General features: G+C 39.4%; 1 protein-coding gene across 3 annotated transcripts; it reads left to right on the top strand.

Annotated features, from left to right (window-relative positions):
• Positions 1-25,501: 25,501 nt before the first annotated feature.
• On the top strand, positions 25,502-58,617 carry LOC147854803 (MICOS complex subunit). 3 transcript variants are annotated; one of them, XM_087331030.1, is made up of 12 exons: positions 25,502-25,515; positions 43,234-43,378; positions 51,077-51,968; positions 52,186-52,326; positions 52,433-52,585; positions 52,847-52,924; positions 55,750-55,842; positions 55,918-56,037; positions 56,117-56,194; positions 56,312-56,491; positions 57,486-57,587; positions 58,185-58,617. In XM_087331030.1, exons 2-12 carry the CDS (start codon positions 43,251-43,253, stop codon positions 58,422-58,424), a joined length of 2,205 nt encoding a protein of 734 aa, XP_087187156.1. In that variant the 5' UTR covers positions 25,502-25,515; positions 43,234-43,250; the 3' UTR covers positions 58,425-58,617. The 3 variants fall into 3 exon arrangements, with proteins under 3 accessions (XP_087187156.1, XP_087187157.1, XP_087187155.1); XM_087331031.1 differs by lacking the exon at positions 25,502-25,515 and having other exon boundaries at positions 43,185-43,385; positions 51,087-51,968; XM_087331029.1 differs by lacking the exon at positions 25,502-25,515 and having other exon boundaries at positions 43,186-43,378.
• Positions 58,618-61,342: the final 2,725 nt, after the last annotated feature.

Raw genomic sequence — 61,342 nt, 5'->3', positions numbered from 1 at the left:
ATATGGTAAATGTATTGATGAAGGACGGATCGCTAGTCTGTCCTATATTCTGGCCTTGGGAAATAAGGAACCACACACTAGAGAAGAAGCACTTGGATGTTTGGAACAACAAATGGATGTTCATGTGGACTCATCATATGGTACCGCAATAGGGGTGAAAATGAAAAGACAATGGAAAGATGCCTTGATCTGGAGTTCGGGCAAGGCGAATGAACAAGGCATATGCTACATAAATGTGAAATTTAGGAAGCTTCCTAAACTGATCACGGAATTCATGGTATACAACCCTGAAATGCTGACACAATTGGAAGAGGAAAATCTCCAAGATAGGATATTAGCTACCATATTGGAAGCAGAAAATGCATTGGTAGGGCCTCAGAAGGTGCACGTTATATGAATCTTAGCTTGCTGACTTGGAATATACAAGGAATTGGTGGCACCCAATTCCAGATGAAAAAGGATGTATTGGCTACTGAAATTCGGCGTTGCACCGAGGCAGTGGTGCGTGATATTATCTTGGTGCAGGAGCACCATCTAAATGGGGATAAGATCGATAAAATTGGAAGCATTTGCCCTAGGAATTGAACCACTACATGGTCAGCAACTATGGGGGATAAGTAGATTCATGGGGGAGTACTTATAGCTATGAAAGCTAAGTTTACTGCTGACTGTATAGGCAGGGGGAGTTTAATAGAGGGTCGTGCTGTCTACATAAGGATAAAACATAGTTGTGGGCACTTGGGCATACTAAACATATATGCCCCAAATTCAGTTGTTGAAAGACAAGAATTCTGGTTGCAATTAGTGGCTAAGAAACCATATGTTGAGTTGTGGATCATTGGAGGAGACTTTAATATGATGGAGCATCCAGAAGATAGAAGAGGCAATGCAAATGGCACGGTGCAGGGGGCAGAGAAGGATGCATGGGATAAGATTTGTTTAGCATATAATGTGATAGAAAAATCTCTTCGATACTCTAGAGGAGGAGGAAGCATGCATGGGAGGACGATGTCCAGGCTGGACAGATGGTATTTGGACCCTCGACTCATGGATAGGAAAGGCAGATGCATTATTTGTCTGAGTACAATGTTCTCTGATCATGCCCCAATTCTGTTGCACATACAAGAAAACAATCGATGCAAGCCACATAATGTGAAGGTATGCAAAGAATTGGTCATGGATACTAAACAGATCGATGATATATGGAAAATATGGTCTAATATCAAACGGAGGTATCTTGACCCTGCTCATAGGTTGGCTGGGAAACTTGAGGCATGTGTAGGGTTTTTTCAACAAAAAGCGATTGAAATTAGAAAAGAGATAAGGGAGAAAATGCAGAGAATGCAATGGTCCCTCTCTTCTATGCAACGACTAAGAGAAGTATACCCACATAATGTATGGATTGAGGCTCAACTAGAGGAGGCCAAAAGCAAATTAGAGATGTACCAAAAACTTAGGAGTACCTATGCCTATCGAAGTAAGGCAACCAACTGGATGAGGGTAGGAGATCAGGTTACTAAAGGATTTTTTGAATCTGTTAAATGCAAAGGATCCAATATTCAACCTTCATGCTTAAAAAAGATAGATGGCACAACGACCACATGCAAATAGGAAATGCTTGAAATAGCCACAAGCTATTATACTCAACTACTAAAGGTATGCAATGAAGTTGATCAGGTTGCCTTTAGAAATATAATAAATAGGATACCAAGGAAAGTTACAACTAAGATGATGGACTAACTAAATACCCCTATAGGTATGCATGAATTCTAGGGCGCTATTGGGGATAGGAACAAACAAATATGTGCAGGAATTGATGGACTTCCTATATACTTTTTACATCAAATATTGGGATCTAATTAAGGATGACATGTTGGCAGGGATGCAATACATTATGGTAGAAGGATTAATGCCCATAACAATGTGTAGAGGCATTATTTATTTAATACCCAAGGTTGGTAAAAACCTAACAATGCTTGATAATTGGCGACCATTGATGATTCTCACTAATGCTTATAAGATAATGGCCAAAGTCGCAAGTAAGAGATTGAAAATGGCACTTGGGGACATTATACATACAACGCAAACTAGCTTCCTGGAAAACAATATCGAATTGAAGAACTAGGTAATATGAAAAAACAAGGGAAATAAGAGAAGAATGTAACCATATGTATTGGCAAGAAAAACAAGATTATGTTGAAGATTGGCATTGAATGGAATGATTCATCACTTACAAGAACACCTCCTTGTATAATACATATGGTTGGGACACATGCATTCTCGTCATCAAATGATCTCCACTTAGCATTGATGCAAGCATGTCATTTGGTGATCATGCAAAAGCTTGTGTGAGGTGATAACATATTGTAATATAACATGTATATTACAAACTATGCATAAAAAGCTACAATAAACATCATATCAATGGGTTCAAATTTCTATATAGCATTTTGTGTATATGCTCATGATATGATCACTTACCTTTGATGACGAGTTCCATGAGTTCCAATGCAAAAACTTGGAGTTGGTTTATATGAACGGTGAAATTCAGCTACAAGTTTTATGGCATCAACGACATTCCCAATGTTTCATATGTATGGTCATGATACTATCCTTCCTTTGATGACAAGTTCCATGAGTCACAATGCACAAATTGGGATTTTGCTTATTTGGGAATATCAATGATAAAATTAAACTAAAAGTTGTGTGGCATTAGAGTTATCCTCAACAAGCTCCCCAATTTGATCATTAGGCGTATAACCTAATTAATCAAATCAAATGGTATAATTTATGACAGATAACCGTGAAGTCTAATATAGTTTTCACCTCGTATTCTAGACCATCAATAAGTTAAACGAGAAGTGGGGTAGGAACGAAAACAATAATAGAGTGCTTGAAACATAAGATTCCATAAAGTGATACATGGAACACCGTATGGAAACACGTAAGAGGAGGAATATCAAGACACTACACAATTTCACTGATGAGTAATTGATCACATATGGGCCAAGACGTTGATACTCAAATTGTCACAAGGCCCGTTAATCTTTAGATTACTTTGTAAAAGCTATATACACAATCCCGAACTCATATCTTAGGCTCTTTCGGTGATGAGTAAAGGTAATGAAAATCTACAAATTTATGTTAATTGGCTTAAGCATAATGAAGTAGATGACCCTCAAAGTGGGTATTTGGAAATTTTTGGATGTTCAAATATCATCAAACGGGGATGACATCTTGTGTAATTGGCAAAGAAGGGAGTATATGTTAGTTATACTTGAATAGGAAGTCATGACTCGTTACATAGATAGGGAAAGAGAATAAAAGATTATCTTAACATCAAATAAATACAATGTGCTTCGTATTAATTGTCAAATACAATATCATTATGCTATCTTTCCCTTGATGATCTTCACCTCTTGGATGTGAGGTCTTTATATACTATTGTCTATTCCGTTCATGCATGACACATGCAAACTTCGCTAGTACATGAATAATTTATTTATTATTTATAATAATAATCTATTGTAAAGGTTTAGTATATATTAGTGGTATGATCAAAGTTTTGTATATAAATAGGTCTAGAGATCAAATCCCAATATGTGCTTATATGTTTTACTCAACATCCCCCCTCAAGCACATATTGATATCACGGAGTCCTAGCGTTTTTCGAAATTTGAAGAATCTATCTTTTGGAAGAGCTTTTGTGAGAACACCAACAAATTGGTCTTTAATTTTGATATATTTTAGGTTTATGATACCTTCAATGACTTTTTCACGAACATAATGATAGTGGACCTTAATATGTTTGGTCTTATCATGAAAAACCGATTTTTTTGCCAACATAATCAAGCTTATGTTATCACAAAATATTTGAATCAGCCTTTGTATAGTAAATCCAAGTTCTTTGAGCAACTTCTCTGTCCATATGGCCTCACAAGTAGCTTGTGCAACAACTCTATACTCAAATTGTGCTTAAAGAAATTGTCGGTTGTTTCATTGACAACCATGACACCACTACACTTCCGAACGAACACATAATTCCACTTGTGCTCTTTCTTGATGCTTTATTTCCCACCCAATCTACATCACAATGTAACTAGAGAGACAATTTATTGTTTGTATACATCAATCGCAAATTTATCATGCCTTTGACATATCAAAATATCCTTTAACTACAACCATGTGTGCAAGCTTATGTGCTTACACGAATTTGTTGACAATACTAACGACATATGCAATATCTGGTCTTGAAATGGTAAGATAAATCAACTTTCTTACCATTTATGTATTCACATCTCTTGATATCCTCAATCACCATCCTTCTATTTCATCAAGATTGCATTTGTTGAGGACAAGGAGCGGAGCAGAGGCCACCGGGGAGCACTGGAGCAGGAGCAGGAGCAGGAGCAAAGGAGCAGAGGCCATCAGGGAACGGAGCAAGAGCAAGAGCAAGAGCTGAAGCGCGCCCACCTAACATCACAGAGTGGAGGGCACATAGATCCCCTCTTTGCAGGCCCTGCCCTCTCCCTGTGGTTATTCATGCGTAAATGGACACATGGTTTTAACCCAGAGAAGGTTGCACAACACGATGACTCCATGAAAAAGGTAACAATGTTGTTTCTTGGTTTATCCTTAGAATACAACATGTTACTTCCTACTATTGGAAACTCCTTTGGTATGATGCTGGATGAGGACCTAACGCTAGCGGACAGGCTAAAGAAGCAACTAGGCCCTCCCTCTGTACGCCTTTTGGTGCCGGACATCGACAAACTTCCGTCCAAGGTACATATAGCTATTGAAAACAAATGGCTAGGCATCGGGCATAAGACAATGGAAAAAATAAGGGTACATGTATTGGCAATACACAATAATGGAGTACCAACGACATCAATCTCCTTTCCACTCTTGCTACCGGCACAAGAAGAATGGTCCAAATCCAAGATTAACGATACGCTATGTAGCCAAGCAACATGTTTTGTAACAAAAATAAGAGACGAAGACCTCATGAACGAACTAAAGAAGCATTGGAATAACACTGAATTCTGGTGCACCATGGATGAAGAAGAACCTCATCTCTGCCATGTCCACCCGCGGACTATTATAGACACCCATCTAACTCCAGGTTTTTTCTATTTCTATGAGAAGTAGGAAGGGGAGACTGAAGCTCACCGGATAGCCCACAAACTCCACTCATGGATTTGGACCGTCATCCCATTAGTGAAAATGACTGGATGTCTAAATGGTGAGTGCTCTCCACTCACGACCTGTTGTGCAAAGCATCAAGAACAATTGGCACTCTCTCACCCTATTCCATGAGTATGAAAATTGTAACATGGAACGTCCAAGGGCTCAGGAGTCAACTAGACTAGCAAAACAGATGGAACCTGAGAAGGGATCTTGAGGAATATATATTAGGGGGTGCTGCTAACATAATCATGTTGTAGGAACACCACCTCGATAGTACTCATTCAAAGGAAGTCGGAGATCTTCTACCAGGATCATGGCGAACAATTTGGGAGAGAGCAATAGGGGAGGATGGAAATCATGGTGGTATTTGCACATTGATTCAAGAACATCTAGCCCAAGGCTTAATACATCGAGAATCACTTATACCTGGTAGGGTACATTTTTGCACGTTGGCCATCCAATGCCAACGCTAAAATTTCATGAATGTTTATGCTCCAAATAGTAGCACAAAAGGGGCAACATTCTGGCAGCGCATTCGCCTACAAGTAGCAGGTGCGGAGGACTGGTGCATTGGAGGGGACTTCAATATGATCGAATCCCTTCACGATAGCTCTAGCAACAATCCCATAGTTCTACAAGGAAGGGAACAAAAACAATGGGAGAAGTTATGTTTACACCTTAACCTAAGAGATCTATGGCACTTGGACAACTTCCAACGAAAAAGGGACTCACTCTTATTCTCCCGATTAGATGGGTGAAATAGTGGACCCACCCTATCTCGTATTGACCACATTTATGTAGGCGAGGCCCTAAAAGCGAAGGGAGGGTGGTGTCGCATAACTCCAAGCACGACTTTCTCCGACCATTACCCAATAATTGGTTACTTTCAATTACACTAAAAGTGGGGCCCATTTCAACCTCGAATCCCACACACTATCTACACAGTCATAGAGGTGAAGGAACAACTCGTCAGCCAATGGTCATTACCTGTCAATGCCTCATTAGCATCTGACAAACTTCTAGCTAAATTAGTAAGAGCTTCAACTCTACTACACAAGATTGTCAAGACCAGAAGCAAGAATGATAAGGAAAAGCGCAAGAGGAGAAAACGGGGACTATTAGCCTTACAATGACTCCAACAAAGATACCCGACATGTAGTTGGATCGCGAGACAGGTTGTCATGGCCAAACATGAACTCATCATGGCGGAAAAGACAATCTATGACATGGAGTTTCATGGAAGCATGGCTCGATGGATTCGAGTAGGGGACAAATCCACGAAGGAATTCTTCCGATTCAAGGGATCGAGGCATGCTAGAACAATGATGCATACCCTCACCCGAGAGAATGGAACGAACACTGAGGATGGCGACGAAATGAGGAATATTGCCACAAGTTACTACAAACGACTACTTACCGAAGATAATATGGCCAAGGGGAAGACACACGAGATGATATTATCCTCCAGAGCATACCCGAGAAAGTCACGATGGAAATGAATGCATGGCTCGTGCGTCCCTTATCAAACATCGAGATATGGGAGACCCTCTCCGATTTGGATGCAGATAGTTGCCTCGGTATCAATGGCCTAACTCCTCACTTTTTCACGTGCCTTTGGGACACTATTAAAGAAGACCTCCTCTAGGCATACGAGGAGATCATCACCTCTGGAAACATGCTGGAGGAATTTGGATAGGGGATGATACATCTCATTCCTAAAAGTGGTGGGAGTGCCAACGACATTAGTAAGTGGCGGCCTATAACTCTTCTCAATACTGTCTATAAGTTGCTTGCAAAAACCATGGCACGCCACTTAGCACCACTTCTCCCTCAACTCATTCATCTGTCCCAGACAGGTTTCGTTAGAAATCGGAGCATCCTAAACAACCTTTTCTCATTTTGGGAAGCAGTAGCCCTTGCCAAGCGTACCAACAACAAGGTAGTTGTGGTGCTCCTAGATTTTGAGAAAGCATATGCCAGGGTATGTTGGAGCTTTCTAGAAAGTGTGATGGGGAAACTCGGTTTTCAAGAGTCATGGATCCAAGGCATTGCGGGACTTTATAGGAACACCAACAATTGTGTTTCATTAGCAGGTGAAAGGGGCCCCTTCTTCCGAATATTGCGGTCTGTACGATAGGGATGCCCACTGGCTCCATCCTTATTTCTATTATACGCCAAAGCACTCTCTAGTTTTCTCAACTCGTTGTCGTGCCTTTCGGCTCTGGATCGTTGTGTGAATCGGGCGGGAACCATTGAGGTTTTGGACTAGGAGAAAAGAAAATTCTAAGGCAATTAAGAATATGAAATATATTGTAAGAAAGAAAGATATGAAAAACTCGTGAATCCCAGGAGTATAATGTATTAGTGAGTACTCAGATTAAGAGAGAAAAATAGTTAGCAAATTCGTGAATACCACGAATATATTATATTAATCTACCCTTGTAAAATAATCAACAACACCATACATCTTTCTCTCCTCCTTATATAAGGATGGAAGAGGCTAAGCATAGCTTCATGCTTTTTCTAAAGTGTTCATGCACACTAAATGTGCATGAGTTGCTTTTTACACTATGCTTTTATTTCCTATAGGTATTAAATCTATATTTAGAACGCTAAGGATAAGTTAGTACAATGGTAAGGTTGGGGTTTGTCTACGTGGGGGTACAAGGTTTGAATCTTGCCCTATGCATGTAATAAATATTTTTTTAATATCTTATATTATTTATTATACGTACTTTAAATCGGATATAGTATTTTACATATTTCACGTAGTGTGTGATTTACACTATGACACTCGCGATAACTAAACCTACGTGGTCTTAGGGTGCCACATTCTCACCAAAACCTCTTGGATATAGAATTTGCAGATGACATCGTAGTCTACCTACAAGGGGACTTGGAAAATCTACAAAAGCTAGAGAGTGGTTTAGATGTATTTTGCAAGAGATCCAATGCCATGATCAATTGCCACAAATCCTGTGCAATATGGCTTTCTCATGAAGCACATCCTGTGTGGCACCCCCATCCCGCTTTCAAGTGGATCAATCAAGGAGCGAGCACCAAATATTTGGGTTTCCAAATTGGGTTCAACATACCTCCAGAGACTATGATTGCACCAGTTATTCACTTCATTCGACAAAAGTTGATACATTGGAGTTCAAAAAAACTCTTGCTAGCGGGGCGCATCATAGTGGCAAATCAGGTATTACTCACAACAGCATGGTACAACCTATCATGTTGGACAATATCCAAGAAAAGTATACACCGAATTCAGCGGTTGGTACACTTGATCTGGTAAGGAAGATCATGCAACTCGGACCAAGGTGGCGTGGCCTATACTCACATCACCTAACTCGAGAGGAGGATTGGGTCTTATTGATCCCCTCTTACAATCAAAAGCCCTACTCGCCAAATTTGTGGTGCGAGGACTCCAACTAGGGAATGATTGCTGGAAAATGATGTTGCGGTTACGTTTCACTTACTTTAAATAAAAAAAAGGCGCCAATTGGGACCCCAAAACTGGATGGATTCTAAACATGGAGCTCAAACCTAGTTTCTCTCGCCAATTGGAGGATAGATTCAGTGCATCCATGTGGAAGGCGTAGTGTGACATTAGACGAGGGCTCAAGTGCGATCAACCTAACTCTAAACTTGCTTGGCTTAGTCAACGTATTCTATGGAACCCATGTATTAGAGATGAATCTAATCAACTAATTGGATCAAGTAAGGGGTTTTCATGGGGATACAATGCGGAAGGTTCAGGAAAAAGTATAAAATGTTGGAGACGGTTGATGTCATTGCCAAACAAGACCAAGCCAACATACTCCATGGAATCAGGGGCGGATGGGCTATGAGATTGGAAATCATTAACGCTCTACTGATTAGGGAAGCTGCTAATCAAAGGACGACAATAGAGAAATGGATAGGCTACGAGGAGGAGGGCTCTTTGATCCCCAAAGGTAGGGAAACACCAGACAGGATCGCAAGCTTTGGAATGCAAGACAATGAGACACCAACACAGAATAAGGCAATTCGAGTACTAGCGTATACTGGGCATAAATGGATTGTAGATCCTGATCCTATCAAAGTACAACCAGATTGGCACATATGTACTCACGAAAACACATTTCTACGTAAGGTTAGTTGGGACCCTTTGCAATGGACATGGCATGATCCTTACGCGGGGCAACGAAGCAAACCCATCCCTTTCTTTCAATTCACAAATAGATTGGGTTGCTATATTCTAGCTACTCAAACCGCCCGAGAGCTCGCAGCTGCAAAGGTCTGGCACATATATCATGTTCCTCACACAATTATTACCAAGTTTTGGAAAAAAATCTAGAAACAACAACACGCACGGCAAATCACCACTTTCCAATGGCAATTAATACATAGGTCACTACCGGTTGGTGCATGGCAGTGTGGGAACCTTAGCTCTCCTAATTGTGTAGCGTGCCCAAATGCAATAGAATCAATCTGACACTCTTTGTGGGACTGGCCAAAGTCCCATCGAATATGGCAAGGGGTTGGCCGCTTATTGCAATTATGCCAGGTTCAAGGCTTAATCAAGTGGGGAAATACTTGTTGGCTATCATGGTAGGCCCCACTTGACATATACGAGCATTAGGAGGAGGGGATGGTTTTGGTGATAAAATCACAAGAGGTTTTTTTCTCCACCATCGACAATGTCCACTCAACTCCTATCCAATGCCAAATCTCAAGTTGTGTTGGAATTGGTTAGCCCAATAACTCTTTGGACTCTATGGAAACAAGGGTGTAGACGAGTCTTCTCTAACCAAATCGTGCAAGAGACATGGAGTGAAGTTGTAGCCATGCTAAAAAGCCAATATGATGGCCTCAAGGGCAACTCCGATGGAGTTGAAAGACAACGACTAGCATTCATCCAACAATGGTCGACCTCCCCCTTTATTGAGTCGCTGGACATCCACATAAAATGGACCTATCGTGTCCCTACAGGGATTTGTATATATTAATCTCATATGTAAAATTTTATAACTACTAGGAGTTTTTTTGGGAAAAAAAAAAGAAAAAAGATTGCATTTGTTTCCATTAGTGTTTTAAATGATTTACAATCATGCATAATAAATGCTTTCAATATATCCATCATATATTTTTTCTAACACAACATGAGAATATTAGGGCATTTCAAAACTTCTAAACCAAGAAAATACTATAGTTCTCCAAAATCCTTCATCTCAAATTCATATGCCAATTCTTTCTTAACATTACTTAATAATCATTTGGTTCCTCTAATAATGAGATTATCAATGTAAATTACAATTATTATAACACATACATGTTTGTAAACTATGCTTAAATCTTGTCTTTCATAAATACTTTGTTAACCTATCATATCAAGCACATGGTGCATGTTTCACTTCATATAAAGCATTCTTTAGTTTGTATACGAGATTTTTTCTTTTTTCCAAAAAAGAGCTACTTTCCCATTAGTCAGGAGAGATTTTTACACATAGTTTACAATTGATGTTAATATACATCATGATGAGTTGCGAAGTACACAAAACTGTCTAAAGGATATGTTGCATATTGCACGAGATAATATAAAAATAGCTCAAGATAGAGTGCGGTTTTATGTTGATCATCATAGGCAACCTCATGTATTTAACCCTAGACAAAAGGTATTTCTACGTGTACCTCACAATTCTAAGACATTGTCTACGAGTAAGTGTGCTAAGTTAGCCCCACGTTCTTATGGACCTTTCACAATCCTCAAACACATTGGTTCATTAGCCTATCGTCTCGGTCTTCCTGATGGTGTCAAAATCCATCCAATTTTTCATGTAAGTCTTTTAAAAGAACTTCTTGGTTTTAGCGACAATACAGTTACAACTGAAACTCTGGTTACTTCTAAAGATTAAGCTTCTAAACCACATGCACTAGAGAAATTTCTCGATGTTAAAACAAAACATTTGCGTTCTAAAACAATATGAGAATGAGAATTTTAAATTAAATGGATGGATAAATCTATAAAGGAGGCTACATGAGAACGAGCAAACACCATTAAAACTAACTTCCCTAACTTTTCATTGCAAGAGTGCAATGTTTTAAAGAGGGGGAGTATGTTGCGGGCATGACCATTATCCCATGGTAAGTTATATTGTAGTATTCTACATACGAGGATAAAGTGCGAGGGTTAATCGAGAGAGTAAAGAAGGGATGATTACTTTTAATCCTAGGAATTGAGACAACCCATAAGGGCCAAGTGTGAACTTGCATGGGGGGCTTAGGTTTGGCTATAAATATGAGGCCTAGCTACCCTCATGAGGCATGTCATTTGACTATGTTGAGACTATGATCAAGTGGTACGAGGTACGACTTGATGCCAACGTGGTGTTATGGGATGCCGATTGAGGCTCGAGTCCATCTCAATCCCTTCTCTTGGGGGTGGTCAAGTGGATCAACACCCTTCTCTCTCTCTCTCTCTCTCTCTCTCTCTCTCTTATCTATCTATATTATATTTCCTTATTTCATGCTTACATTAGGATTAAGCTCTAACACCCTTCCAGAAGGTACTAAGACCTCGTCAGGGATGCCCAATGTCCTTTATCATTGTCCATGTAAACAATTTCATTTAGATTGTCATTTAGAAAAGCATTTTTGACATCCATTTGGTAAAGCCTCTAATTTTAACTAACGGCAAGTGATATTACACATATTAAACTTGACATTTGTGAGACATACGAAAATGTTTCTTCATAATCTAAACAATAAGTTTGTGCATAGCCTTCTGCAACAAGTTTAGCTTTATGTCAATTAATTACACCCTCAAACTTGTATTTTACCTAATAAATCCACCTACATCCAATTATATTTTGACCATCAATCCTCAACACCAATTCTCATATGCCACTTTTCTTTAATGCATTCATTTCTTCATGCATGGCTTCCTATCATTCATTTTTATTACATGCTTCTTCATAAGAACTTGATTCTACACAATGATCAATTTTTGACAAAAACAAAAAATGTTTTGCGAATAATGAATGATTATTAATCTTTCCAAATGCTTTCTTACTTGTTGTCACTTTTGCAACTCAAATATACTTCCATGATTGATATTTAAATTGTCATCATCATCTTCTTTTTCTTGTGATTCATTAGAATCGTTTATTTTTTCTTTTTGTAAAGAATCGTGAGTGTAGGTGATCTTGTGCAACGGAAGGAATTGTGTGTGTGTGCGTAAAACCAAAGAGAGAGAGAGAGAGAGAGAGAGAGAGAGAGAGAGAGAGAGAGAGAGAGAGAGAGAGAGAGAGAGAGAGAGAGAGATTAAATCTATATGAGCATATGGTGGCTCGCCGATTTACTTTCATTCGATTTATGTTTGAAGGTGTACAACCTTGGACAGAAATGGTGGCATACTTTATAGAGAAGAACGGAATAAAGCTTGGAAACATGAAGGTTGAAGCAAATTGGTGGAATGTAATTAATTATGATAGGGATGTCAAATGTGCAAGGTCTATGATAGTTGATCATTTGTTGACATCATGGCAAAGTATGTTAGATTTTGTGGAATGGCATCCCCCACAAGAAAGGGGATGTGCCAATTCATTACAAATGGAGGTTTTAGCGACATCAAGGTTGTTGAAGTGGGAAGGTAAGCAAATTTTTAACCTTCAATTTAATCGGATGGCTAGATTGGGTTTGGTAACAATTAAGGATGCTATGTTGGTGTCACAAAGAAGATTAATGGCTTTTCGAACAATCAGATCAACATTTCGTATTCCAAAAGGTTATACCTTTATTTGGGATAAGTTGCAACAAATACTATCATTGTATGAGCCAATTCCTTATTTAGATGGGCGATCTCAAGAGCTTGATTGGAGGTTTGTTGGAAATAAGAGATTGACTATGATCTCAACAAAAGTTGCTTATCACACGTAGATTAACAAACATATGTGGTTGGAAGAAAGGGTTATAAGGATATGGGGGTTTCATAAGCCCATTACTTGGTAGCTTCATGTGATCAAGGCAGGTTGGTGTTCTCGATTAATGCTACGAGCCAAGGTATTTGTTTGGAGAGTTATGATTGGAGCTTTACCATTGGGGGATGCATTAAAAAAAAGAAACATTACTAAAGGATTGTGTTTCTTTTGTTCGGTAGAATTGGAACATAGTAGGCATCGATTTATTTCCTGCCCAATGGCAAGGATGGTTTGGAGGTGTACCAGTTTAGTGTGGATGTCTTTAACCAAAGTATGTCTATCTTCCTTCAATTTGGTTTTTGCACATATGGAGAACAATGAACCAATGCCTCATTCTCAAATTATTTTTGAGTTCTTGAGGTATTGGGGCCTATGGTTCAATTGGAATATGCGGAATGCCTTCATTTTTTATTCACAAGTGGGGGTGAGAAAATATGTTCTAAAGTTAAAAGGACTTCTTTTGTGGCAATTGACAGTGCTAGAGAAGTCACGAAATCTCAACCAGAAAGAGAGAGAACTCTGCAAGGTCACATATCATCATATTCGCCATTTGAATTGGTGTGTAGGGTGGCATTGAGTTTGGTGTCGTAGTTTTCTTTAGATCCCTAGATAGAAGGGGTTCTATAGTTTGTTGTAAGTTAGTCATGGTGGTGTTTTTTCTTTCATAATGAAAGCCATTATTTACGGAAAAAAAGAAGAAGAGAGAAAGAAAGATATATTAATGTCTTCTAAGGCCAAGAGAACAAGAAACTATATTAGACAAAAAAAAAATTACATCCAACAATAACTTAGTTACAAAGGGTTGGTTTAAATACCAACTAACCTAGGGCATTTGCCCTTTTTGCTATTTACAAAACTAGCCTAGTGTGTCCACTGCTAGTGTGAAAGCCATTTCATTGGGGAAGTTGGGTTTGATTCTCAACACACCCATTTGAACACAACTTCCGGTCGTCGGAGAGATTGTCTCGATGTTTTGCTTATTTCGGCTTTCTAGATTTCTTGGCTCTATGGCCGGATGGTCGGTCAGCTCGACTTCCTTGTTGTCGTGAAGGATTCCGGCCATAGGAAGAAAAAGAAGCCGGATGCGCGTGAACAGGGGTGTGCACGGATGCACACGAAACTGTCTTTATGTACAAACATGTGTAAATAACATAGTATTAGTTTGAATGTTGATGAATACTAGGCATGAGTGAGTTAATAGGTACTTTATGGTCACACGAATAAAGGGATAAAGTTGATTGATTGGAGGATATCGAGGAGAGAATAAGGGAGAAAAGCGGTTGTCTTAACGGCATGATGTAACGACTCCTCTCTCTCCTGGAGCTATAAAAGGGGGGAGAGAAGACAGAGGGAGGGATCCAAACTTTGGAGAACGAAGTGCTGACGGACCGAGCTCTGCAAGTTTATGTTTCCTATTCTGTGTATCCGCCGGGTGGTAGTGAGGCCTCTGTTTTTGCGTAGGAAGCTTGTGTACTCCCGATCAAAGGTTTGCTAGAGTTGGTGTGTGTGTGTGTGTGTGTGTGTGGAGAGCGGGTAGCTCTATCACCGACCGAGTCTGGTTGTATCCCTTTTTCCCGATTAATGCCATTTCGTTTTCGCTCTATCCGATTAGTCTCTTCGTGTTGAGTTTGCATCTCCATTCTGTTTCCATCTGCCCGTGCATTTATCCGAGTCCCGAGCACGTGCGTGTGTGTCGAGAGCGGGTAGCTCTATCACCGACCGAGTTTGGTGGTATCCCTTTTTCCCGATTAATGCCATTTCATTTTCGCTCTATCCGATTAGTCTCTTTGTGTTGAGTCTGCATCTCCATTCTGTTTCCATCTAGTCACGCATTTATCCGAGTCCCAAGCACGTGTGCTCATCGCTTCCTACCCAACAACAAGTCCGGAACAATACATGTGTCTGAGCTCAATCTCTATCGTATCCGGAGACTGGTCCGGATCATATACGTCTCTGGATTGCGCTCTGGCGAAGATATTAGGACACTGATCCAGATAATCTCTCTTCCCTTACATGCTGCTTGGTCCGAGATCACGATGGTCATGTGATGCCACATGGAATGGTGGGGGTTGAACCCATGACCTTCTGGTCTTATTGGGCAACCTTGCCAGTTGAGCTACATCCATCTATGCATTATTGTATTGTATAAGATTCAACTTATTTCATTATAGATTGATCACTAGAACTTTCAAGAACCTTCTAGAGAATGCATCTTCATGCACTCTCTAGAGTTTCCATGCACTCTTTAGAAGTTTTCTAGCTTTCATGCATACCTCCACATTCTTGTATAAATACTGGGGTGCACCTTGATTACAATGAAGGTGAACAACACCATTTACGAAAGCATATACAGTTCTTGTTTATTTGTTTATTATCCCTCTCTTGCTTGTTCTCTTGTCTAAGCTCTCTCTCCCATTGTCTCTTAATATTGAGCCTCGTCTACTAGTCCTTGACAATCTTGTGGTCTTGCTTATGTTGTCGCTCTCTCTTAGTACTTAGCCTCATTCCACCCGTTCGTGATAGTTTTTTCACCTTCCCATTTTCTCAGCTTCAGCATGTCGGATCTTACCGAGAGAATAAATCAGCACATGGATGCCATGCATCAACTGCAACTTGAGAATGACAACCTTCGGGAATCATTATGGAAGCTTCAAGTTGGAACACTGATGGAACTTAAAGAAAAAAACAACTCTCCTCCTACATCAACAAATGTTCTACCTATAGAGCCTAGTTCCTCGTCTAGGCTTTCTCCAACTCCTCCCCATCCCACTACAAGTATGAAGCCACTACGACTAACAAGTTCTCCACAGAGGTCAAGGCAAGTATCACAAACCCATCCCATGAACCCAAAAGGCCCGATTTAGCTCGTTTTACAATTCAGAAGGTCCTTCTCAGACGAGGGTGCTTCACGAGTATCACGATGATCCACTTGTTGGTCATTTCGTTGCGAAAACCTTGGAGTTGATATCTTTTGTATGTCCCAGAAGGTCCTTGTCAGACGAGGGTGCTTCACGAGTATCACGATGATCCACAATTCAGAAGGTCTTTTGTATGTCCCAGAAGGTCCTTGTCAAACGAGGGTGCTTCACGAGTATCACGATGATCCACTTGTTGGTCATTTCGTTGCGAAAACCTTGGAGTTGATATCTCGGGGATACTGGTGGCCACAACCATGGAAATTGGTCAAAGAGTTCATTAAGTCATGCAACGTTTGTGCTCGCTCTAAAGCATCTCATCATCGACCATATGGTCTCCTTCACTCTCTCCCAATCCCCAAACGGACTTGGGCCTCTCTTTCCATGGATTTCATCATTGACCTTCCCTTTGTTGGTGGTTATGACTCGATATTCGTCATGGTCAATTGCTTCACCAAGATGGCTCACTTTTCTCCATGTGCCAAAACCATTACTAGAGAGGAGACATCCGATTTGTTTTTCAAAAATTTGGTTCGACTACATGGACTCCTGGACGATATCACTTCTGATCGAGGACCACAATTTGTTTCCAATTTCTAGCAGCGCCTTCTGCAAACCTTCAATTGTACTTTGAATTTGTCTTCCGCCTATCATCCGCAAACCGATGGAAAAATGGAGTGGGTTAACCAAATCTTGGAACAATACTTGTGGTGCTCTCTTAGTTACCAACAAGACAAATGGGTTGACCTTCTCCCACTTGTCGAGTTCGCCTACAACAACTCTTTGCATGCATCTACGGGAGTTACTCCATTTTTCGCAAACTACAATCTCCACCCCCGCTTCAAGATTTCGCTTCCCTTTGACTCTGTCAATCCTTTTGCGGAGGACCGGGCACGTCTCTTGGAGGATGTACATCGTGATCTTTCCTTGGAGCTCACCCTCGCCGGCGAACGCTACAAGGAGCAAGTTGATTGTCTTCGCTTAGATGCTTCCCGGTTCGAGGTAGGTGACTTTGTTTGGCTTCTCTGTCGCAATATTGCCACCACTCGTCCTTGTCCGAAGCTTGATTACAAGAAGTTATGTCCTTTCCGAATCATCGAGAAATTTGGTTTCATGGCTATCCGCTTAGAGCTACCATCCCACTTCTGTATTCATAATGTACTCCATGTTTCCCTTCTGGAACCTCACCATAAATCTAAAATCCTCGATCGACACCCATCTCCTCCACCACCAATCCAACTCTCAACCGGAGAAGAATATGAGGCCAACAAAATTCTCGATTCTCGTCTCTTTCGTCGCCAGGTTCAATACCTTGTCCTCTAGAAAGGGTACCCGATCTCCGAAGCATCATGGGAGCCAGCACATCATCTCAAGCATGCCCCGGACATAGTTCAAGCATTTCATGAACGTTATCCACAAAAACTAGCCGCGGTTCCTAAAAAGTAGCTTTAGAGGGAGAATAATGTCATAGATGGGGGTTGAACCCACGACCTTTTGGTCTTATTGGGCAACCTTGCCAGTTAAGCTACATCCATCTATGCATTATTGTATTGTATAACATTCAACTTATTTCATTATAGATTGATCACTAGAACTTTCAAGAACCTTCTAGAGAATGCATCTTCATGCACTCTCTAGAAGTTTCCATGCACTCTTTAGAAGTCTTCTAGCTTTCATGCATACCTCCACATTCTTGTATAAATACTGAGGTGCACCTTGATTACAATCAAGGTGAACAACACCAGTTACAAAAGCATATACAGTTCTTGTTTTTTTGTCTATTCTCCCTCTCTTGCTTGTTCTCTTGTCTAAGTTCTCTCTCCCGCTATCTCTTAATATTGGGCCTCGTCTACTTGTCCTTGACAATCTTGTGGTCTTGCTTATGCTCATGCTCTCTCTTAGAACTTAGCCTCATTCTACCCATTCGTGACAGGTCCCACCTCGTTTCAACACATACACGCGGATTTCCGCGACATATTTGGTGAACCCGACGTGAACAAGATGACAAAGGAGTTCAAAATGAGAGGACGTGAACTTGCAGAGGCGATGGCCGTGGACGTCGACCGTATAGTAAATGCGCAGGAGAGCGCAGGTGGCCTCGACAGGGCCATAGAATTGATAGTTGGCACGATAGGCCGATTTAATGTTAAGGACGTCACAAGCTATTTGGAGGCCTACTGGGCCGAAATGATAATGAGGGACATCCCGGAGGACAGACGATTGTCCGGATTCCCACGGCTTCTCGAAAGGTATGGTTTCGACGACTCACTCCGGTTGTCGAAGCGAGAGTTCATGGAGTGGGTCAAGAGCCCCGGAAAGGGGAGGAATACATCGGTGCTCCTCTAGGAGTTCAGAAAACGATTTGTTTGGCTCTCAACGTTGGACCGGAACGTGCTCGATACGAGCAAGGTCCTATTATTCATTAAGTCCATCGACGCGCTTGATCGAGAGAAGGCGGATCTCCTCTTGGAGACAGACATAGGGCTCACGACCGATTGGGCTGTGGCCGACCGTCGACGACCCCACGTCGTTCCATTCCTGCTGCTTGTCGAAACGGCTACAAACTCTTTTGACCCGACTATCATGAAGAAGTTGGAGGAGATTCTAACTCGGTCAGATGAAACAGCAAGGTGGCTCGAGTTGGGCGCGGTTTCAACCGACGTGGTAAAGGGGCCATCCGGGGGTGCAGCTCTGGAGGAGCTAACGAAGATGGTACGAGACCTCCAGATTGTTAAGGCCCAGAGGGAAGGCAACGACCAATCACGCAATCGGCGCCCACCAATAGACCAGAGATGCATGTGGTGTGACGTTGTCGGCCACATTCGGAGAGACTGCGCTGACTTCATTGAAACATTCAGAAGCAACACAGTGTACCTGTGGAACGACAGGTACACGCGTGCGAGACCTAGAAACCCCTTGAGCTGAACACTGGGCGAGGGGGGATGAGAAGGTTAATGGAGGAAGCCGTGGTCCAAAATGCCGAGGCTATTCATTACTCGGCCTCAACTGGCATCTAGGTAGGTAGTGCTTTCAACAAATACGGAGGCATTTGAAATTTTTTGCATGCATACTAAATTAATTGTCAATAACTCTAACACAAAGATTAAGCTTGTGAAGAGCCAAAAAAAGATAAACCATGCATTATGTACAATAGTGATCCACTTGAATGTGTGGAGAGCTCAAATATATTGGCTTTGAAGTTCCTTCAAATCATATATGGAATGAATGTGCTACTTGCCGCTTAGAGGCGGGAAAGAGAGAACATCATGCATTCAAGAAAACATGCAATCATGGATAAATTAATTGTTGCGCCCTCAAGAAATACCTTTTCGACACTTGGTGACACTAATGCTTCTCTATGGGGTGGAAGTATGGGATGGTAGCATCCCTAAATCTACTTGAAGAGTTTGAAAATGTCCCAAACATTTTCTTACAAAGTTTCTACAAGTTAAGAAACAAACGCCATATACCCTCCTCCTCCTTGAGATGAGATAATTTCCTATTGAGATCATGGCCATGGAAAGGGTTGTTGAATATATGCTTAAGGTTAAAAAAAGTCTCTCACATCGACTTTCCTAGAATTGCATGGGAAGTAAGCAAAAAGATCCACAAGACGCATAAAAGCAAAACTTTGTGTTCCGGTTGGATGTAAGATATGGGAAAAGGGTTTGGTAGATGTGTTAAGTGGCAAGCTCAACCAGATCCGGATCGGCTAAATAAGCCCGAGCCAGATCGGCATTCGGAAGGATGAGCCGGATCGGTGAGCCGGTGAGCTGGGGAGCCGGTTAGCCGGATCCATCATTAACCGGAAGCCTAGTAGCAGCCTAGACTACTAGGTAGTTAATGTCTCATAGTTAGTGTCAGACGCTTGTGTGAGCATTGAAGTACACCATACTTCTGTCAGTCCGTATGGACTTGTATAAAAGTGTTCACTGAACACATATGATGTACAGATTGAGTATTATTTTTTAATTGAATTTCTGTGTGCTCTCTTCTCTCTCTCTGTCTCTCCCACGTATTGTGTATATTCAATCTCTCCATTAAACCTGCGTTCCTATTTTTCGGTCTTCTATTGCTTCCGCACGCTATTCTTTTACATGGTATCAGAGCACGAGGGTTGAGAACCTCTACAGCCAACCTAGCTTGAAAGGAAAACCAACCAAGAAGAACATGTAAAACCGATGGATAGAGGCATGGCTAGCTCGCTTCCAACGGAGAAGCTCGACAGAAACTACGCGTCTTGGTCCTACAAGATGCACCAGTACCTACTCGAGCACGGTTACTGGAGCTATGTCAACAGAGCAAATGACACAACACCTGAATCGACACACAAAGATTTCTCGGCGTGGGAACAGTCTGTGAGTAGAGTATTGTACTGCTTCGCGTCTTGTGTGAGCAAACAACTCCTAAGCTACATTCAGGATGCAAGAACGCCGAAAGATGCTAGGGGAAATCTGAAGAAGATTTTCGCCGCAAGCACTACAGTTAGGAAGCTTCAACTCCGACAGAAGCTGAGCAACCTACGACAACGCGACTTGTTGGTGGCTGATTACACCTTGGAGATCAAAGAGATATGCGACTCCTTAGCCTCTATCGATGTGAACGTCGAAGAAGGTGAGATGGTGCAGATCTGTCTTGGGGAACTGGCATCAAAGTTCAAAGCATTCCGAACTGTTGTGTGTACACGGGAGAATATGCCGTCATTTTTCGACTTACAGTCGATGGTCATTGTGGAGGAGAACCACGTCGGTGTGTGACCAAGTGCACCCACCGACAGCTAGATGTTGTACACGGAGGTGGATTGGCCCCATGGGCATGGTGGACGAGGCAGGTTGGCTCGCAATGGTAGCAGCTGGCAAGAGTAGGACTGAAGGCACAAAGAACATATTGACAACAGTTCTGAACCCTCCACAAGCAGGGGGAGTCAAGGCGGCGCCGGAGGCCAGCAAGCAAAGGCCGACACGGAATGTTGGTAATGTGGTAAAAAGGGCCATAGAGAAAGTGAGTGCTGGAAGAAGTGCGCCGATTCGGACAGATCCGAATCCGGCAAAGCCGGCAGAGAGAACCGGCAATACTCGCACTACGCAGAAGGATCGGGAGGATCCAAAACCGGAAAAGCCGGTAAAGGGCCAGCCTTGGTGATGAAACACGATGCTAACTCGATGAAGAAGACCACTTCCAAATCGGAGGAAGTGTGGTACGTTGATTCCGGTGCGTCGAATCACATGACGAGCCACAAAGAGTGATTCTCTTTCTTGGAGAAACTAGAACAACAAAGAGTCGTCGAAACTAGAGACGACACTCCTCACCCAATCGTGCTTATCGGAGAAGTCCCTTTGAGCCACCTTGGACAGAAGGGGAAGCTGATGAACGTATTACACGTTCCGACTATAACGAAGAACCTGGTGTCAGTCGGTTAGATCGTTGACTAGGGGATGCAGGTGCGGTTTACGCAGCTTGGGTGCTTCATCGAGGAAGAGGGCCAGATTATTGCGCAAGGACGTAGAGAAGGGAGGATGTTCATCCTCAACACCAATGACGTTGGCACCGCTTTGTTCGCCAAAGGACAAAAGATTGAATCGGATATTGATCTCTGGCACAAGCGGATCGGCCATGTCAATTACTGGAGGCTTCAAGACCTGCAAACAAAACAAGTTGTTTTCGGTTTGCCGAAGTTCAGTGGCCGAAAGGCCGAAATATGTGAAGCATGCCAACTCGGGAAGCAACATCGGCTTCCATTCCCCACCGAACGAAACCGTAGCCGTAACAAGCTCGACCTTATTCATTTGGATGTATGGGGACCAACACAGAACGTTAGTCTTGGTGGGAGTCGGTATTTCGTCTCCTTCATCGACGACTACAACCAGCACACATGGATCTACCTCATTGAACGGAAGAGCGAAGTCTTCGAGTGTTTCCGGAACCTACAAAACCTGGTTGAACGAGAAACGGAGAGGAAGATCAAGTGCCTGCGGTCGGATGGCGGAAAATAATAATTTTCCGGCCAATTCAACAGTTATCTGTAGCAAAAAGGAATTCAGAGAGAGATCAGCTGCAGATACACACCGTAGCAAAACGGTGTGGCCAAAAGGAAGAATCGGTTGATTGTCGACACGGCCAGGGCAATGCTGGAGGAGAAGAGCATGCCCCATTTCTACTGGGCTGAGGCGGTCCGGACGGCCGTCTATATCCAAAACCGGATCGGTGACAAGGTGTCCGCACATGAGCTGTATTTCAGACGCAAGCCGAATTTGAGACACCTTCAGATATTCAGTAGCATTGCATATGTGCATGTGCCGGATGAGAAGCGGAGGAAGTTGGATGCAAAGTTAGAGAAATGCATCCTGGTCGGTTACTCGTATACGCAAAAGGGGTATAAGTGCTATAACCCCCGGATGAAGCAAGTCCGAGTTAGCCGAGTTGTTGAGTTTGATGAGACGGCATCATGGTATGCCTTACTGGCTCCGACTTCCGACCCTGACCCGATACCGGAGGATGAAGCTAGTGAGCCTGAACCGGTCCAGATAAAAGATGAAGACCTCGGCACTCTAGAAGAGAGTCCGATCTCATTTCGGTTAAGTGGACTAAATGAGTGGCTGAGTCGGGATGACCAGTCGGATGAGGAACCAGCGAGTAATGGAGACTCTGTTGTGCTCTCCCCGCGCAAGGAACCGAGGAGACGGTTCACGCACAAAGAGAAGGGGAAGAAGAAGATGCCGGAATACGAAACCGGCAATGTTGACTTGGATCGGAGCGAATCCGACTCCGGAAAGGATGAAGGTGGATCTTCGAGAATGAAGTCTAAACCAGCCAAGATGGGCCTCAAACCGGGTAACGATAAGTTACGGCGGTCTTCCCACCAGAAGAACCCCATGAAGCGGTACGGGTACAATGAGTACATGGCGCATCACTATGCGTACATGACCAAGGTGGCAGAAGTGCATGAGCCGGAGAGCTATGCAGAAGTGGCAAGGGACGCAAATTGGCGTGCCGCTATGGAGGAAGAAATGTGGGCACTTGATGCCAACGACACATGGGACCTAGTTGACCCTCCCCGACACTGTAAACCGATCAGATGTAAGTGGGTGTACAAGGTTAAGTACAATGTCGATGGTTCGGTTAACTGGTACAAGGTCCGGTTAGTGGTGAAGGGATATGTGCAGACCCAAGGAATCGACTACGACGAGACCTTCGCTCTGGTAGCAAAGATGACTACGGTTCGTGTGGCGCTAGCAGTTGTTGTGGCAAGGAGGTGGCATCTTCACCATATGGACTTGAAGAATGCATTTCTTCAAGGCGATCTTGAAGAAGAGGTCTTTATGACCCAACCCCCCCCGGTTTCCAGTCGGGGATGACCAAGTCAGTCGTATGCCGGCTGAAGAAGTCACTTTATGGCCTGAAGCAAGCCCCCCAAGCTTGGAATGCCAAGATCACGCACCGGTTGCATAAGATGGGGTTCGTGGCCTCCAAGTCTGACTCTTCGTTATTCATCCGGCAAGGTCCGGACGGTCTGGTTTGCATCTTGTTGTATGTTGATGATCTAGTCATCACCGGACCCGGATTCGATGAAATCAGTTGACTCAAGTCCCAGCTGTCGGACGCATTTGGGATGAAGGACCTGGGGGACCTTCACTATTTCCTTGGGATCGAGGTGATCCGAACCCCCGACAACATATTTCTCTCACAAAGACACTATGTGTTAAATATGTTGTACAAGTTCAGCATGCCGCATGACGGAATGCCGCCCGATCTCCACACCCCTGTACTGGAACCAGAAGCTCCGTCCCGACTCCAGACCGGCCTACGATGAGAAGCGGTTCCGACAAATCGTCGGAAGCCTTATATATTTGATAATCACCCGACCCGACATCAGTTATTTGGTCGGTGTGATCAGCGAATATATGCAAAAGCCGACCGTGGAGCACCTTCTATGCGCGCATCGAATTTTGCGATATGTGAGCGGCACGAAGGAACGGGGATTGTTATACCACATGGTATAACCAAAGAGCTAGTCGGCTACACCGATGCCGACTAGGCCGGCGATGCATTGGATCGCCGATCCACCTCCGACTATATGTTTTCCCTTGGTAGCGCGGTTGTTGCGTGGAGCAGCAAAAAGCAGCCAACAGTGGCCCTTTTGAGCATTGAAGCTGAATACCGGGGTGCTACCGTTGCCACCTGTGAAGCCATTTGGCTTCGGCGACTGCTGCAAGACCTGCGGATCGAGGTGTCGACCCCGATCTTGATCTATTGTGACAACATAAGCGGCATGCAGCTCGCCAAGAACCTCGTATTCCATGCTCGCACAAAGCACATAGAAGTGCACTATCACTTTTTGCGTGAGCGTGTCCTGAGCGGTGAAGTCGAACTTTGGTATGTTCATACGAATCGGCAAGTTTCCGACATCTTCACCAAATTGCTCGGATCAGACAAGTTGCAGCACTTCACCGAAATGCTTCGTGTTCAGCATCTCGACGTGCCACACTTGAGGGGAAGAACGGGCAAAGACACCAGAACGGGCAAAGGCAAAGAAATTGCCGATTGCGCCAATGAGGGAAGAACTGACAGAGGGAGAGATAAGACGAAGAAAGGAGCCGAGTCGACAAAGGAAGTTGACACGTCCGAACAAGTCGAAACAAGCGGCAATGGTGGCAGAGTCAAGAATGACAGAACCGACTGGAAGAAGAAGGCCAAGACCCGGACATGGTCCGATGTGGTGAAGAGCCTGGAACCGAAAGACGAATTGGGAGTGACCGATTTGGACAAGAGCTAGAACGAATCAGAGACTGTCGATTCGGTTCAACAGACGGATTCGGAAGAACCGGATCAATTCAAGGCCAAGAGGACGAGAAGGCAGCAAAAGTCGACGCCAACACGAAGGAATCGGCGAATTGACAAGCGCCGAAGTCACAGTAGCGAGGGAGCCGATTTGGGCCTGTTCAACAGACAGGCCGATCAAGGTGGTCGAGGTGCGAAGAAACAGAAGGGTCACGGCAAACGGGACCAGACCGGACGAGGAGCGCGAGCGAGGCGGAGTGACGCCAGAAGGAGACGGGTGGAAGGACCGGCTGCCATGGAGACTGACACTACGATCTAACCTCAAGTTGAGCTTGAGGGGGAGTGTTGAGTGGCAAGCTCAACTGGACCCGAATCGGCTGAATAAGCCTAAGCCGGATCGACATTCGAAAGGATGAGCCGGGTCGGTGAGCCGGTTAGCTGGATCCATCAGTAATCAGAAGCTTAGTAGCAGCCTAGACTACTAGGTAGTTAATGTCTCATAGTTAGTGTTAGACGCTTGTGTGAGCATTGAAGTACACCGTACTTCTGTCAGTCCGTATGGACTTTGGACTTGTATAAAAGTGTTCACTGAACACATACAATGTACAGATTGAGTATTATTTTTTAATTGAATTACTGTGTGCTCTCTCTCTCTCTCTGTCTCTCCCGTGTACTGTGTATATTCAAGCTCTCCATTAAACCTGCGTTTCTGTTTTTCGGTTTTCTATTGCTTCCGCACGCTATTCTTTTACAAGATGGGATACAACACACTTGCTTTATGATGCATCACTAGATTCCTCTATAAATGAGGCCTTTTTGCAACACAATGTATCATGACATGGAAAAAATGTGTAGGTTCATGGTTTACACATTATACTACACATGTTGCACCCTAACTACAAAATCATATTCTTTGCCGAATGGGGAGATCTTACACATCAATACATGTTAGAGCCCATCTCATTGTTTGTCATCCGAACCACTATTTCCATGCAACTTAGGTCCCATGCATTGTGATGTGAGATAGGGCGTTGGGGCACAAGTGATGAAAGCGGTCGACTATGCATACTTTGCCCTAAACAGGTTCGAGAGTCTGAGTATCACTCTTTGATACAATGCATTGGCTTTGATCATATTTGACCATGCTTTCCACACATCTTCGACCACGGCAAATCTTCGCATGAATTTCTCTAACAACCACAATGTGCACTCTCAATTGCAATCTTCATTGGTAAAGTTCTTGAACATTGAGAGCCACTACTCACTTTCACATGTATTATGTGAAATGATTTTTTTTGGTATCATAGCCTGTCATATTTGACCTTGGAAGACGATAATAGAATATCTCTCTCTCTCTCTCTCTCTCTCTCTCTCTCTCTCTTCAAGAAGAGATTCAAGAATGTAAAAGAGCTTCTTTTGAAACAAATGAGCGCCTTAACAAGATTGAGTTAAAGGAAGCATTAAAAGAAGAAAAATTGGACACGATGAGGCGGGATGTAAGTGAGATGAAAAATGTATGTACAAAGAAGTCATGGGCCGATGTATGTGGTGGGGATGTGCTATCAAACTCATCTAATATGCATGTGATGCATCAAGAGAAGAATATCGAAAACATAGATGTCCGAGAATTGAAAGAACGTGAACGACGATCAAAGAACATTGTCATCCGTGGGATTAAAGAAGAGAGTATTGAAACACCCGCATCCCTTGGAAAGGCCATTGGTGAATTTTTTAGCATGCATTATGGGATGTCAGATGTGAATGTATATGGGGCACACCGAGTTGGGAAACATGGTGTTAGTCGCTCCGGAGAAAGGCCTATTGTATGCACAATGACAGATGATACAAAGCGGCGGATCATACTCGAAAATAGTTGGGTATACCTCAAAGGTACACAATGCTTTGTGAGTGAAGATCGTACTATCTCACAACAAAATGCTCGTCGTAAAGCATATGAAGAAAGATTGAAAAACAAGGTTAAGGATGTGCCTAAAGATGGAAATGTAGGCAAATAGGGACACGTGATCTATGAGACTAACCCACGCCTTTTACGACTATGCTTTTGGAATTGCAATGGATACCCATGGAATGCGGGATTTGGCATAGAGGAGTTCACCGATGACTCGGATATCACACTTCTTGTTGAGACATGGGAGCATGATACTCAAAGGATTCAAGGTTTAGGAAACTATAATGTACACTCTTTGATATGGAAGAAAAATCCAAGACAAAGAAGAGGACAAGGAGGGGTGGCATGTTTGATTAAGAAGGAAATAGAGAAATATGTGTCAATCATAAAAAATGATGAAAATAAATGCTACATATGGCTCAAAATAGAAACACCTAATGATTTGCCCACTTTTGTAGTTGGATGTTACATCCCTCATCAAGATTCTAACTTTTATGCTTGTTTGGATAAAGATCAACCGTTTGCCAATCTAGAAGATGATATTGCTTATTTCAAATCCAAAGGGGAAGTTATTGTCTTTGGTGACATGAATGCTCGTACAAGAAGTTTCCAACTTGATTCACAAGAATCTTTCATGCCACATATCTCAAGGATGCAAGAGGATATGCAAATGTATAACCGCTCTTCTAGCGATGAAAAAGATCCGGACCAATTTGGGAAGTTACTCCTACAAATGTGCAATAGTACCGGATTGCTTATTGCAAATGGTATTTCCTTATGGCCCAACACTAATGGTTTTACATGTAGAAAACACAATGGAAATAGTGTGATTGACTATGTGCTACTTTCCGAATGTATTTTGGATCGTATACATAAATTCTCACTTGGTCAATGGACACCGGAATCCGATCATAGGCCTTTATGTATCAATCTCAAATGTATGCATAGGTTTGATTGTGAGAAGGCTATTGAAGATAATAAACAACCGCACTTGAGCATGAACCTTAAGCGAGCACCCATGTATTCCAAGATGGTTGAGGATATGTTACAAATGACAAAGATACAACATGGTGCCACACTAGAATGCAAATGGGAAGCTTTCAAGAAAGTCATTCTCTCATGTACAAACAAATGTTTTTCGACCAATCGCACATCTTGGAAATGCACCAAGAAACTTAGGAAAAAATGGTTTGATAAAGAATGTCATGAAGCTCGAAAGTGCCTTATGGTTTTGGATGTAGTTAAGGATAAAGAGAATTACCAAAAGCATTTGCATGAGTATAAAAGGCTTATTCAAAGAAAGAGAAGAATATGGGAAGTTACTCAACAACTTATCCAAACGCAAGAGAAAGCACATGCATGTGCTAAATTTTGGGGAAATCTAAAGGAAAAACGTGTTGAGAGTTATGGTGACTTAACTCTTCATGACTTGTCTATGCATTGTAAGAATTTATATGAGTTATCTCTTGCCGGAAAGATGATGTGTTATGGTTCTCTTTCACATATGCCTCCCTTCTTTACAATTGAAGATATATGCATAGGACTTAAGAAATTGGCCTCTCGAAAGGCAAGCGATCTTCAATGTATAAAGGCTGAAATGCTCAAATGGACGGGAAAGGAAGCACATATATGGATAAGCGATATGTTTAATGATGCATTGCAACATGGTATGCCGTACGATTGGACTACAAATTGGATCAAACCTTTACATAAAGGTGGAGATATAAATAATGTAAACAACTATCGAACCATCATGGTTGGCTCATTAATGGCAAAACTATTTGGATGTATAATGGAATCAAAGATAAGTGTATGGGCTGAAAAAAGTGGTAAGAGAGCTTATGGACAAGCTGGCTTTCGGAAACACCATAGCACCATTGATCACCTTATCACCCTTCGAGTATTAACGGAGGAAAGTCGCCTTAGAGGTAAAGGTTTATATTGTTGCTTTGTAGACTTCAAGAAAGCTTTTGATATGGTACCTCGTGAGCATCTTTGGAGGCGAATGGAAGAACTTGAGGTGCCAAGTGAATATATGCTTGCAATTTCCCGAATTTATGAGAAGGTTATATGTTGTGTGCGCATGAGAGATAAACTTTCAGATTTTTTCAAAAGCACTATTGGTGTTAAGCAAGGATGCCCACTCTCACCAACACTATTTGGTCTATGCATTGATGAATTGGAAGAAATGGTTACCAAGTTTGCAAAGGAAGAATGTGTTGAAGAAATTGCCATTGGGAATGTTGTGATTATGCTTTTGTTATATGCAGATGATGTAGTGCTTTTTGCAAATACTTTAGGAGATGCACAAAAGCTTATGAAGGCATTGGAAAAATTTTGCATGCATACTAAATTAAGTGTCAATAGCTCTAAAACAAAGATTATGCTTGTGAAGAGCCAAAAAAGAGATAAACCATGCATTATGTACAACAATGAGCCACTTGAATGTGTGGAAAGCTTCAAATATCTTGGCCTTGAAGTTCCTTCAAATCATAGATGGAATGAATGTGCTACACACCGCTTAGAGGCGGGCAAGCGAGCATTATGCATTTGAGAACACATGCAATCTTGGAGATATTAAGTGTTGGGTCCTCAAGAAATATCTTTTCGACACTTTGGTGACACCGGTTCTTCTCTATGGGGTGGAAGTATGGGGCGGTAGCATCCCTAAATCTATGTGGAAAGAGTTTGAAAATGTCCAAAAGCATTTTCTTACCAAGTTTCTACAAGTTAAGAAACAAACGCCCTACACCCTCCTCCTCCTTGAGACGGGATCGCTTCCCATTGAGATCATGGCCATGGAAAGGGTTGTTGAATACATGCTTAAGGTTCAAAAAAGTCCCTCACATCGACTTCCTAGAATTGCGTGGGAAGCAAGCAAAAAGATCCAAAAGACGCATAAAAGCAAAATTTTGTGTTCCGGTTGGATGCAAGATATAGAAAAATGGTTTGGTAGATGGGATGTGGGACACTTGCTTCATGATGCATCATTAGATTCCTCTGTAAATGAGGCATTTTTGCAACGCCCAATGTATCATGACATGGGACAAATGTGGAGGCTCACGCTTCACACATTATACTACACATGTTGCACCTAACTACAAAACCATATTCTTCGCGGAACGGGGAAATCGTACACATCCATACATGTTAGAGCCCATACCGTTATCTTCCATTCGAACCATTGCTTCCATGCGACTTAGCTCACATGCATTGCGATGTGAAATAGGGCGTTGGGGTACAAGTGATGAGAGTGGTCGGCTATGCGCACTTTGCCCTAAACAAGTTCGCGAGTCTGAGTATCACACTTTGATACAATGCTCTGCCTTTGATCATATTCGACCATGCTTTACACATCTCTTCGATCGAGCCCAATCTTTGCATGAATTCCTCTCACAACCACAATGTGCACTCTCGATTGCAACATTCATTGGTAAAGTTCTTGAACATCGAGAGTCACTACTCACTTTCACACATATCACGTGAAATGTAATATTTTTGGTCTCATAGGTCATATTTGACCTCCGAAGACGATAATATAATCTATCTATCTATCTATCTATCTATCTCTCTCTTCTTGTAATGTATGTTATTAAAACAAGATGACAATACAACCCTCTCTTTTTTTTCCAAAAAAAGATACTATCTTAGTATTAAGAAACCGCCCTAAGGCTATACATACAAGATGTACCAAAGAGCCCCTTTTTTCTAAATTCTAACCACCAGCTTAAATAAATACTCTAGTGTAGAGTAGGACCACTCCACCTTATCAGAAATCCTTATAAAATATGCCTCTGTCCCAAATGGCGTGAAATTCTAATCACTTGAGCTTCGCCTATTGCATATTACCTTTTATACTATCCAAAGAACCTTTTAGATTATGCACAATCTTTGTCCAAATTCCAGAAATGATTTGGCCAGGTCTTTCAATCACATTTGAAATACCTTCAAACATCGAGCCTTCCAAATATACCAAATTGTAATACTACTTACCAATTCCCATATTTGAGGTTTATTATCCTATTTTTGGGTTCGAATGTATCAATGTTTTTTGCATCAAACCATGTCTCATAACAATAGCATTTGCAACCTCCTCTTGTTCATATACCAACACCGAGACATTTGAAACAGGTAATATGTCGCATTTTGAGAACTGCCCATCAAAAAATGACACTAATTAGGGTGATTCACAAAAAGGGGTGCCACATGCGTAAAGGATTTTTAAAATGACACAAATTAGGGTGATTCACAAAAAGGGGTGCCGCATGCGTAAAGGATTTTAAAAAATGACCCAAAAAAATATTGATTTCTAGCATGTACGAAAATTTAGGTGTTCAAAAAAATGCCTAAATAATGGACATGCAAAACTTACAAATGAATGCCCACAATGACTAACACCAATATTTATAGAATTTCATGAATCCAAATCTTGATGTACAATACAATATTTACAATTAACGTATCAGGACAATCGTTTTCAAAGTTTATGCCATCATCTTCATACCCATTAGATGAACTAGTAAGAGTTTATGAGGTCTCATCCTCATCATCAATGGCAACTAATGCATTGTCTTCATCCATTTGCAATCCAACCTCATCGAGGTTATGAGTCATGCTTCTTGTTTGTCTTTTGTTGTGTCTGAAGCCACATTCAAGATCCTCTTTTAGTATCTTCATTGTGGTCTATCGTAGATAACTTGTTTTGGTCAAAGATAAGTCAATCACTAGTATATAAACATTATCCAATGTAAGAGTAGATGTGCTTGATACATTCTTTCTTCTTCACTTTTTGGTTATGATATTTAATTATGTACTTTCTATTTACGATATTTGATTATGTGAGAGAAACCTTCTACTAAAATCACTAGAATCTAAAAAATGTCGTAAATATGTTTTTTCGTTTTTCATAGATTCTCATAGTAAGCCTTTGATGTCAAACAGAAATCACATTCATTCCATCTAATATGCTGCACTATGTCGAATTTAACTCTATACATCTAGAATTAGATGTAGTGCATCAAATTCCTTTTGTAAGGCTTGGAATTTTTTTTAAATACTCTTGCATTTTCAACTGAGACATAATGCATTGCATCAAATTCTAGCTATATAGACTAAAATATGATACATGGCATTGGATTTCAGTTGAAAATCCACTTTCAAAATATCTTTAAAAAATAAATAAAAATTGCATCAGATTTCCGTTGAAAGTCCACTTTTTCTTATTTGTTTCCAAATTTTCTTATTTTTCGTATTTTTTTTTATTTTCCTTATTTTTTCCATAAATAAATAAATAAATATTGAAAAATGGATTTTCAATGGAAATCCAATGCAATGCATTGGATTTCAGTTGAAGGTCCACTTTTTCTTTTTCTTTTCCAAATTTTTGTATTTCTTGAATTTTGTTTGTATTTTTTTGAATTTGTTTTATTTTTCCCATAAATAAATAAATAAAAATTGAAAAAATGGATTTTCAATGGAAATCCGATCCATTGCATCGGATTTCGGTTGAAAGTCAACTTTTTCTTATTTTTTTCCGAATTTTATTTATTTTTATTATTTTCTTTTGTATTTTTTTAAAATTTTTTTAATTTCCCATAAATAAAGAAAATAAAATTGAAAAAATGGATTTTCAATGGAAATCCCATGCACTCCATCAGATTTTAGTTGAAAGTCCACTTTTTCTTATTTGTTTCCAAATTTTCTTATTTTTTGAGTTTTTTTGTATTTTTGTATTTTTCCCATAAATAAATAAATAAAAATTGAAAAAATAGAGTTTCAATGGAAATCTAATGTAGTGCATCTGATTTCCATTGAAAGTCCACTTTTTCTGATTTGTTTCCAAATTTTCTTATTCTTTGAGTTTTTTTGTATTTTTGTATTTTTCCCATAAATAAATAAATAAAAATTGAAAAAATGGATTTTCAATGGAAATCTGATGCAGTGCATCGGATTTCCATTGAAGTCCACTTTTTCTGATTTGTTTCCAAATTTTCTTATTTTTTGAGTTTTTTTGTATTTTTCTCATAAATAAATAAATAAAAATTGAAAAAATGGATTTTCAATGGAAATCTGATGCAGTGCATTGGATTTTCAATGGAAATCTGATGCAGTGCATTGGATTTCCATTGAAGGTCCACTTTTTCTGATTTGTTTCTAATTTTTCTTATTTTTTGAGTTTTTTTTGTATTTTTGTATTTTTCCCATAAATAAATAAATAAAAATCGAAAAAATGGATTTTCAACGGAAATCCGATGCACTACATCGGATTTCCATTGAAAGTCCACTTTTTCTTATTTTTTGAGTTTTTTTTGTATCTGTTTTGAATTTGTTTCTATTTTTCCCATAAATAAATAAATAAAAATTGAAAAAATGAATTTTCAACAAAAATCCGATGCACTACATGGGATTTCAGTTGAGAATCCACTTTTTCTTTCTTTTTCTCAAATTTTCTTATTTTTTTATTTTTTCCATAAAAAAATGTTTAAAAGAAAAAAATCATGGATTTTGGCCATTTAAAATGATGTATTTTCAACAGAAATCCGATTTCCATTGAAAGTCTAAGATTTTTCTTTTATTTTTTTCATTTATCATGGATTTTCAACTGAAATCCAATGCAGTGCATTAGATTTCCGTTGAAAATGTAAAAATAATTTATTTCATTGTTTTATGAAAAAACTAAAAGAAATTTAGATTTTCAATTGAAATTCGATGCAATGAATAAGATTTTAGTTGGAAATCCATGTTTTAAAATATTTTTATTTATTTGTCGAAAAAAGGAAAAACAATTGAAAAGAAAAATGATTGTTAGCTAAAATCTGATGCACCGCATTGATGTCTAGCTGTATAGACTACAATCTGATGAAGTGCATCGGATTTCAGTTGAAAAGCAAGCCATTTATTATTATTTTTTGTATGGAAAAAAATATAATAAATAAATAACATTGAAAAAAGAAAAAAGAAAATGGATTTTCGACTTTAATCCAATGCATTGCATTGGATTCTAGCTGTATAGACCAAAATACATGTAGTGCATCGTATTTTAGCTGAAAATCCATTTTTTATTATTTTATGGAAATTTTTTTAAAAATTACAAAATAAAAAAAGAATCTTGGATTTTCAACTGGAATCTAGTGCATTGCATTGGATTCCAGTTGAAAATCCACGATTTATTATTTTTTCAAATTTTCAATGGGTTTTAGATTTGTTTTCCGACACAGGTATATAAAACTTGTCACATCAATTTAGGGTAATGTTATATTCTTCAATTTGATGTTACATGTGCACTTTCATTCTATAGTTGTCATGTATTACTACAACATGCGCCTTAAAGATGTTCAGGAACTCTGTTGCATTAGATAAGGACCCTAAGCAGGTTATTTTCATCAAAATAAGGATCCAAGGTATCGGGGACTGTCCTAATCAAGACCAAGAAGTTGGGGCAAAGCATATCAATGAAACTAAGATGTTCCAGATGACTTCTAGAGAACCTATGGAACCTATAGATGAAGAAGTAGGGGATCTTGTTGAATTAGAAGACGTGTCAGAGTTTGAACATACTAACGATTCAACTTAGCATAACGACAAAGCCAATGAGGACAATCCTGATGAAAGAGCTAATCTTGAAGAGACGACTTTACCAGACTTATTATTCGATTGAATGGATATGGCTTATTGTAAAATTTGAACAATATGAATTGTTAAATTTTGACATAATATATAAGTTGAGCTTATTTATAATTTTCGTGTAACACTCATTGAACTTAGAGATTAAGTATAATTTGTATGTGTACATGTTGTCTAAAGTCTCCTTTATCGTTTGGGGTATATGGGAGATAAAATTATACTCTATCATTTACTCGTATGATTGGAATGTTATTGTAGACTAGTTTATTTATACATTGACGGTGTCATGTATGATGTATCACGTGTTGAAATGGAAATTTTCTCTTGACATAGTAGTATCTCTTAATTGCAAGGTTCACAATTTGCTTTAAGATATATTATATATAAACATACACACATAATTAGAAGAAGTCACTTATTCAGTGGGGTATGCGTTTTAGAATATGCACAAGGACTCGTGTTACTATTATACATGCGTTGACGAATATAACCCTGTCTAAGATTTGGACAAAAACATGGTAGATATTTGAATATACGTCAGATGATTTTGTTGACATGATATTAGTTAGTTCTATTTTTCACTATGTTTTCATAAACCACATATGCATGCGTCATGCCGTTTTGAAATTTTGCTTAAATAAGCCATTTTTTAACATCTCACTAAGATATGAAAAAGAGAATGAGACATATTACCTATTTCAAATGACTCAGTGTTTACCATTGGTTTATCTTGTATCACTGCCCATAATACCGCATTCCATGTATACACAGCTTGAGGATACATTGATATTAGCAATATTATGATTTTGGTATGGGTAAAGCATTAACACCGTAAATGAAAACCCACTTAAAAGATGACAAAAACTATATTGTTATTGATGCCCAAATTTGTGATACAACCACCCAAATGGCTTTAGCAACCAAGCATATAATGAAACTATGTCTGGCATATTCATCAACCACTATACAAAAAAAAACATGTCCCATTCGAAATATGTCTTTGTTTCAAAGCCATCACCAAAGGCAACCCATCGACCATCGCATGTTAAAGAAACACCTTTGCACGAAATGGAAGATGAGATTGCCATCCTACATAAAAAAATTGACGGCACCACTTTACATGTCGAGTAATGTGTCATGTATTCAAAACCTTATTTGCTAACCAAGCTCTACCTTCAACCAACTTATGATTTCATCATTAGTGTGCACCACAAATATCGATTTTTTCGCACCAAATGACCAATCTTTCCATGCCCAAATCTCTCTCTCTCTCTCTCTCTCTCTCTCTCTCTATATATATATATATATATATATATATATATATGGTGAAAACACACAATTGTATTAATAAATGTGTGTAAAAAACACTACTTACAATGGGTGTGGCCATGAAGTATGGTCACCCACTAACTAAAGAAAATTGCCACATTAGTACTCCCTTCAACTTTAGTAGATATGCTTTCACTCCATGTCTACCATCGAATACAAAAGCGTTGTGCATATTCCAATTATGACGCAATCCCCAATATCTCAAAAATAGAAAAACAATCTTCATCTCTGACTTTGGGTCCACCTGTGTAAATTCTGCAAACACCTACTGTCTAGGTGTCAAATAACACTGTGATAAAACTTGCCAAATTTGAGAAATGTAACTCCAAATTTGAGAAGCAATCAGACATTGTATAAATCGATGAGTATTATCTTCCATTTGAATAGTGCAAAAGAAGCAATTATCCATTGCTAGTCCACAACGTTTTAGAGCTAATCCCAAAGGCAATCCTCCAATCAAAACTCTCCAAATGAAGACCTTTGCTACAAGTGGCAATTTAGAATGTCAACTACGTTGCAAGATTTGCCACCACCCACGATCAGATTTGTGCAATCTCCATTCTTCGTCAGCCTTAGATTAGATGATAACCATCTAAGAGACTCAACAAAGCAATGATACAAAAGATTAGTAGTCACTTGTAACAATGATGTTTGATCCTTTAAACACCAATCAATCCACAGTTGTTCTCCTGTTTGTAGAGGTAAGGGACCTTGCATCAATGGAATATTTCGTAGTTGTTGCCAAATAAACCCATAATTAGGTGGAATGCGTAATAATTGTTGGGCTTCAACAAACTCCAAAATTCTTTGAGATGGAGCCTCAACTATATCTCCCACCTCTTTGACCCCCAAACGAAACAAACGATTAAATTGAGAGCGTAATCTCTCCTTTCCTGGCCAACATAATAACCGAGAAGACACAAGTAACTCTTTTAGCAAAGAATTACAATGCTCTCTACTAGATGATGGTTTCCATACACATAATAAGAGTGCTTCTTGCCATGAGGTAACCAAGTGTTGAACACATGTAGAGCTCGGAATCCTAAGTGAAATACATCCATTTAGTAATTGCCACCATGAAGCCTTAATTGTTGTCCTCCCATGTGTTAAACCCTTGTTCTCAATGAAATATTGAACAATAGATATCCATGGTTGTGAGATTGAACACATGTCTTGTAATAATGAAAATCTACGAGCCATCATATGCTTAGATAAATTCAATATTTTAGCTCCCCCCAAGTGCTTAGGAGTTGCTAGATGATTCCATGCAACCCAAGTGATTCCCATCTTATCCCTTTTCTTCCACAATAAATATCGAAGAGGTTGCAAAATAGAATGCAAAGCCTTCTTTATACACAACAACAATGGCAAGTAATATAATATCATCGGTTCCATAATACATTGTACAACCTTCAAACGTACGTGAAATGGCCAAGAATGTGATTTCCATTACATGAGCTTATCCCTCAATTTACTAGACATTCATTCAATCAATTGACCAATTGTAACATTCATTCCTAATGGATAGCCCAAGTGTTGAAAAATAGAGCCTTTCTTCACCACGGATCCTTGTCATCCTAAACATTCAAATCCCTTTCAATACATGATATGAGACTAGACTTCCTCCAATTAATATGTAATCCGGAAGCCAATGTAAATTGGTTCCATACAAGCATCCCCTTCTCAAGATTCCCTCGTGAGGCTTGTAGAAACATGAAAGAATCATCAGCCAAAGCTTGTGCAACTAGTTGCCCTCCAGACGGAATGTGTAGACCCACAATATCACCATTTGTTGCAAGCCTTGATAGCATCACTAACAAGGGATGAGTAACAATAGCAAACAACAACGGGCTAAAAGGGCATCCTTGACGAACGGATCTTGTAAGGGCAATATCTGATGTAACTCCTCCATTAAGCATGACTCGAGACACCACATCTTGTCCTAATAAAAATATGAGGCGAGACATACGAGGTCCAAAGCCCATTGTATACATTAACCCAAAAACAAAGGACCAATTAACATGATCATAAGCTTTCTCCAAATCTAATTGCACCATAATCAAATCTTGATGAGTGTTTCGAGCATAATCCATGGCCATTTGAACATTCAACGCATTATGCAATATATTCCTCCCTGCAATAAAACCATATTGGACGGGATGTATCAACTTTGGCAAATACTTTTGTAATCTATTTGCCAAGACCTTTGTAAATATCTTATACAACCCCCCCATCAAAGAAATAGGTCTCCATTGATGAAATGACTCTGGAGATGCCACCTTTGGAACTAATTTAATTAGACCAACCTTCCAAGCTCGAGGCATATGACCAGAATCCCAAGAATGTTGAAACATCAAAGTTAAGGGCCCCTTTAAAATGTGTGAATATCGCTTAAAAACTTCATTTGTCAAGTCATCCCAACCAGGGCTCTTACCACTAGGAAGATGCCTTAAAACTGTGTCCACCTCATCCTCAGTGAAATCCGCATCCAATTCAGGACTAATGAGGTCATGCACAATACATCCAACCACATCATAAAACTCATGACGTGCTCTACTCACCTCATTTGCCATTATCAATTGTGGGCCAATCAACTCCTTAAAGTAATGAACACATATGTCAATTATTTTAGTAGGATCCACTATCCATTCATCACCTTGCTTCACATGTACCACATTAGATTGAGTATAAGTAGGATGTAACACTTGGAAAAACAAATGGGATTGACATTGATTATCTATGAGCCCATCCCTCAATTGTCGCATCTTCGCATAACGATAACTTTGGCATTGCAACTGAGAAATAATAACATGCAATTGACTTTTGATATCCAAAAGCTCCTCATCTAAAGGTGCACGTATCAATAATGCATTACACCTAGAGAGAACTTGTGAGAATTTTAGAAGAAGACCTCTTCTTCATTGAGCATTAGTTACTCCATACATACGATGAACAATCTTAATATTTCATAATGTGGTATCCCATGCTTTAACTCCTTTAAGATTCACTTCTTGTGAAAAATTTACCAAAATTTGCTCCATGAGAGAACCAAAGTGAGGTTGAAGCAAAAGAGAAGAGTTAAAGCGTAATGGAGGCTTTCCAAGTAAGGATTTATACATGTCAATTGCATGACCACAAATCTCCAAACAAATAGGAAAGTGATCTGAAGTTTCTATATCTTGTAAAACTGCCATACGAAGTGATGTCGGTAAAAAAGAATCATTGTGCATCACATACATTCTATCTAATCGACTCCATGTTTTTCTATGTTGAGCAAATTGGAAAGTAAAACCTGGATCATTCCCATGCAACCATGTCCAAACATCCAACTTCAAAACCTCCATAGCCAATGAATCCCAAGCAAGTTGCTCAGGATCATCCATGATTGAATGTTCAGACGTAGATTGAGATGCATCAACACACATGTTAAAATCACCCATAAGTAATCCTGGACGGCCCACACATAGGGTTTGACGAAGTGAGCCCCATAATGCAATACGTTGAGTGGCTTGGTTAGGGGCATAAATCCCAACCACCCACACAACCTCGCCAAAAAAAGTGATTTCTAGAACCAAAAACCGACATAAGGATCATTATGCACCACTTGAGGAAAATACTTACCCCGCACGATTAATACCACACATGAATAATGATTATTAAGATGTCCTGCATAGAATGATGAATATCCACACAAATGAACTGTGGATCCTACTAACTCATGACACTTATGCTCAACTGCACATAATATATCCCATTCTTTACTTAATAAAGTTTGCCATAATATATACTTCTTATGAGGAGAACATGCCCTTCTCACATTCCATGTTACCACTTTCATTCAGTCAACAATGTTATGGGTGCATTTGCTCCTTTAGAGCAACCGATGTCATGAAACTAGTCAAAGCATGTTCCAATGCTGCATATGGATTTTCATGCACCACATCCTTAGAGTTGTCTATTGAACTCTTCTGTTTAGGTTCTCCCGCTTGACGAAAACCTCGAGAATTCGATGAATTTACAACCTTTCCCAATGAATCAAATTGAAGGTGAAGGGGTAATCCCTTATCCCTAAATTGTCTTGGCCAAGCAACTTTTCGAGGACCCTCCCTAGTTCCTGAATTACTTTTCCAAGTAGTCTCACGAATAGTGGGCAAACTATTATGTTGCATATTCATTGATTTGCCCTTTGACTTGCCCTTAACCTAATGCCAATGCTTTTCAACAACAACATCATTACTAGTTCTATCCAACAGTTTCCCCCCCTTATCTATAACCACCAAATTTTGTTTTTCCATATCCATAGATTGAGTTCCCTTATTCTTAGGGCCCAAACCTTGAAGTGAAACCTCTTTATAACCTGCTCTAGATGATGTTCCTTCATCCATAACAACCACCATATCTAACACACCAACATCTCTCCCAACTCCTTCCTTACCAGTCCCTTCATTAGGAACCTCTATAGTTGAAGGACAATGACGATGGCATTCCGCCATAAAGTGACCCCATTCACCACATCCAAAATAGTGACCTGTAAATGTCTCACGCTTCAATTTAAAACAAAGTCTTTTCATTCCAGGTGTGTTCATACGCACCCATCCTGGCCTCTTATGACTTGTATCTCATAACACACAAAATCTGCACTTATTTGTAGCATTTGCATGTGGAGATACCAACACTTTACCCATTTGACTCATCAACTCTGGTAAAAGTGCCCATAAAAAAGCATGCTTACAATCCATTGTTACCCAAGCAGGGCATTCTTGTTTCAACAAAGCATGATAGTCCACAACAGGGGACCATTGCATTACATGCACCAATCGTTTATCAAAAAACATTGGAACTTTAACCAAAAGTGCACTTCAATGTCCTGATGAACAAAACACTACATCATAAAACCCTTGTGGTCCTGCATATATATTTTCAACACGATTTGGTGACACGATTGTGTTCAACCATTGTTTAATCCAATTAATGTATGGGAGTTTCCCAATAAAAACAATATAACTGCACGATCATAGAATACATCAAAAGATTGCAACACTACCTTAGCATCAACATCCACATCATGCACATCCTCATCATTGCATTCTTTCGCTACATTTCATTTTCTTCCACAATATCAGACAATAAGGTATTGACAATTCCCCATAAAGTATCCCAATTACAATTATCCTTGTCAACCTCATCTACATGTATTACTACGGCATATGTCACATTTTTCTCATTAATTTCCTCAATGCCCTTAAATCTCTTAGAGCTTCCAATGTCTTCCCTTTCACGATTACATTCAACCATCACATTACTCTTTTTTGGATCAATTGTTTCCATATCGATGTCCCCCACAATTTGAGAGGAATTCATATTTATATCCATTATTCTTGATGTGATAGTGATCCAGGATAAAAACAATTTTCCATGAATAAGAAAGACAACTGGAACTCACCCGATTGAAGAGGTCGAAGATGATGAATACAATCGAAGACCCGCAATGTGTGTTGAGTATGTGGATGCCAACAACACAAGATTCATTATTTTAATCGTTTCTTCTCACACAAAACACCAAATTTAACTTGCTATATCTCATTACGAAGCTATAATCGAGGGCTTTCCAATACATGTCTTTATGCTCAATTCCCTTACTGATAGAGAGTGCAACAATAAAAACAATTTCGCTTTTTCTTCCCCTCTCCACTCTTGCTTTTTTTTTTCGCTCTCTTACTCTCTCTCTCTCTCTCTCTCTCTCTCTACAACGCCAATGTATCATGACATGGGACAAATGTGGAGGTTCACACTTCAATATTATACTACACATGTTGCACCCAACTACAAAACCATATTCTTCGCAAAACGGGGAAACCATACACATCAATACATGTTAGAGCCCATCCCGTTATCTGCCATTCAAACCATTGCTTCCATGCGACTTATCTTACATGCATTGCGAGGTGAGACGGGGCATTAGGGCACAAGTGATGAGAGTGGCCGGCTATGCACACTTTTCCCTAAACAAGTTTGAGAGTCTAAGCATCACACTTTGATACAATGCTCTACCTTTGATCATATTCAACCATGCTTTCCACATCTCTTCGACCAAGCCTAATCCTTACACGAATTTCTCCCACAACCACAATGTGCACTCTCGATTGCAACATTCATTGGTAAAGTTCTTTAACATCGAGAGTTGCCAGTCACTTTCACACGTATAACGTGAAATATAATATTTTTGGTCTCATAGGTCATATATCTTAAATAATGGTTGTCATTATGAAAGAAAAAATACCACCATGACTAGTAACTTATAACAAAGTATAGAACCCTTATAGGGATCTAAATAGTATCACTACGCATACAAATTCAATCTCACCCTACACACCAATTTAAATGTCGAATATGATACTAACTACACTACATGGGTAGTGGAACATGTTGAATTGCCAATAGGCAAGACGAACACTCAATTGAGGAAAGAATTTTGACATGCTCTAATAAAGAAAATTGCCATAGTAGTACTCCCTTCACCTTTCACAAATATGATTTTCACTCCGTGCCTACCATCAAACACAAAAGCATTGTGCATATCCCATTATAACACAATCCCCAATAGGTCCTCAGAAATAGGAAAATGATATGCTTTTCACTGGACCATGCTTACTATCAAATACACACACACACACTCTCTCTCTTATCATAATTAGCTTACCCTAGCGGTAAGTCGTTTACACTACTAGCACTACATCTTGGGTTGGAAACCCAATTTTCTCACTTCTCTATCACTCCATAGATATATCTTTATATCACTAGATGCCACTGTGGAATGTAGGTGTAGGGGTTGATCCCATGACCGCCTAGTCTCCCTTGGGCAACCTTACCAACTAAGCTACATCCATGTCTCTATCTGCATATGCATCCAAACATACCACACACACACACACACACACACACCTGCATATACATACATACATGTCTGCATATGCATCCAAACATACTACACACACACACACATGCATATACATACATACATGTCTGCATATGCATCCAAACATACTACACACACACACACACACATGCATATACATACATACATATCTGCATATGCATCCAAACATACCACACACACACACACACACACACACACACACACACACACACACACACACATGCATATACATACATACATATCTGCATATGCATCCAAACATACCACACACACACACACACACACATGCATATACATACATACATAATGATACATATATTATATGTATGTATATATATGGATTATTGTATGTATACATATACAGGTGTGTGGTGCCTAGGTTTATAAATTTCCCTAAACTCTCATTAGAGAAGAGGAAACTCTCTTTGGTTGCTCTTTGTTTTATTTTTGGGGTGTGTGACAGTGTGTGTGTGTGTGTGTGTGTACATATATGGAAGAAGAAGAAGAAGAAGAAGAAGAAGAAGAAGAAGAAGAAATTATTTCATCGAAGACGAAGCAGGAACAGAGAGAGAGGTCTCTCTGTCGCAGTTGTCCTTCCCTCACGCATGGCGCACAGGCAGCTGCTGTGGTGTCTCCGTTGCGCCCGAAACTCGTCCCCTCCCCCCCTTCTCGCTCGCTGGAGCTCCCACAGAGACGAGCTCTCGCGGAGCTACACTAGTAGCTATCCATTGTTCTCCCAAGTAAGAATTTGTTGTTTCCCCGTGATTTTCTTTGTTTTAGAACTTCTGCTTCGTCCTCCTTCTTTCTAGTTTTTAAGGATGCGAAGGTAGTAGAATAGATATCAAATGTTTTGGTTCTTGAAAGGAAATTAGAGGAATTGATTTTTTTTTTTGCATGCCATCTCACTCATCCAAACAAATCTATCTCGTTCAATGAAACGAAGTTGGAAAATTATTGTTTCTCCATTCTATACAACTCTTGGTTGCATACATTATAGTATTGCAATATTGGAATGGAAGATGAGAGAAATAAACACTATCCAAGAGCACAAATGGGAAGGCATACTGATAGTCATGCATTTATCAAATACGCTATGATTTGCATTTTCATCCTTGCATTTTATAGTATCATAGGATTTGTAAAATTTGTGACTGCATACATTATGGTGTCATTGTATTGGAATGGAAGATGTTTACATTTGTAATGAGAGAAAGAAACACTATCCAAGAACACAAGTGGCAAGGCTTACTCACAGTCATGCACTTATTAAATATGCGAGGATTTGTGTTTTCATCCTAAAGGTCTTTAATATTTACTGCGGCTTAAAGGAAACTCAGTTTTTCAACCAATAAAAAGTGTCTTCTTTTTGGCAAAATCTTAGCATGAACAGGTTTTTCATGTATCTAGGTTTTGCAAAAACTAATTTATTTGGAAGAAGATATATTAATGTCTTTTAAGAGGCCAAAATGTTTTCAATAAGACCAAAAAAGAGATTGCATCTTAAAATGTTGTCTTTTCTTCGAGAATAGCCAACCAAAACAAATGTAACTAAATAAAAATAGAAGTGACTAAAGAATCCCATAGTCTATACATGTAGAGATACCTTTACTGGTTTAGATGAGCATAAAGATTTTTGGATTGCTCAAATTTCATACTTTTAATCGGAGACAGGGGGAGGGGGAGTGGAAGGGTATTGGGCTGCAGATTTGTCCCTCTCTTGGTTTTCCTATGGCTGTCCACTAGACCACAGAGATTAGGGATTTCAATGACCGTTTGCGGATTAGAAATCATCGTTCCTGATGGTTTGTTTACAGACTAGAAATAGGATTTCAGATTGTCTGTTTACAGATCAGAAATCAGGTATTCTGATGGTTTGAGAGAGAGAAAAATTAGGGTTTGAGATATATTTACTGATTTATGAACCGATGGGTTTTGGAACTAGGGGTTTCAATGACATTATTCAACCTGACTTGCACGTTCCTGGTTGAAACACTTATCTTTTAATTGTTTGCGTCTAGCTGGATTAGTGTAAAACAGTGCACTACAATAGTGCAACAAACCATTGGGGCCATTCTGTGTATTGTGTTAATTTATCTGAATTCTTAACTCACTATCAAGGATAATTTCAGTGATTATTAGTTGGGGGAGCTAATCAAAGTTTAATTGAGTTAATCACCCTCGACGAAGTTCAGGGTGGACTATAATGGCTCATTCATGAACATTATGATTCAATATATTATTTTAGGACCAGCAAAACAGATTGAGTTACTTGTAATGATGCAATAATAGAATGAACGATGATAATAACATCATGATATTAAGATTGTTCGGAGTTGAGACAATGACCGAGCCGCCTTCTATATCAGTCTTAATGGATGAGATATTTGCTTATTAATTATATCAATGTGCCATAGGAACTCTATGCTCATTTGTCTCTATTAAATGCTTCACAAGCTAAATTTCTTGAAGGCGTAGATTCTAGTAGTCCTTGCATTCTTGTAGCGGAAGGTTTTCTATAACCTCTTACAAAGTTCACTCAAAAGTTAATGTGATATACATGATAGCTAAGTTACCTCATGTGTGCATAAAGTTAATCTTTGCATCCTTTGTGTTTTCAGCATTGTCTGCCTGATCACATAGCACATCTTGAAGAACGGCAGGTTCGTCATTTGAAGAAATGTTAAGAAACACATTACCCACACACGAAGCCTCAATGCTTGAGGCATCTCCTATGGAGATTTTGGAGGAGCTAGGCTTCACATCATGCAAAATGGATTTGTCATAAGTCAGGTGTGCAATGGCACCATTGTCTACTAACCACTCATCAATGGTTGAGGTAGTTGTTCCAGCCAAATGTGAAGAATGTTCCTCAATGCCAAGGAAAACTGTTTCTTTGGCTGAGTGGAACGAGTTTGATTTTGGTGTAGGTTGACTTTCGGTAGAAGAAGATTTCTTGGCATTGTCCTTTTTCTTTTTCCGACAGTTGGGCTGAATGTGACCTTTGTAGCCACAATAATGACAGGTCAGCTCCTTGTAGGCTGGGTTGTCTAGTGGTCTTGGATTGGGTTTGTTGTAGGAGTTGCCATTTTGCTTCCACTTGCCTTTACTTTTTGCATGTAGAAGTGTCTCATTGAAAGTTTGAGCACTTTTCTTCCTTGTTGCCTTGTCTTATAGTGTGCCAAGAAATGTATTCATATCAGGTGTGTTGGGAAGAAGAGGAATTGTGTCACAAAAGGCTGAGAATGACTCAGGCAACTTTATCATTAGACGATGTACAAACTCAATTTCAGTTGACTTGCTTTCCAAAGAAACTAGTTCCTTTTGGAGAGTAACAAATGGCATTATTTGATCCATGATGTTGGGAGTGTCATGAATCTTGAGATTTGCTAGTTGGCTCTCAATAGCTATCATTTGAGCATGACTAGCTCGATGACACCTTTTCTTGATGGCTGCCCATAGTTAATTGGCTGTCTCTTCATCTGTATCTTGAAATTGACGAGCGATGCTCGGTTTAATATTAAACATGAGGAAAGCATGAGCATGAGAATCCTTATCTAGCCAAGCTTCAATCTCATCGTTAGATGAGCCAGCAACTAATTTGGTTGAAGAGGATGAAGTTACCGGTGGTTTCTTGTCACTACCATTGACTACATTCCATAGACGATGGTACTGCAGCAAGGTCTTTATTTGCAGTTCCCAATCCAAGTAATTGTTTGGTATTAACTGACTCTTGTACTACCAAACGATGGACTCTTTGGGGAGTTGGGGAATGGTTGATGAAACAATGGTGGCATGTCAGGCCATGGATATCCTCCTCTTGAGTTACAATTGGACAATTTGCAGCAGCTGTTAGTAGATACTCAGGGTCTTTCTACTCCTCCCTAGATGCTAGGTGAGGCTCAGATTAGGGGGAAAGAAAAAAGAACCTCCTTTGTAGGTTGGGAGGGTGGCTGCTAAGAGAACCTCCTCCATAGGGTTGGGAGGGAGGGATAAAAGAAGATAGGTTTGTGTGCTATTTGGCAAAAAAAATTGGGCTGAGGATATGGAGACCTCACTGCTCTGATACATGTGAGAAAAGCTGCTAATAGCAGCAGCGGAACAATTGTTAGAACAAAATAGACACTGCCGAGCTGTGAGAAGGCTGTTAGACTGCAGTAGAAAAAATAGTGGCAAAGAGTAGAGACATAGCCAAAGAGTAGAGCTTGTTTGTAAGTAGCAACAAAAACAAAAATCTTTACAAAAGAGGCTGGTATAGCCTATTTATACAAAATGGGTAAAGTGGGTGAAATGATTGTTTGGTATTAACTGACTCTTGTACTACCAAACAGGTACAATAAATTAGGAATAAGAGGGAATATCTTGGAAAAAGTGGAAGAGAGAGAAGGCATTAAAGCGTTGCAGATTCTAAAAAGAGAAGACATTTAAAGAGTTGCAAATTCTAGAGATAGTACAATCTAGGAAGTGAGAGAATGTAGAATAGTAGAGATAATAAAGATGAAAGAGAGTGTAGGTTTGGAGCTGCCACCCTCCAACATTGTCAGCAGAATAGTATTGAAACCCAAGAGAGAGAAATAATGCATCAATTTTGTCATACCAGGCTTTGGGAGCTTGGTTTAAGCCATACAAGCTTTGTCACTTTTAACCATGTTTTTCCACGCTGAAATCTCGAAACTTGGAGGTTGTTCTACATAAACTTTCTCTTTCAGGTCATCATTAAGGAAGATTGACTTTGTATCCATTTGAAAGGTTGGCCATTTGTTGTGAGCAGCAATTGCAAGAGCCCATCAAATAGAGGTGTACTTTGCCGTTGGAGCAAAGGTTTCCTCATATTCCACCCCTACGTGTGATTAGCCTTTTGCAACTAAGCATGCCTTCCACTTATCAGCATGGTACTTGGACTTGAAAATCCATTTCACTCCAATGACTTGCCTATGTTGAGGCCAAGGGACCAGCTCCCATTTGTGATTCCGCACAATGGAATTAAATTCAACTTCTAGTACCACTTTCCAGTTCAGAAGAACAAGAGCTTCTTTTGCTGTAGTGGGTTCTTGTGATTTCTCAACAGTGCATAGTAAGGCAAAGTTGCATGAGTGAAGAGGCCATTGTGACCTAAATGTTGTTCTCATGTTGGTAGGAGACCCAACTGTATACTCATGAAGTTCAACATTAGAGAGATGGGAATCACGAATGGTGGCTTGAAGCCACCTTGGAAATGGTGGAAGCTGGTGTGTAGGAGAGGAAACATTTGGAGTTGAGGGAGGTTTGAATTGGAGGCGATGTTAGAGTTTGAGATGGGAGCTTGAAGGTGAGACATCATCATCTGGAATTGGAGTTTCTGGAGCAGCTGGGATTTCAGCCGTGAACTCAGGTAAAATGGATAGAGATGACTAGACACTTTGGTTCTATATCCTATGACTTGTAAGCTTTAGATTGCTTGCTGTAGCCAAGGAACTTGCATTTCTCAAATTTAGCTCTTTTGTCATCTGAAATGTGATCATATGCATTACAACCAAAGACTTAAATGAGAAACTGAGGGCATTTACACCTGTAAATGCTTCTACAGGGGTCATTGCAGCAACTGCTTTAGTTAGGGAGCAGTTGATGATGTAGATTGCTCTGTTTACAGCTTCACCCCAAAACGTGAGAGGAAAATAAGATTGACAAATCATTGTATGAGCCATCTCTTGGAGTGTCTGGTTCTTCCTTTTCACCACACCATTTTGTTGAGGAGTGTTGGGTGCAGATAATTGGCGAGTAGTGCATCCTTGAGAGCAAAAATGGTGGAAAGATTGTGAGATAACCTCGCCACCATTGTCCAAGCTTATCTTTCGAACCTTCTTTGATGTCTCGTTCTCAACAAGAGCTACTAATTCTTGAAATTTGGTGAAGGCTTGAGATTATTGCAAGCGAGTAAACCCAAACCTTACGTGAGAAATCATGAATGATAAGCATGAAATAGTGTATGCCACCAAGAGTAGCAGTTTTTATCGGACCACGAAGATCCATGTGCACTAACTCCAAAATAGATGTTGCACAGTGAGTGGCTTGATGAGGGAAGGGCTCTCGATGTTGCTTGTCTGAAAGACAAGCAACACTTGGGGTACTGGTAGTTTTAAAAAGAGGAAAACCCTCAACTAGCTGCGAAGAGGAGAGCTTTTCAAGAGAGTTGTAGTTGAGATGACCAAACCGAGCATGCCACAACAATGTGGGATCTTCTTGTGCCACCAAGATGTGACAACCTTGAAGTAGAAGCACTTGAAGAAGATAAGATTTGGATTTTTCCAAGGGGCTGTGGGAACTTTTCAGGCATTATAAACCCCCTTCTTATGTGTCACTAGCTTTTGTGAGGTTTGGATTTGTTGACTGTTGGTGTCCATGACTACTGTTGACTACATTCCATAGATGATGGTACTGTAGCAAGGTCTTTATCTGCAGTTCCCAATCCAAGATGGACTCTTGGGGAGTTGGGGAATGGTTGATGAAATAAAGCGAGGCCATGGATATCCTCCTCTTGAGCTACAACTGCACTGTTTACGATAGCTGTAAGTAGATGCTCAGGGTCTTTCTACTCCTCCCTAGATTCTAGGTGAGGCTCAGATGGGGGAAAAAGAAAAACCTCCTCTGTAGGTGGGGAAGGTGGCTGCAAAGAAAAGAAACACCTCTTAAGGGTGGGATAAAGAAGATAGGCTTGTGCACTTTTTGGCAAAAAATCAGGCTGAGGCTATGGAGACCTCACAACCCTGATACCATGTGTGAAAAGCTGTTAATAGCAGCAATGGAATAGTTGGAAGAAAAAATAGACACAGCCAAGCTGTGTGAAGGCTGTTAGACAACAGTAGCAAAATAGTTGCAAAAAGTAGAGACACAACCAAAGAGTAGACCTTGTTTGTTAGTAGCAAAAATAAAGTTCTTACAAAAGAGGCTGGTATAGCCTATTTATACAAATTTGGGGGATGTGGGTGAAGTGGTTGTTTGGTAGTTAAATGACTCTTGTACTACCATACATGTACATTAAATAAGGAAGAAGAGGGAGTAATCTTGAAAAAATGGAAGGGAGAGGTGTTTAAAGAGTTCCAGATTCTAAAGAGAGAAGAATTTAGGAAGAAAGAGAATGTAGAGGAGAGATAATAAAGATGAAAAAGAGTGCAGGTCTGGAGCTGCCACCATCCTAGCCCACTATGTTAAGTAATGGAATGTGAGCACCAATCTTGTTGGAACTCAAGAGACACGTTGAAAAGTTGTTGGAGGACAACAATACAACCACACAAGCTGATCCACAAAGAACAATCACAACTTTCTTTAGCCCTATCACACCAACTCATGCTACAAGTCAATCAAGGGCTACACAAATGGGCTCCTGACCAGAACATAACAAAGGGGGAGCATTATTGCCTCTTTAAGTAAGGTTATGGCCCACTATGCCAGGTAATGGAATATGAGCACCAATCTTGCTAGAACTCAAGAGACATGGAAAAGTTGTTGAAGGACAACAATACAGCCACACAAGCTCATCAACAAAGAACAATTACAACTTTCTTTAGCCCGATCACTCCAACTCATGCTACAAGTCAATCAACGGCTACACAAATGGGGTCCTAACCAGAACATAACAAAGGGGTTACAATAGGTCGGGTAATAGCAATTCTTCATACATGTAGGCCCTGGTCCCATGGATCACGATTTCACCACCCTATTCATCAACAGATAAAGGCCATTATATTCTGCCGCTATAGGGGCTTCCCTCTCTTCAGAGACTTCTCCATTTTGGATGGACCTATGCTATATCTGATGCGAGAATCTTACATGTACCAATAACAATATTCTTTAGTCTCTTTTTATTTTATTTACCTTCTTTACTTAGTAACTTTTATTTATTTTAAGAACAACACTTACGATGTTATCTCTTGTTTTGGTCTTACAGGCCATTTTGGCCTCTTAAAAGACGTTCATATATTGTTCTTTCTTTCTTTCTCCAATATGTTTGCTGAAAAAGTGTTTTTGATGCATCATATGTTGTGCTTCTTGATATATTATTCATAAGAGCAGTAATTTTGCATGACTGCGAAAATATCTCAAGAAGATTGAGTTCATTTTTGGCGCATTAACCATTTAAGTGTTGTCTTGTATTGACAAAATATGTGCTTATGGAAATTGTGTTTATGATGAAGACAAGTGCAGGTTGCTTGTGCGTATCACAGTATTTGTTTGATTGATTAAAAAACATTTTTCACGTTGAAAAGATTAAGGACTTCAACTTTTCAAATAGATGCTACGTCCATGACTATAATGAAGAAAAGCATCTACTCCTTCCATAACAGTGTTTTTCTATTGGAAAAAGCAGAATAAAATCCAAGTGATGGTTAAATGTTTGCGATATTAAATTAAATACAATTAAAGTAAAGCATAATTGCTTAGAATCAAATATTTAAACTGTCCTGCAGATTGGACAGAGGCTTTTCTCAGCAGCTTCTAGGCATGGTGGTGGTGGAAAAAGTACACCTTCAGAAAAGGTAACAAGTGCTCCTGAAAAAAAAGGCATGCCCCCTCCACCTACAACTCCAAAGGTTGCTCCACCCATAACTCCAAAGGCTGCTCCGCCCATAACTCCAAAGGCTGCCGCTACACAAGGACCACAGCCTCAAAGTAAAGGTTCAGAAAGTCCTCCTAAACAGTCATATTTTATGATTGTGGCGGCATTATCTGCAGCAGCCATTGCTGTTGTTACTTTATATCCTGTAGACTTGCGTAAAACTTTACGTCTTGGTCAAAAAGAAGAACAAAGTGTGCACCAGAAAGATGAACAAAAGTTGGAAAAGAAGGCAAATTCTGAAGAAGAATTGGTTTCAGAAAATCAAGGTGTTGATGTGAAAGATGAAAATACTTCTGTGAAGCAGAAACTTTTCCTTATTGACGAGGAAAAAGAATTGCCAGTGAATGAGATTGAACAAGAGAGTAATACCAATAAAGATGTGGAAACATTTCCACCTGAGGAATCCACACCAAATGTTGTTGCAGATGGATCTATAACTAATCAACAGCAAGATCATGTTGAAGAAGTTCATAACGTTCCATCACAATCTGCTACAGTACCAAGGAAGGAACAAGAGTTACCAGGAAATGAGATTATTCAACAGAATAATATCACTGAAAGTAAGGAAAAACTTCCACTGCAGGACTCTATACCCAATATTGTTTTAGATGGTTCTGCAAATAATGAAGTGCAAGATCATGCTGAACATTTACATAAGATCCAAACACAATCTGCTATAGTTGCACAGGAGGAACATGAACTCTTACATGAAATTCCTGAAAAATCAGAAGAGGTGTGTCTCAATCTGTTGTGATAAATTGGCCTCTTATGATGTGTGCTTTTAACAGATTGTAAACTTGATTTGTTCCATCAACCATGATATTCTGAAACAAGTGTTTTGAGTGTGAAAACCATTTTTGGGTTTTATCTGTTTATTCCGTGGATCATATCATTCAGAATATCTATGTTTCAATGATTGTACAAGTTCTAATGATGATTATATCATTCAGAGTTCCGAGAATGAAAGAAAGAGGCCCAGTGTTTTTGAAGCATATCATATCCAGCATGACGGAGCAAAAACTGTATATCTACTTGAAGAAGAATTAAAGTCAGGAACAGAACCCGAATTGAAACATGAGATCTCAATAAAGGTAACTTTAAAGTTGGGGATATAGTTCTTCTGATCATGCTATATAGGTGCATCTTTGTTTGAGGGCATCAGGGATTATTTATTAAATCTTCATGATATGTTTATAGCCTGATGCTGCATATGAGACGCGTACCACAGATGGGCAATCCCGTGAATCCGCAAAAAATGCATTTGATATGTTGGACATAGTTCATGCTGCTGAACAGAGACAAGCAGAAATTGATGCTTACCTCTATGAAGAGGCTCTCAAGAAAATAAAGGTAGAAATCTTTAGAATAAGATACAATATCTAGTTTTGTGTCAGCATGAAGTATCTATTAGTTTTCAATAAGGATACTTTTCTTTACCCACCTTTTGATTATTGATTTGTCCTTCGTCCTCTTCCTTAGTTCTGGTTTAGGCATCATTGTTTCCTGGTGTTGTCAATTACCTTAAAAGTTCTAGATTTCCTCCTTAAAACTACGCTGCAATTAGATAATTAAGTGACCATTATTTTATTGTGAGCACTTCTGATCATGCAGCAAGTACTCCAAGAAGAGTTAAAGGATGCACAGGCAAAGGAGTTAATGTATGCAGAAGAAGCGAATCGATTGGGAAAGGTAGTCCTTCTTAATCAGTCATTTCCAATTGAATATTTGATTTGCATAGCGATGTGTATTTATCATATGAATAGAGTATTTATTTTAAAGAAGATCCAAGTGTCAGACAACACGCTAGGTAGTATAAATTAATGAATTAGTAATTTGCTATTTTTCAAATGCTATAGCCAACAGAGGACGTATTATTACCGGAATAACATGTTTGTTCCTCCTATCTCCTGTTTCATTACCTATAAGTTTTATGTTTTTGGTTGGAGGGTGTGAGAAAACTGTTATGAACAATTTAACAATAAGCTAGATAAGAACATTATTTCTTCATGAGGCTCAAAGCTTTTAAACATAAAAATGAGAGTGGGTTTTGTAACCCATGCATTTATGGAACAAGATAAAATATTCCTAGATACATAATGAGTTTGGAGAACGAAAGAAATATTAGCCTCTTTTAAGAGGCCAAAATGGCCTATAAGACCAAACAAGAGATTACATCTTAAGTGTTGTCTCGTCTTTGAGAACAACAAACCGAAATAAAATAAATATTACTCCGTAAATATAAAAGTAAATAAGATAAAAAGAGACGAGGGAATCTGGTTTTTGGCACATGTGAGATTCCCAAGTTAGATATATTATAGCTTTTGTATTCGAAAGATCTCTAGCATAGGTCGATCCAGAATGGAAAGATCTCCGAAGCAAGTGAAGTACCTGCGATGGCGGAAGATAATGGCCTTTATCTATCGATGACAAGGGTGTTGAGGTCATGGTCCATGGGGTCGGGGCCTACGTGCATGACAAATTGCTATTGCCCGATCAATTGTAACCCCATTGTTATGTCCTGGTTGGGAGCCCATTTCTGTATCCCTTGATTGACTTGTAGCATTAGTAGGAGTCTCATTTAAAGAGGGAATGGTATCTCCCTCTGATTTCTTAAAAGACACGACAATGACAAGCATAGTGTTCTTTGGATTCCACTCCTTGATGACACAATTGGCAAATTCTTGTATATCTGCCTACCTCAATCTGTAATTGATGTGCTAAAGTTCGTAGCTGCCCTATCACATGCGCAGCGCATAGGATAGATCTATGTCCATATAAGGTGGCCTGATGATGAATCCATCCTCCGATGTGTGTAAGAAGTGTGTCTTATAGTGGGTCATCTTCGTACCAAGTGATATTTTGGGGCTGATCCATGTTATCTTGTTTTCCAAGTTAATAATATCAGTTCGGATCACTCTATTCTTTTCCACTTTGGTCATATTTAGATGGGGACAGTCAAAGCTATATTGGAAGGGGGGTAGTGCATTTATACTCATGCCATGTGACTCGAACCATTGCTGCATTTCAGGATGCCAACAATGAATGTCTCCATTTTCAGCCTTGCCAAATTGTAACCGATCAATGGCATTTCTTACATTTTGTGGGTAAAAAAGGTTCTTTCATGTGGGTGTGAGCCATGTCAGTGGGGAAGAGGAGGTTGCCCTAGGATATCATATACGACATTTGCATATTCATGCCACACCTGAGTGAGGTCAGTTGTGTGGTAGGTTGCCTCTCATTAAACATTTTCCATGCTCTTTTACTTTCTTGTCCTAGAAACAAGCGATATAAATGATCTTCAAAGAAAGAAAGATATATTCTTTTAAGAGGCGAAAATGGCCAATAGGACCAAAAAAACAAACCAAAATAAATGTTACTAAGTAAAAAAAGTAAATGAAATAAAAAAGACTAAAGAATCTTGTTATTAGTACATGTAAAATTCTCAACTCAGATATTTTGTAATTTTTGTCTTCTAAAAATCTTTAGCATAGGTTGATCAAAAATGGAAAGGGAGATAATGGCCTTTATTTGTCAATGACAAGGATGGTGAGATCATGGTTTATGAGCCCATGGCCTATGTTTATGCTTATTCCATGTGGCTCGAACCATTGCTGCATTTCAGCATACCGACAATGAGTGTCTCCATGTTCAGCTAGTTGTCTTAATGACATAATGCCAACCTGGAGTACCTTCCTGTAGGGAGCTCCCGTAGACGTTGATACATGTCATTGATTGGAATAGTGCATCGGTGATTATAGGGGATACTCCCATCGCTGCCTGAATTATATCATGGGTCATCTATGGTAGAGATCTTTCGATGAAAAAAGTTACAATATATCTAACATGAGAATCTCACATGTGCTGAAAACTAGATTCCCTCTTCTCATTTTATCTTATTTACTTTTATATTTATGTAATAATATTTATTTTATTTTGATTTGTTGTTCTCAAAGACAAGACAGCACATAAGATGTAATCTCTTGTCTGGTCTTATAGGCCATTTTGGCCTCTTTAAAGACATAAATTTTCTTTCTTTCTTTCTAAATCTTTCCAGTTATTTTCCTTGTTAAGACTTGGTCCCCATGTTTCTACTCCATACATAAGAGTTGGTGTCACAAGTATGTCAAATAGCCGTAGTTTAGTTCATGGCTCTTGGAACTGAAAATGTGCACATTTTCTTTTGAGAGCACCAAGGGTTACATATCCACAAGAAAGTTGGGCACAAGAAGCTAGGCATTCTCCCAAACCCAATGTATAAGATTGCCCGTGTTAAGGAAAAACATGAGTGTGGTGGTTATCATATAACATTAGAATATCTATTTGAAGGTAGGAAAAATGGACACCAATATTAAGGTTGGGTGGGTGGTAACTAGATAAATGAGCCACAATTTCTGTTAGTTACATTATTAATACTGGCTGTGAAACTAACTGGATGGATGACGCACAGTTTGGCTCGCATTATTATTTGTTTTAGTTTTGTAGAATCCTCTGACGAGTTTTGTTTTTATTTCAAGGAAATAGAAATAGAGAGAGAAAGAGCTGCAGCTGCTTTGAGATTAGAACGTGAAATTGCGATTGAAAAGCTTAATCAAGAACTGAAGCGTAAGGTATTTTCCGAACTATGTAATACTATGGTACATTTTTATGTTTAAAAGCTTGAAAGTTGATGGACTTTTTTTCAGGAAGAAGAAACAAATCTTAAACTTGAGAAAGGAGATCTTCTAGCAAAAGCTGAAATAACAGCAGCTATTGCAAAAGAGAAGGCACTCTATTTGAAGGATGTGAAGGATATAAAACAAGAAGTAAGATTAGTCATGCTTCTTTATTGTGCATGTGCATGCATCACATGAATGATTGCCAGATTATAATTTTTATTTACAGCTGGAAGCTTTGCGTATGGTCTTTTATGCACGATCAGAAGAAGTTCGCCATAGCCATACGGCTCATAAACTGGCTGTGGTAAGGCCCATGGACTAGTATAAATAAGATAAGATGGCTTGCTTGCTTTTTTCCATGTATATATATATGTATGTACGTATGTATTTGACACTTGGAATAAATCCAATGTTTTAATAGGGAACCTTTGCTTTGGAAGATGCAATGAAAAATGGTGCTCCAGTAGAGAAGGTTATCAACTTAATTTTTGCATCTTATGGAGGCCATGGTTCAGATCCTCTTTTAGATGCTGCTTTATCGTCTCTGCCCAAGGACGTCCATAGAAAAGGAACAAAGACTCTTGCCCAACTGCATCAACAGGCAAGCTTATCATTGGTTTCTTATTTTTAATAGCTGAGAAAAATCTGTCTCATGTTTATGTGCAACAGTTAATTAATGTAACGTGAAATTGCACATAATTGTCTAAAACCATCTTATGTTCATTGCAATCCCTGTCCCTTGAAGTTTTATGCATTTAGTACAAAAAATTAAGAACAATGTCTCAAAATAGCCTCCTCAAGCACATGTAAAATTGGATAATTACCACAGAAAGACAACAAAAGACATCCAGCTTGGTCTGAGAAATCTAGAGCTGCTTTTCAAGATGGCAAGTTGAATCCTTGGATGTGCACATAGAGATAAAAAGGGACAGGAGAATGTGTTCATGTTTTACTGATTTACCTTTGAAGCCTTCCACATAAAATGGAGAATCCAACATAGGTCTAAGTTTGAGTACTATTGCAGTCGCTGTAATATTTTATATTGTGAAAATTATGGAGCGCATCTGGCTGATGCCCAAGATAGTAACATTTGCCATCATGTTGGTGCTCAAACATGCAGACATTGAAAATAGAAACCGGAGTTGGCTGAATATTGAGGCAAACAAAAATAAATTGTGGCATTTGCTGCCTCAGTACACCAGAAAAAGTAGAACATAACACTCTAGAATACCTTGGATATGAGGAATTAATTTTTCAAGAATTCCAACGAAGTTGCAATAGCTTTCAAAGATTCCTAATGAGGATGGAACCATCATTGACAACAGATGGAATTGTCTTTGCGTTTTCCCGACCTCATAACCAAAGCCACAGAGATTGTGAAATTTTAAGAATTATGCTAACTTTTCATTTCAATTTTAATTTTGTTTTACCATTTCCAAATCCTCCACCTATACAGCTGGGGATGGGTTTTGGTCTCAGTGGTTATGTTGGACCCACGTAGACTTTAGTATATCACCATCTCCTTTCTATGACTAAACCTTAGGGCAGGTAAACAGAGCTTTGTCTTATCCCATTTCTGTTTGTTGTTTCTGCAGTTTGACAGCATGAAGAGTGCAGTTCTAGAATTGTCCTTGATACCTGCTTCGGGTGGTGGTTTTTTAAGTCATGCAGCTGCTAAAGCAATATCTGTACTAAAGGTAGCATTTAATTTGTATCAGATTTCATGAAAAATAATTGCATTGCCTCATGGAAAAAGATAGAACCATTGTCTATACTCTTGACATCCCATTTGAAAATATTTTTAGCTGGATGTTATCCTCGACCCAAATGCATGAATGCGGTCCCACATCAACAGGGTAGGTTTTTAGATGCTAATTCATATTATGGTGGATACAATGGATTTGGGACTGCAGACCTCGTTAGTTACCCTGGGATTCGGAGAAGTGATTGTTCGTCTTTACTTCATCACACTCATTGGTTGAGAGAGTTGTACATGTAATCAATCTTTTGATATGGATGAGTGGTGCTTTTGAAGGAAAATAGCATGGAGTGATTGGGATCTAGCCATTATTTATTTAGTGTTTTTGGAGTATGATGGTCTAGCCATGTCGTGTTTCGGTACCCAAATTAAGTGGTTGTTTAGACTTATTACTAGATGGATAATTTGTTTTTCATTTATTAACATGCAAAGTTGATTTAGTATTGGTGTTTGCTTTAGTTGCTCAAATTGACCTATTTTTTGGATGACTATATAGAAGAGTGAGTTTTTTGTTTCACTTCTTTTTTTGATGCAGATCAAGGAAGAAGGGAAGTACTCAGATGGAATAGACTCTATTGTTAGCCAAGTACAAAGATGTTTGTCAGATGGAAATCTTGTAGATGCTGCTGACTTGATTGAAAAGAGTGTGAAAGGAACTGAAGCAGAAACATTAGTTGCAGATTGGGTTAAGCAAGCACGCGAACGAGCAGTGATGGAACAAGTTCTTTTGCTTTTACAAGCTCATGCAACTGCTGTAGCATCCAGCTTGGCATAGTTCGGGTCAGTAATGGTGAAGATCACATTTGCAATCACTTTGTAGCTTTTGTTATTCAACTGTTGGATAGCATCCAGCTGGGTGTAATTTAGGGCTGAATATCTGCCAGGCTTGGCAATAATTATTAAGCAATTTTTGTACGTGCTACACAAATTTTGAAATAAAGCTTGTATTGTAAGTTGTGAATGAAAAATGAGTTCCACATGTATAGCTTATAGTGGCAAAAATTTACGGAGTGTTCCAAAGCTTTCTTACACGAAATTTCAGTGGACAATGATTTTATTCTCATGTTTGGGAAGAGTCTAAATTGATTTTCTCTTCCAGACATAACTCCATGTTAATTGTTAATATGGTTATTTGCCATTGATTCAATGTCCCTCTATCTCCAAGTGCTAAAGACTTGGGAGAAGCAATAATGTCATTATACGTATGGATGTCTGTTATTGCATTGCAGCGCGAATTAAGTCGATTTGGCATTGTGTAATTTGCACAAGGGGGATCTTCTTGCATGTACAGATACACTATTCTAGTGCCTATTTTCTTGCGTTATACATTGATGTGTAACCACCCACCATTGTCTTTGTGGTAGATGTTTTCTCTTTGTGTGTTCTTTGTGTACAAACCATGAGGTTAATCCACTACCTCTCTTGTATGCTCCTCTTGCCCAATATCTTCACAAGGTCCTATAATTCTTTGATGACCTTGTCTATTCCAAAGCACGTTGATACACAAATCAATATCATAAGCTTGATGAAGTCTTGGTATGTAGTTGTATGATTATGAAACCATAAATACTTATTTTTTTATGTCAATTTTGTTTTAAATGTCTAATGTAGTTTTTCTTGTAAATGAATTGTTATTTTGGATATTAATATTTCTAGATTTGGATCTCAGTTGATGGATCTTAGTAGGGCATTAAAATAAGCTAGCCTAAGAATCCTCCAAAGCTCCAAATTAGAGCAGAACGCAACGGATTTGCAAGAGGATTAGTTAAAGTCTATCATTTATTGGAGCTTTCCTTTTTTTCCAAAAAAACTCCTTCCATTAGTTATAAAATTTTACAGATTAGAATGCTATATACAAATCCCAAAGGGATGCAATAGTTCCATCTTATATGGTGGCCTACTAACTCAAGAAAGGGAGAGGACAACCATTATAGGATGAAGGTTAATCGTTGTCTTTCGATTCCGTCGGATCTGCCCGTGAGGCCATTGTATTGGCGCTTTAGAGTGGCTACAACGTCACTCCATATTTGCAATAACATTGCTTGATGCAAGCTTTGATTGGAAAAGACCCATTGTTTTCAAAGTATCCCTTGTGCCTTTATCACTAGTGTCATGCCCTCCTCCCAATGTTTGTACTTGTCTATTGGGGTCTCCCATGATAACCAATATACATTCCCCCACTTGATTGTACCTTGCACCTAACATAATTGCAATAGGCGGTCAATCCCCCGCCATATTCGATGGGTCTCTAGGCATTGGAACTATGTATTACTAGCCATTGGAACGTGGTAATTTGCGTGGTGTTGGATCCATATTTTCCGCCAAAACTTAGTAATAATTACATGGGGAACACGATATGTGTGCCAAATCTTTGCAACAGTTGGCTCTCCAGCAGTTCGAGTGGCTAGAATGTGGCATCCCAATCTAGTCATGAATTGGAAGAAACAGATGACTTTGCTTTGTGGACCCGCATAAGGATCACCCATATAGCTTACGTAGCCATGTGTTTTCCATTTACGACCTGTATATGCAAATACTCAAATTGCCATGTACGATGTTCTATTCGAGCTTTCTGATGTATTTTGGAGCCTTTCATCATAAATACATTACATGCTGGTTGAAATAAATGCTTGTTTAAAGATAATGATCTTCTAATTGCACAGGGGTGAAGGCTGAGGAAATGGTTGACCTCATCGTTTTGGCCGTAGTGGTGGTACTAGTATAGATAGCTCTAGTAGACAGATCGCCGACAAAGAGATCAAATCGTGTAAATTTTGACTTAATACTTTGGGATCCTTATAATTGTGAAGGATTCATATATATATATATATAGAGAGAGAGAGAGAGAGAGAGAGAAGCCGATTAAGATTGGCAGAATGTTGCCATAAATTTTGACAAATAGTAACAATAAGAATATCTTGTTGAGAAATTGAGTTTCTTTGTACAAGTCATTTTTGCTTGAAGACATTTATATGGAAAGCTTGAGCATCCTTATAATAATATTGCAAATACATTGGGCACATCAAGTTGTTTTTACAATCAAGTATGGTTAATGAAGTAGCAATCGCCTTTCAGAATGTGGTGTTTGTGAGCATGAGGATCATGTGATGGTATTATTTTCCTCTTGTATTCCTATTTTGGTATTTTCCACATTTTTCAAATTTTTATGAAATTTTAGTGATTTTATGCATTTTGTTATTCATTTAAATCATCTGACAATATAAGTGTGTAATTGATTACTTAATCAAAAGTTCAAAGGATTTACTTTAAGTGCACTCTTTGAAAAATTAAGTGTACTATAATTGCTAAATCATCGGTAATATGTTTTACACCAAAACCAAAACCAAAATCAAACCACAAAACCACGATTTAAATGTTTAACAACTTAACAGTTTGTAAATCTTCAGAACCGTTTGGTTTGAGGTTGATTTGTTTTAAATGGCTCAGTTTCAACGATTTTGAACTAAATGGTTTCATGGTTTGGTTCAGTACAGTTTGGTTTAAGTTCCAACTTTTTCAAGAATTTGGTTTGAGACTCCCAAACCAAACCGTTGTTGATTGCTAGTGATTGGTATAGGAGATATTTCAATACATTTTAGCAATGGTTCTCATCTTGCCATGAAAACTACCCACAAGATCTTTGGGAGGGACATTGTACTTTGTCACTTTCATTGATGATGCCACTAGGAAATT

This window comes from Azolla caroliniana, unplaced genomic scaffold (assembly GCF_043228905.1).
Source record: "Azolla caroliniana isolate FFs.n. ecotype wild unplaced genomic scaffold, voAzoCaro1.0.p SCAF_15, whole genome shotgun sequence".
NCBI classification, from domain to species: Eukaryota; Viridiplantae; Streptophyta; class Polypodiopsida; order Salviniales; family Salviniaceae; genus Azolla; species Azolla caroliniana.
Note: the sequence above shows the minus strand (reverse complement) of the source record. Positions and strands in the feature narration are given on the sequence as shown.

Excerpts from the sequence above, each read along its gene's own strand:
- LOC147854803 (XM_087331030.1), top strand. The coding sequence starts at position 43,251 with ATGGCGCACAGGCAGCTGCTGTGGTGTCTCCGTTGCGCCCGAAACTCG. Across the intron at positions 43,379-51,076 it reads ACTAGTAGCTATCCATTGTT|TGTCCTGCAGATTGGACAGA; the intron begins CTCCCAAGTAAG and ends AAATATTTAAAC. Across the intron at positions 52,327-52,432 it reads AACATGAGATCTCAATAAAG|CCTGATGCTGCATATGAGAC; the intron begins GTAACTTTAAAG and ends ATATGTTTATAG.